General features: G+C 35.0%; 2 protein-coding genes across 2 annotated transcripts; both read left to right on the top strand.

The window, feature by feature from the left end:
* Window positions 1–20,225: 20,225 nt before the first annotated feature.
* LOC122417892 (uncharacterized) lies at window positions 20,226–25,811 on the top strand. The gene is made up of 8 exons (XM_043431776.1): window positions 20,226–20,314; window positions 20,631–20,684; window positions 20,818–20,901; window positions 21,462–21,539; window positions 21,805–21,888; window positions 22,281–22,364; window positions 24,854–24,934; window positions 25,500–25,811. The coding sequence occupies exons 1-8, from the start codon at window positions 20,249–20,251 to the stop codon at window positions 25,764–25,766; spliced, it is 798 nt and encodes a 265-aa protein (XP_043287711.1). The 5' UTR covers window positions 20,226–20,248; the 3' UTR covers window positions 25,767–25,811.
* Window positions 25,812–46,685: 20,874 nt separating this feature from the next.
* LOC122418345 (uncharacterized) lies at window positions 46,686–49,956 on the top strand. Its single transcript, XM_043432491.1, has 2 exons — window positions 46,686–49,528; window positions 49,836–49,956. Exons 1-2 carry the CDS (start codon window positions 46,686–46,688, stop codon window positions 49,954–49,956), a joined length of 2,964 nt encoding a protein of 987 aa, XP_043288426.1.
* Window positions 49,957–72,089: the final 22,133 nt, after the last annotated feature.

Below are 72,089 nucleotides of genomic sequence, written 5' to 3' on the forward strand. Positions count from 1 at the left end.
AAAGCAAGTTTCGAGAGAACAGATCGAACAACTTCTTCTTATAAATCATCGTGCATTTGTGTTTTGAACTACATGAGTGTCTCATAGGGTTTCACTGAGACTACTGTCCAGGTGACATCAAACATAAATGTACTTGTCTCCAATTTTTTAACAGCACTCGTGCTGTTACTTATGGTTTGATTTGACTACTTTTTGTGCACTGTGAACTTGAAAAAATTTTACAGGATATTGGAAAATCAAATTCTTCATATTAGGGCACAATATAGATGACATTCTGTTATTATTAATTCATTTTTTGTTCGTACCAAGAAATGCACACTACATGTATGAGTAACATATGTAGGGTTTATTCACTGAGACTACCGTTCAGATGTAATGATCATATTATCACCCATCAGAGTGTACTTGCGAAAAGAAATTTATTGAAAAATTTTTTAATTAAAATTATTCCCTGTCTCATTGAAAGAGATATCAAAAAAAAAGAAACAAAATTTTTTTAATCAAATTACGGCTAATTTATTCAAAAAATTACAAGGAATAATAAATTTCGATGTCGTTAAATAACGACAGGATTTCAATGACTAAGGCACTCGAATCTTTTTTCAAGATAACGCGATATTGATCGATTGGAATAATTAAATCCAACATAGGGGGTCACCCCGCATGGCGGCCGAATTTTGTAGGGTTTCTTCGCAATTTTCTTGCGGCAAAGAAAAAAACATAGACTTTTGAAATTTAAAGGGTTTATTCAATGGTATTTCAACTCGATGGTAGAATTTTTTAACTCTGATATCTCTGGTAGATTCGGTGTAAAGCTACTCCACAGGAACCCATATGTTTCTTCATAGTCTCCACGATTCTAGGGGATCGGTTTATCTGAGATCAAAAAACCAAGGAGCGTTTGGATTAGTAAAGCAGTGGTTATCACCTGAATTAAAATTATACAGAAATATTAAACATTGAAGGATTTTTCCGTTTAGAAAAACCTTATTTCAATTTTTCACAATGTTGCATAGCTCAATAATCCTTCAATTTCGATATTTCTGTATGATTTTAGTTCAGGCAATAGCCCACTGCTTTACAAATCAAAACGCTCCTCGGTTTTTTGACCGCAGATAAACGGAACCTCCGGGAATCGTGGACACCATGGAGAAGCATATGGGATCCTGTGGATTAATTTTACACGGAATTAACTCGAGACATCAGAGTTAAAAAATTCTATCATAAAGTTGAAATACCAATGAATAAACTTTTTAAATTTTAATTCTGTGTTTTTTTCTCGTCGCAAAAAATCGAGGAAACCCCAAAAAATGCGGCTGCCATGGGGGGTGACCTCCTCAAGCCGAATCAGTTTTTTTGAAAATAAAAATCGTTTTATTATGCATGCAAGTTGTTTTTGGTATTTTAATACCCACTAGGGTGGTAGTTATTTGGGATCAAATTTATTTTACCCTTTTCGCCCCCTAAATTGGTTCGAAATACATAAAAAGTAATGCTGTAATTTTGTCAGATTTGTAGAACAATGCTCAACCCTCGACCATGGGGGTTGAAGTTTTCTGTTCATAATACATGGAATTTTTCTGCGTTTGTGGTCACGATTATACTGTGGGCCTCAATACATTTGGAAAATCTTGAAATTTCCATAAATTGTTTTACAAGCATGTTGCTACACGAAAAAAATTTTCAAAACTCCTACCCTTAAAATGTTGTATAGCATCACTATAAGAACCCATTAATGCGCAAAACGACAATTTTGGACACACAATTTCAAGTACGCAGTTTTAATTAAAGAACAAAATCTGATATAGGGGGTTTTTGAGAGTGCTCTTTCAGAATCTTGCATTTATTTTGTAAAATTAAATCAAAATCTTCATTATTTATTCGTTTTTAATTGAAAAGTCAAGATTTTCTAACATTTTTTTTTCAAAGCGATTTCCCTTACTGTTGCTGCTCTCAAATAACCATATTATCGCCAGCAAAGATGTTCTTAAGGTCTGACGAGTCCAGAACACTGGTTATAAACACTTTTTTCTTACTCAGTTTTTGCATAATGGCGGCTTTTGCAAAACAGCATGATGAAAATCTGTATGATTTTTTTTCTCGAAAGTCTTGACATAACAAAGAAATGTTCCAGAACAAAAAGTATTGAGAATCTTCTAAAGAATACGTGTGATTTTTTTCAAAAATTTTCTAGCTATTTTACCACCCTAATACACACATATACACACACGCGGGCATATTTTATTTCGAACTTAAATTTTACTTTGTTGGAATTGAAGTGAAAACTCTCCGTGATTATCAATTTAGTCCTTTTGATGAAAAAATTTCCACCAATGCAAAAAAATACTGATTGCCTCAGTTTCGATTTGCCAATAGAAATTTTGTAATCAAGCACTTTCGAATAGTCTGTTATACGTTTGCAGACAATGCGATTATACTGCCTTTCTATATTTTTGTAGTCCCTGGCTCTTTTTCGTCATTCCTGTTTTGGGTTATTTTATTACAAGACGATGCCGCGTCTTTAGATATTCTGCAATAACAAACATCGACAAGTCTGATGATACAATCAGAGAGAGAGCTGATGAGAAAGAGCGAAGGCATGGATTTTTATTTCTAATGTTTCAGAATCCGGACTACATCTCAAGATATATATAGAAAAAATCTAACCTTTCTAAATATTTTTACCATCAATCCGAACGTTGTTGACAATTTTCGGTTTTTTTTCCGTTACACAACACTCTTGGATTCCTCGGTCTTTATCTCTTTATTCTTCACTTTTTTCTCACCACTTTCACTAAAACATTGTACTGCTTTTATTTATTTTCTACAGAACCGGAAAAAATTGGAACAGTTTCGATGAATTGTAACATTCGCGATCTTTATAACCTCATTTAGTTAGCATTGAAATAACACACCATACGTCATATCATAACGGAAATATATAGGTATATACTTGTACTACCGACCGGGATATCGGTGAACTGTCAAATCGCGATCTTTATAACCTCATCATCTATCAGCATAAACAACACACCATACGTCATACGACACGAAAATATACAGGTATATATTGGTATTATGGCACCAGAAAAAAAATATATCGGTATATAAAATGTATTATGGCACCAGATTTGTCACTAGATATAAAACAAATAAACATCAAAAATGTGTGCGAAAATCCGACCCATTTTTTGATGCAATTAAAAAATAAATAATTAATATCTCTTCAACGCGTCAACCTACAGAGTTCGATGAGGTCGCAATCGAAAGAAAAAAAATAATAAAAAATATGTCAACGTATAATATTCTCCGAAATGATATAGTTAATTAATTATTGAAGAAACAAATTTTGAAAATTTTCGAAAACAATTGGAAACGCTATCGCTCCGGTAAAGAGTCTCTGGCAGCAACTCGTCATATCTTATAAATGTACTTGTCTCAGAGTCGCTGCCGCGACTCTAGATAGTTATATGCACTTCTTTAGATGACGAAAATTATTTTTTTATTTATCCCGCACGCACTTCGTAATGTCGAAACTCTGTTCATGCGATCAAAAACTGACACACGGTTTGTATATATATATATGTATATCGATCGAATTTTTATGACTGCTGTTACCAGCTGTGCTGCGTCGTGTGCTACGTTATGAAGTTGACGTCAGATTTCCAATCATCAACAACTAATTTCAACAACCAATTACAACGTCTAAAAATGGATGTCGTCAGATCCAACCAATCAGAAACTCGATAGCATCAAAGTGCCTTTGATGGTGTTATACTATAATATACAGACACATAAATTTTTGAATGTGTTGGTAACTTTTGCATAATCTTGAGCCCGTGCAAAGTTTTTTCTCAGCAATTACAACACCGATCATGCTGATTTCGGGCGGAATCGAAAGAGAATTACTCAATTGGCTTAAACTTCAATTTTCAAGTTGCTAAATGGCTCCTAAGCTTCGTTATTCAATAAAATCACATGCCAATTTTACCCCCACCACGGCGAATCGTTTTATTCAGAGAAAGTATAGTCTCGGCGAGAGCCTCGGGCCAGCAGACGACAGGGCTGTCAATGTACTTGTCCCGAGACTCTACCGAGTCTCTTGATTTTCGAGAAACAAAATTATCAGCCCATCCGGGTGACATAATTTTTTTTCTCGAGTATTTTGACGATAAAATCTTATGAGACAAAAAGTGTTGAGGCTTATCCAAAAAATAAGATATAGTTTTTCTCGAATTTTTGAAGCGATTTAGCAGTTTCTGATGTTGAACAGAATGGAAAAAATTCGGAAAAAGCCCCGCGTATTTTTTGAATGATTCCCAACACTTTCTGTTGTACAGAATTTCATCGTAAAATTGTTATTTTCGGGGAAAAAAATTGTGGTACTCTAAGAGGTTCATAATTTTATTTTCCCGGAAAAAAACAATTTTACGATGAAATTCTGTAGAAAAGAAAGTGTTGGGAATCATTCAAAAAATACGCGGGGGTTTTTCCGAACTTTTTCCATTCTTTTCAAAATCAGAAACTTCTAAATCGCTTTAAAAATTCGGGAAAAACTAACTCTTATTTTTTGGATAAGCCTAAACACTTTTTGTCTCATACGATTTTATCGTCAAGTTAATAATACTCGAGAAAAAGAATTATGTCACCCAGATGGGCTCATAATTGTTTCTCTAAAATTATCAACTTTACGAGATAAAATCTCATGGAGCAGTAAGTGTTTAAATTCGTCCAAAAAATAAGCGTTCGTTATTCCGGAATTTTTTGAGCTACTTTGAAATTTTGGAATTCTCCAAATGTTTTGAAGAAGCAAAAATATGCCAGAAAACGAATTGGCATTTTTTGGATGATTCCCGACATTTTTTGTTCTACAAAATTTCATCGTAAAATAAGTTATTTTCCGGGAACGAAAAATTGTGTGACTCTAAAAGGTTCATAATTTTATTTTCCCGGAAAATAGCAATTTTACGATGAAATTTTATAGAACAAAAAGTGTCGGGAATCATCCAAAAAATGCCAATTAGTTTTCTGGCATTTTTTTGCTGCTTTAAAGCATTTGGAGAATTGCAAAATTTCAAAATAGCTCAAAAAATTCCGGAATAACGAACGTTTATTTTTTGGATGAATTTAAACACTTACTGCTCCATGAGATTTTATCGTGAAGTTAATAATTTTCGAGAAACAAAATTATCAGCCCATCCGGGTGACATAATTTTTTTTCTCGAGTATTATTAACTTGACGATAAAATCTTATGAGACAAAAAGTGTTTAGGCTTATCCAAAAAATAAGAGTTAGTTTTTCCCGAATTTTTAAAGCGATTTAGCAGTTTCTGATGTTGAACAGAATGGAAATATTGGAATATGAGCAAAAAGTCATCATAGTAATAAAACTTGATATTAAACAATACACATGAGAGCGTGCTCGCAGTCCTGCTAAGTTTGTTTATATAACGAATATACAGATCAAGAAAGAGGTCGACACGAGGCCCTTTGTCGTTAGAGTCAGAGTCACTTTTTCGACCACTGCAACGCTCAGTTAATCGATAGATCTCTTAGAGTAAAGTTCATTGAATAAAATATATAATTGCTCTGCTTAAACTTTGTGCCATTTATTTCAAAACCTGCTTCCATAATCCAATAGGTTATGGGCCCAGGCACATAATAAGATACATTTAAAAGTTTTACTTGAAAATAATGAATATTGATTTACGATAAAATAATCTACATTTATTGATGGTGAAATATTGGTCGTGGTAATTGAAACTATAGTGAAGTTCAAATAGTGATCATGAGTGACAATATTGATAAAAAGACAAAAAGAAACATTACGCCGTTTAACGGTGAAAAATACAGTATATGGAAAATGCGAATGTTTGCTTTTGATCGCGGAAGGAAATGCGTCATGTGTACTTAAAAGTGATCCACCAGAAAAAATGACAGAAGATTGGGAAAGTAAGGAAAGATTTGCAAAAGGTGCCATAATTGAACATTTGAGTGATTCCGTACTCGCGAAAGACGATGATACCGCGCGTGAAATATTCAGAAAATTAGATTCTCTATATGCAAGACAGAGTTTGGCATCTCAGCTGACTATGGAGAAGAAATTGATTACTCTCAAATTTAAAGAAGATATTTCCTTGACAAAACATTTTATTCTATTTGATGAAACGATTGTCGAACTTGAAGCCACCGGAGTAAAACTACAAGAAACAAGTAAAATTGCTAGACTCCTTCTAACTATGCCGACAAGCTACGATCCAGTGACAACAGCAATTCAAACGATGGCCGATGATAAAGTGAATCTTACGTTTGTGAAAACAAGACTCCTAGACTACGAGATAAAAATACAAAATGAGGGAAACGACACAAGTGGGAAAGTGTTGCAAACAGAAGTCCAACATCAATATAAATCACAAAAACAAAACAGAAATGGAAAAAAATTCAACAACCGTCGACAGAATTTTAAACAAAAATCAATCAATAAATTTGCCCGAGGATCCAACTTTCAACAATATCAGCAAAACACGAAATACAAGAAAAATAATCACAACTTAAAGAATGATAATAACAAAAGGTGTGATTTCTGCGGACGAAGAAACCACGAGGAAAAAAATTGCTATTATAAGCAAAGAAAGCAAAACTCGGAGGACCGTCAACGAACAATCCAGACAGTGCAAATTCAAGATACTGAAGGTTTTGATTTCATGACTGGAGTCCGAGTATCATCTAATAAGCCGATTGACACAGAAAACAAGTTGACTTTTATTCTTGATTCTCGAGCAACTCATCATTTGACTAATCGAGATGATGCCTTTTCGAAGGTATGGGATTTGCCAGTACCAGTGGAGATAACAGTGACAAAAAAGAACGAAGTTATCATGGCGACGAAGAGAGGAACCATGGAAGTGACGACAGATCAGGGATTATCAGGAATCCTTGAGAACGTGCTATACGCTCCGGAAATTCCGTATAACTTATTATCAGTACGACAAATTCAAAACTCTGGTATGACAGTTATTTTTCATAAAAATGGCAAAACATCCATTGAAAGAGGTGACAAAATCATCGCAAATGGTAAGTCAGTTCATAATTTGATATGTGTTGACTCAATCATTCACAAGAAAATGTGTAATAATGCAAATGCAAATTCAAGCACATATAAACTTTGGCATGAGCGTTTAGGTCATATGGGCAAGTCAAAATTCCTAGAATTGAAAAGGAATAATTTGCTTTTCGATCGCAAAGAATTAGAAGCTATAAATCCCACGAATGACATTTGTGAAGCTTGTGTTCACGGAAAACAAGCACGTCTCAGCTTTTCAAAAGAAAAGGACAGATCACATGTAACAAGACCATTATTTGTCATTCATTCAGATGTGTGTGGACCAATCGCACCTCCTACAATTGACGAGAGAAGATACTTTGTAACTTTCATAGATGAATTTACTCATTACACTGTTGTTTATTTATTGAGTCATAAATCCGATGTTTTAAAACGGTTTCAAGACTATGTTGCTAAAAGTGAAGCACATTTCAATTTAAAAGTAGCTCACTTGTATTGTGATAATGGAAAAGAGTATCTCTCAAATGAATTTAAATCTTTCTATACGGAGAAGGGAATACAATACCACTTAACAGTACCGTATACGCCTCAACAAAATTCCGTAGCAGAACGTATGAACAAGTCATTGACAGAGAGAGCACGTGCTATGATACACGGGGCAGAGTTGAGCAAAGAATTTTGGGGAGAAGCGATTTTAACCGCAGCTTATTTACTAAACTTATGCCCGACGAAAGCTCTTCCAGCAAACAAGATCCCGTACGAACTGTGGCACAATAAAAAGCCAAGCGTCAATCATTGAAAGATTTTCGGTAGTACCGTGTATGTTCATGATAAAAATCGAAAGAGTAAATTCCATAAACGTTCATTCAAAGGAATACTTATAGGCTATGAGACAAATGGCTATAAAGTACTGAACACAAAAACAAATAAATTTATCATTGCTCGCGATGTTATTTTTGATGAAATAAATTTCAAAAATTTGCGTCCTCTCGTACAAAGTAAAAGGATTGAAAATGAAAATTCCAATATTGAAAAACAAGTCAAAGAATCCGATCTTAACGAAAATTCTAGTGTCATTAAAAGGCAAAAACTAGAAATTGGCCAAAATTCTGAAACAAATGAAAGGGAAGAGAGCGAAATTAACAAATCTGATTATCAAACAGATAAAGTTAATAAAGCGTCATTCGAAGACGAAACTATCTCTCAAGAAAGTTCGAAAAGAAACGAACTACGACGAAGTGTACGTCTTAAAAACATGCCTACTATTTCTTATAATGAAGAGCATTGTTCCTATTTAAGTGTATAGTCGACCGTCTCTGACATTCCCAAAACATTTGAAGAAATTAAAAATCGGGGTGATAGACTTGAGTGGGAGAAAGCAATGAAAGATGAAATTGCTTCCCTTATAAAAATAAAAACTTGGGATATAGTGACCTGTCCGACTAATAAAAATATTGTAGGTTGCAAATGGGTATTTGTAATAAAAAAATGATATTTATGAAAACCTAACAAAATATAAAGCAAGACTTGTAGCCAAAGGCTTTAGTCAACAATATTTATCAGACTACAATGAGACGTTCGCACCTGTAGCTCGAATCACGATGTTTCGAGTTCTCTTAGCTTTTGCAAATCAAAACAATTTATTAATTCATCAGATGGATGTAAAAACAGCCTTTTTGAATGGTCTATTAAAAGAGGAAATATACATGCAAGTACCAGAAGGAATGAAAACCGATAAAAATCGTGTTTGTAAAGTAAATAAAGCCATATATGGTTTGAAGCAATCAGCTCGGTGCTGGTTTCAACATTTCGATAAAATTCTCAAAGAACAAGGATTCAAGAATTCCTCAGTAGACTATTGTTTGTATTTTCTTGACAGAGGTCATATAAACAAAAACATTTGTCATTTTGTACGTTGATGACATTTTGATAATTACATTCGAAGAAAACAGAATGAAAAATTTCAAACGATATTTAATGAATCAATTCTCAATGGTAGACATGAACGAAGCAAAGTTTTTTTTGGAAATAAATATTGAAAGAAAGAACAATATAATGACTCTAGATCAAAGTGCATATCTCGAAAGAGTTCTCAAAAAAATTCAACATGAATGATTGCAATGCAGTTAGTACTCCTTTACCAGTAAAATTAGATTACACTGCATTGAATTCAGAGGTGACTTACGAAGCACCATGTAAAAATCTCATAGGATGTTTGATGTATGCAATGTTGTGTACGCGACCTGATTTAAGCTTAGCTCTCAATTTGCTATCAAGATTCCAAAACAAAAATAATCAGGAATTATGGCAATGCTTGAAAAGAGTTTTAAGATATGTTAAAGGATCGCTGAAACTGAAATTGATTTATAAAAGAAATGATTACAAAGATATGCTGACTGGGTTTGTCGATTCCGATTGGGCAGGCAATGAACTTGATCGTAAAAGTACATCTGGATTTTTATTCAAATTATTTGATCAAAATACTATATCTTGGAATACGAGAAGACAAAATTCAGTTGCTACATCCTCTACAGAAGCCGAATACATGGCTCTCTATGAAGGAGTGAAAGAAGCGTGCTGGTTAAAATTTTTATTAAGTAGTATTCATTTAGATATGCCCTCTCCAATCGTCATTTACGAAGACAATAATGGGTGTATTGCAATAGCCAACAACCCCACGGATCATAAACGATCAAAGCATATCGATGTAAAATATCACTTTTCAAAAGCAAAGGTTGAACAGAAGGTAATAACTCTGAAATATATTCCAACAGGTCAACAACTAGCGGATGTATTTACGAAACCACTACCAGCAGTGCAGTTCATGAAAATCCGGAAACAAATAGGCCTGGAAGAAATCTAATCTAGCATACATGTTATACAACAATGTTAATCATTACTGGTCTGATTGGGTTTTTATTAACGAGGGGTTTTTCCCAATCCATGCAACAAATGTTGGACCATGTCTATATATTCCCCGAAGTAAAATAAAATTGAATAAGATTAAAAGCAAAAGAGCAAAATTTGATATATATCATGATGGACTATTTTTGAGTGGGAGTATTGGAATATGAGCAAAAAGTCATCATAGTAATAAAACTTGATATTAAACAATACACATGAGAGCGTGCTCGCAGTCCTGCTAAGTTTGTTTATATAACGAATATACAGATCAAGAAAGAGGTCGACACGAGGCCCTTTGTCGTTAGAGTCAGAGTCACTTTTTCGACCACTGCAACGCTCAGTTAATCGATAGATCTCTTAGAGTAAAGTTCATTGAATAAAATATATAATTGCTCTGCTTAAACTTTGTGCCATTTATTTCAAAACCTGCTTCCATAATCCAATAGGAAAAAATTCGGAAAAAGCCCCGCGTATTTTTTGAATGATTCCCAACACTTTCTGTTGTACAGAATTTCATCGTAAAATTGTTATTTTCGGGGAAAAAAATTATGGTACTCTAAAAGATTCATAATTTTATTTTCCCGGAAAAAAACAATTTTACGACGAAATTCTGTAGAAAAGAAAGTGTTGGGAATCATTCAAAAAATACGCGGGGGTTTTTCCGAATTTTTTCCATTCTTTTCAAAATCAGAAACTTCTAAATCGCTTTAAAAATTCGGGAAAAACTAACTCTTATTTTTTGGATAAGCCTAAACACTTTTTGTCTCATAAGATTTTATCGTCAAGTTAATAATACTCGAGAAAAAGAATTATGTCACCCAGATGGGCTCATAATTGTTTCTCTAAAATTATCAACTTTACGAGATAAAATCTCATGGAGCAGTAAGTGTTTAAATTCGTCCAAAAAATAAGCGTTCGTTATTCCGGAATTTTTTGAGCTACTTTGAAATTTTTGAATTCTCCAAATGTTTTGAAGAAGCAAAAAAATGCCAGAAAACTAATTGGCATTTTTTGGATGATTCCCGACATTTTTTGTTCTACAAAATTTCATCGTAAAATTATTATTTTCCGGGGACGAAAAATTGTGTGACTCGAAAAGGTTCATAATTTTATTTTCCCGGAAAATAGCAATTTTACGATTAAATTTTATAGAACAAAAAATGTCGGGAATCATCCAAAAAATGCCAATTAGTTTTCTGGCATTTTTTTGCTGCTTTAAAGCATTTGGAGAATTGCAAAATTTCAAAATAGCTCAAAAAATTCCGGAATAACGAACGTTTTTTTTTTGGATGAATTTAAACACTTACTGCTCCATGAGATTTTATCGTAAAGTTAATAATTTTCGAGAAACAAAATTATCAGCCCATCCGGGTGACATAATTTTTTTTCTCGAGTATTTTGACGATAAAATCTTATGAGACAAAAAGTGTTGAGGCTTATCCAAAAAATAAGATATAGTTTTTCTCGAATTTTTGAAGCGATTTAGCAGTTTCTGATGTTGAACAGAATGGAAAAAATTCGGAAAAAGCCCCGCGTATTTTTTGAATGATTCCCAACACTTTCTGTTGTACAGAATTTCATCGTAAAATTGTTATTTTCGGGGAAAAAAATTATGGTACTCTAAAAGATTCATAACTTTATTTTCCCGGAAAAAAACAATTTTACGACGAAATTCTGTAGAAAAGAAAGTGTTGGGAATCATTCAAAAAATAAACGGGGGTTTTTCCGAATTTTTTCCATTCTTTTCAAAATCAGAAACTTCTAAATCGCTTTAAAAATTCGGGAAAAACTAACTCTTATTTTTTGGATAAGCCTAAACACTTTTTGTCTCATAAGATTTTATCGTCAAGTTAATAATACTCGAGAAAAAGAATTATGTCACCCAGATGGACTCATAATTGTTTCTCTAAAATTATCAACTTTACGAGATAAAATCTCATGGAGCAGTAAGTGTTTAAATTCGTCCAAAAAATAAGCGTTCGTTATTCCGAAATTTTTTGAGCTACTTTGAAATTTTGGAATTCTCCAAATGTTTTGAAGAAGCAATAAAAATGCCAGAAAACTAATTGGCATTTTTTGGATGATTCCCGACATTTTTTGTTCTACAAAATTTCATCGTAAAATTATTATTTTCCGGGGACGAAAAATTGTGTGACTCTAAAAGCTTCATAATTTTATTTTCCCGGAAAATAGCAATTTTACGATTAAATTTTATAGAACAAAAAATGTCGGGAATCATCCAAAAAAAGCCAATTAGTTTTCTGGCATTTTTTTGCTGCTTTAAAGCATTTGGAGAATTGCAAAATTTCAAAATAGCTCAAAAAATTCCGGAATAACGAACGTTTTTTTTTTGGATGAATTTAAACACTTACTGCTCCATGAGATTTTATCGTAAAGTTAATAATTTTCGAGAAACAAAATTATCAGCCCATCCGGGTGACATAATTTTTTTTCTCGAGTATTTTGACGATAAAATCTTATGAGACAAAAAGTGTTGAGGCTTATCCAAAAAATAAGAGTTAGTTTTTCCCGAATTTTTAAAGCGATTTAGAAGTTTCTGATTTTGAAAAGAATGGAAAAAATTCGGAAAAACCCCCGCGTATTTTTTGAATGATTCCCAACACTTTCAGTTGTACAGAATTTCATCGTAAAATTGTTATTTTCGGGGAAAAAAATTGTGGTACTCTAAAAGGTTAACCTAGGGAAAAAAAAGGTTGGGACAAGTACATTGATGGTCCCTCGTGTTTGCTGATAATTCCACCCATAAAAAAAACTTAAAAAAAAAATTTTTTTTAATTGTAAAAAAAATTATTTCATAAAAAAAAATACAGAACAATTCGAAAAAAATTTTACAAATCTTGAAAAAACATTATATTAAAGCAAAAACTAATCTGTATCTATTTTTCTAAGTGCCAAAAGAATCAAATAACAAGTAAAAAATAAATAATCGAAAAATCGGTCTTGACATCATTTTGGAAACCGATGCCTCATTCTTCTTATTAGATTCGGACAGCTAAATCAACTGAAAAAAATTCCATCTAATTTACGTGCGGCATTAAAATTTATTATATTAATTCGAGGCCAAGTATTTTCTAATGAATTGAAAAAAGTTACCACTTGAATTACGTGCAGCATTAAAATTTATGATATCAATCGGTGGACAAGTATTTTATTAGTAACTCCAAATTTTGACATTATTAAATTCTTCTAAGAAGCTTTTCAATCCAAAAAAATCACATTAAAGCTAGTCATTTCTTACTCTATGGTGGCAGAGACTTATAAGAAAATCGACTCTTCTCAGACTTTCAGGATCCTCTGGTATTATTCACAAAATTCGACGTCGATTGGATCGATACAAATTATGTTTAAATATGTGTTAAAAGTACTTGTCCGGCCCATCACTATTCATTCAATAAAGAATCAATCATAAAAAAACGAAATGGCACGGCAGAATCTCGTTAAAAGTTTGTTGAAATGCGATTTATTATTAATTTAATGTTCTTAATAATATTATAGGTTAGTTCTTATTCCGAATGGAACTCGTTCGCTGGAAGAATAAGTGGGAAGTAAAAATTGCCGTCATCGAATGTAAACTGCAGAGTTATTTTGGAAGCTTGAACATATACATTATGTACAATTTTTTTCATTTATCGATGCACAATAATATCCCTTCTATATTGCGGAATAATTTGTTTCCGTTTTTTATTAAATTAGTGCAATTAAGTAGAAATTACTTGAAGATAATTCTCTCAATTCCCTCTGCATGAATACTTGTGATCCATCAGTTCTAGACAAGCCCTGACTTTTATTTGGATAAACAATTTAAACGGAAAGTGATGGGCCGGACAAGTACTTTTAACACATATTTAAACATAATTTGTATCGATCCAATCGACGTCGAATTTTGTGAATAATACCAGAGGATCCTGAAAGTCTGAGAAGAGTCGATTTTCTTATAAGTCTCTGCCACCATAGAGTAAGAAATGACTAGCTTTAATGTGATTTTTTTGGATTGAAAAGCTTCTTAGAAGAATTTAATAATGTCAAAATTTGGAGTTACTAATAAAATACTTGTCCACCGATTGATATCATAAATTTTAATGCTGCACGTAATTCAAGTGGTAACTTTTTTCAATTCATTAGAAAATACTTGGCCTCGAATTAATATAATAAATTTTAATGCCGCACGTAAATTGGATGGAATTTTTTTCAGTTGATTTAGCTGTCCGAATCTAATAAGAAGAATGAGGCATCGGTTTCCAAAATGATGTCAAGACCGATTTTTCGATTTTTTATTTTTTACTTGTTATTTGATTCTTTTGGCACTTAGAAAAATAGATACAGATTAGTTTTTGCTTTAATATAATGTTTTTTCAAGATTTGTAAAATTTTTTTCGAATTGTTCTGTATTTTTTTTTATGAAATAATTTTTTTTACAATTAAAAAAAATTTTTTTTTTAAGTTTTTTTTATGGGTGGAATTATCAGCAAACACGAGGGACCATCAATGTACTTGTCCCAACCTTTTTTTTCCCTAGTACATATAATATGTACAAACCATGTGTCAGTTTTTGATCGTATGAACAGAGTTTCGACATTACGAAGTGCGTGCGGGATCAATAAAAAAATAATTTTCGTCATCTAAAGAAGTGCATATTACTATTTATTTTGTTATTTGTGATATATTAAACCGGTATCAAAGCGGCCACGCAAATGTAGTCTGTGATGTGTGTATGAAAAAGAATATAAAAAATGCGTGATGCATATATGTCAACGAAACTTTTCAAGATTTCATTTTTTCGTTCGATTGGAAATAAGTGTTGACTGAAATAATCCTTCAATTAAACCAGTGTACGAGAAATATTGTCCAGCGCGAATATATTGTCAGTGGCGTGTTTATATATCATGTGTACATAGGTTATATATACGAATAAATAGAACAAAAATACACGCAACTGTTAGAATGATATTAGAAACTTTAATTGAATAAATGTTTTCTAATTTATTTCTTGTGTCGTCATTATTTTTAAACATCCCCATATTTTGCTTGATATTCAGTTTGGCTCTGCCCTCTCCGATCCTTGTTTTCACCCGCTCAGTTTGCAGCGGATCGATTCATATTATTAATTCGTTCCCTAATATGTGTTCTATGATTTTCTACTCCTTCATGATGATTGTGGTAACATGATTCGAGAGGTTTCTAACCATGATCGTGAATTGCACATTTTGTAAATCAGATTTTCAAAAAAAAATCTGGTCTTGGTATAGTGTGTAGTTATTCTTTTCCCATTAGGTCTGTCGAGTGATAAATTTGGAAACTTTTCCAGAAAGCCTTTGGATGCTTTTTTTGCTAATGATATGAAAAGTCGTATCTTAGGAATGAGGTATGCAAACACAAATTTTGATAACAAAACTTATAGAATGACATGTATGTTGAGTATTTCCACTTTGCAAACTACAAATATGGAATTATTATAAAAAAAATTCATTCCGATAAGTCTACTGTTGCTCAGTTTTGAATGCGATCAAATATGATGCCTACCAACATCCCCAGAAACTTACAGAATTGCTGAATGCAATGTGCGCTATGTCATTTTAATGTAACATCATGACTTTTGACAACTTTTCATTATAATGCTGTAGATTCGGATCATTAAAATACTGCAAAAATCTGCAAACTATACAATTTAAATACTGTGCCATTCATTTTACATTTTGACTCTAACTGTAACATCTATATGAAGTAAAAAATTGATAATAAAAGTCTTCAGTTGCTCATTTATGGATACATTTGAAATTGCTGTCTTCGAAGCTCATTGCGCACATATATTGAACCGCAGCAGATACCTACGAACTCTGAAATTTCTGTGGATAAATATATATGCGACGGATCACCCCTTATCTTTGATTATGGTAATATGTAAGGGAACTTGGTTCGGCAAGTTTTTAAGTGTTCCTTTTCAAATAGTATTGAAGTTTGTATGACTGATATACAGCGAATACTTCCAAACATTGATATTTCTGTGTTGCAGCATGTGTGCCAATCATTCAAATCATTTACTCCAACCGTATCATGTAATCTATAAAATTCATCACAAAAGTCTTCCGCTTTTCTAGATACTTCAATTTTCCTTTTTCTACTCCATTGTGAGTTTTCGAATTTCTAAATTAATTTTTGAATTGTCCTGAAATGGTTTTCCTCCAAAATCATTGCAGGTACCTTAAACGTTTTTGAATTCTGTTGCTTTGTTGAATTAAGTTCGCTTAGTTTTTTTTGCTGCTTTGAGTTCTGGCATAATAAATGTTAGAAGTTTTCGGGTACTTTTTTTCAGCAACTATCAAACTGTGGATAATTGGACCTCAGCGGTCACTTGCAAACTTTGGAAATATATTTCATTGAGGGCACGTTTTGGATGCAACGAAATCTCTAGATTCAGAATACAAAAGGGACATTTAAAGTGGGCAAATCTGTTGGATTTTTCGTGTCTTGAATTTGATCTATCTTTCATTTGAATTTTGAAGAAAAGGGATAAATAAAATCTGTTCTATTAAGGAAATCTTTACATCAGTTCTTTCTTGGTATGAAGACTTGGAAAAAATCGCCAAAGGCCAAGGACAGACAGGTGACGAAATATTTTCAGTACAATTTTGACGAAAAATAGATCTTTTGTCGCGGAAACCAACGTGCCGAAATATTTCCAGTACAATTTTAACGAAAAATAGGTCCTTTTTCGTGGAAACCAACGTTATAAGCCGAAAATCATATCTCGGCCCCCAACCCGCTTTCTACCATTCTCTTGGGTTCCCAATAAGCATAGCAAATTAGAGTAGAAGAAAAAAAATAGCCCAACTCCATGGACAGACCTGTGATGGAATATTTTCTGTACAATGTTGACGAGAAATTTGTTGTTTTTCGTGGAAACCAACGTTATAGGCCAAAAATCATATCTCGGCTCGCAACACACTTTTCTCCATGCTCTTGGATTCCAAATAGACGAAACATATTAGAGTACAAGGAAAAAAATCGCCAAAGTCCAAAGACAGACCTGTGATGAAATATTTCCAGTACAATTTTAACGAAAAATAGATCTTATTTCGTGGAAACCAACGTTATAAGCCGAAAACCATATTATGGCCCACAACACGCATTTCTTCATGCTCTTGGATTCCCAATAGACAAAACATATTAGAAGACAAGGAGAAAAATCACCAAAGTCCAAGACCAAACCAGTGCCGAAATATTTTCAGTACAATTTTGAAGAAAAATTGGTCTTTTACGTGGAAACCAACATTATAAACCGAAATTCATTTCTCGGGCCTCATCCCGGATTCCTCCATGCTGTTGAGTTTCTAATAGGCATAACATATTAGAGTATAAGGAAAAAAATCGTCAAAGTTCAAGGGCAGACTTGTGACGGAATATTTTCACTACAATTTTTACGAAAAATTGGTCTTTTATGGTGGAAACCAACTTTATAAGCCGAACATCATACCTAGGGAAAATAAGATTGGGAAAAGTACATTGATGGTCCCTTATTTGCTGATAATTTCATGAAAAAGATTATCCCATAAAAAATGTTCGTATGAGAATGGAATCTATAAAAATGTACTAAGCAAATAATTCATAGAAATTTATACTAAAATCCTATAACCATCATAACATAAAGGAGGAACTTTTGAGAAAAAAGGCGTGATATCAAACCATAAACTTCCCCTAGGGAAAAAAAGGTTGGGACAAGTACATTGATGGTCTCTTGTTTCTGGATGGCATAGAAAAAAAATTTAGAACCAGGAAAAAAATTCTATAAAAATAATAAACGAAAAATTGAAAAGTTCAAAAAAATTCAACAATAAAAAACAATCGAAAAAAATTCTGTAAAGAAAAATAAAAATGTTCAAAGAAATTCATAAGTATTGAACAAATTGAAAAATGTACTATCCAAGTTACATGCAGTATAAAAATGTATGATATCAATTAGAGGCCAAGTTTTTATTGATAATTTGAAATATTTATTGAACACATCGGAAACTTTAATTGAAACTCATGATAATTATTTTCAAGAAAAAAGTTTGTGAAAGAAAAGTCATAACGGAAGTTACGTGCAGTACTAAAATGTATTATATCAATTCGAGGTCAAGTATTTATCAGTTATTCGAAATATAATCTCCGGCGACAAATGAGCGTTGAGAATCCTTGTCGGGCTCACAACGTTTTATCAAAATTACTAAAAAATTAATGGAAATAAAATCATTAAAAATTCACATGAAAGTAATTTGTTACTTCAACAAGGTACACACTTTAAAGAATCGATTCCCCTCCGACTTTCAGGATCCCCTGGTATTATTCACAACATTCAACTTCGATTGGATCGGTACAAATTATGTTCAAATACGTCTTAAACGTACTTGTCCGGTCCATCACTTTTTATTCAAATTGCTCATTCGAAAACAAATCAGGGCTGTTCTATAATGACAAATATAATAAAATGGATGGAAATAAAAATAATATCTCCAAGTAATTTGAACTTGATTGTTCGCAAGTTCGTATAGCAATATCCACTTCTCATTTTCTTCAGTGAACACATACCATTCGGTAAGAACCAATGAAAATGAGAAATAATCAGGCCCATTACTAGAAATTTTCGAACCTACTCAGCCATGCAATGTTTTTTTTCTATAGTCACGTACACATTTTGAAAAATATCACTAGTCGAGTACGACACGTGGATTCCTGAAATTTGGAGAAAAAATGATTATGTTGTGAATTATGACACCATATAATATAAATAGATTAATCAACTTTATCTTTCCCTTTCGTTTCATTTTAACACATGCATTAACTTCGTTTTTGATTTGTTTTCGAATGAGCAATTTGAATAAAAGTGATGGGCCGGACAAGTACGTTTAAGACGTATTTGAACATAATTTGTAGCGATCCAATCGAAGTTGAATGTTGTGAATAATACCAGGGGATCCTGAAAGTCGGAGGGGAATCGATTCTTTAAAGTGTGTACCTTGTTGAAGTAACAAATTACTTTCATGTGAATTTTTAATGATTTTATTTCCATTAATTTTTTAGTAATTTTGATAAAACGTTGTGAGCCCGACAAGGATTCTCAACGCTCATTTGTCGCCGGAGATTATATTTCGAATAACTGGTAAATACTTGACCTCGAATTGATATAATACATTTTAGTACTGCACGTAACTTCCGTTATGACTTTTCTTTCACAACCTTTTTTCTTGAAAATAATTATCATGAGTTTCAATTAAAGTTTCCGATGTGTTCAATAAATATTTCAAATCATCAATAAAAACTTGGCCTCTAATTGATATCATACATTTTTATACTGCATGTAACTTGGATAGTACATTTTTCAATTTGTTCAATACTTATGAATTTTTTTGAACATTTTTATTTTTCTTTACAGAATTTTTTTCGATTGTTTTTTATTGTTGAATTTTTTTGAACTTTTCAATTTTTCGTTTATTATTTTTATAGAATTTTTTTCCTGGTTCTAAATTTTTTTTCTATGCCATCCAGAAACAAGAGACCATCAATGTACTTGTCCCAACCTTTTTTTCCCTAGGGTAATTTTATTCTTCTATTAGTTTTCGTTCAAAATTGAAGAAACGACTTTCGTATAACCTATGTACAGAGATACATAGGTTATACAAATGTCAAAAATCTTCAATTCGAAAACTGTTTATCCGATGACAACACAAAATTAAACTTTCTCAACACTTCACACAACACGATACCGATGGTTTTCACGCACTTTTCTATTCACGTACTTTTATAATCACGCACTTTTTATTTATTTCATGATGATTGTTTTGAACTCCATATATCACGAATCGGCAATGTTTGTGTCCCGCCGGTAGCGCCATCGGCCGTGTCCCATGACAAATAAGTTTCGGAGTGGAAAACTGTGAGAAAATTAACGTGGGTACCAAATATTATTTATATTGTGAAACAAAACTTGAAAAAATGCAAAAAAATATAAAGCCGATTATTTTTCATTGATTCAAATGAGAAATAAAAATGAAAAAAGTTTCATAGCGACGCGCATTGCTTTTTTTGGCACCGGTACAAAGATTTGGTTTTTCGAGGTTGTCAACCCTGCGTGATGTGAGAGCGGCAAATCACCATTCTCCAGATCTCCAGTTACTCCAGTATCGCTACGACCAGCAATAACAATGCGCCGAGGAGGTAAGTAGTTTTTATAAAATTCTTCAAATTCATGACGAGGATGAACATTTTCTTCATGACGAATAATCCATGTTTTACATTTCAGCAACGAAGACAAAAGGAGCAGCGACAAAGCGGGGCGGAAAAAAAACAATGGTAAGTACATTTTTACTCATATATGCGCAGTGAGTTGCACGCTATTTTCTGTTGCTATGCGAGAAGAACGTGTAGCGTTTCCTTGTAGTACGAGGGATTTCCGAGTAAACCGTGTATCGGTTAATCGGTTGTCTCACTCGTACTCACGCAATAGACGTGCTTCGATACAATGTATCGAGCGCGAAGGACGAGCAGCGGGTAAATTCTTGTGTGCTTACGGACACACTTATACCCATGTTCGTCCAAATTGCGTATGGAAATATTTTCTTTCTTGTAAATTACGTGTTTTTCAATAACCGATTATTTTCTGTTACAGATTACAATCAACGAAAAAATGAAAAACGGAGAAGAGCCATTAACATTTGCACAAGTAAGGAAACTCGTATTTATTTTTTAAGTTCTTTTTCTCTTTTGTTCTTTATTCTGTTTCTGCCCTTTCCTTGTATTGTCGTTTCTCGTTATGAATTTTTTCTTTTCTAATTATTTTTTACATATATTTTCAGGTTGTCGGTAACGAAGAAGGCACCACCGTGGAAAACAGAACTGGAGCAGCGCAGTTAGGAGAATTGCAACAGCGACAAGCGCAGGTGAGGCTTCTCTCACTCCTTATATTTCTTTTTTATCTCCTCTCTTCTCTAATGAAATTTTTAGCCAAACTTTCCTCTTTCCTTCTTCCTCCTTTTAATCAAACTTAGCTCTAGTTTTTCATTTTTGATTTATATATTTTTCTTATAATCCTTTTATTCTTCTATTTAATTAAAACATTTTCTTTTTTCTCCCTCCCCCTCTCCTTTTTGAATAGATATTTGTTTGCTCAATCCTTTTCTTTCCCTCTTGCTATCTTTTTTTGCTCTTTCTTTCTGTTTCTCTCCTTTCCGTCTTCCAAACTCGACAATTAATCCCCCTCATTCTATGTCAACTGATGCCTTCTATCTGGTCCCTCTATTTTTTTGCTGTTCAATATAATTTTTTCAATTCCTTATTCTTTTTCACTTCCCTCTTACCATTTTCAAAGATTTCTAACCCTATCTATTCCTATCTATTTATCTACCCCTACGTATTTTGGTCTTGTTTGTTATCAGTATTTTTTCTCTCTACATTCACGTTCTTTTCATATATCTACATTCTTTTTCACATATATTTTCAGGTTGTTGCTGTCGGAGGAAATATCACAATGGGCGATGGGACTGAAGCGGGCCAGTTTGAACTATCGCAACAAGTACAGGTGAGGCATTCTTTCTGTGTTTCTCTTTCTTTTTATCTCTCTTGTCTTCCTATTTCCTTTTTTAATGAGAAATTTGGAAACTCTCTTTTATTCCACGGAACTGTTTGTCTTTATTCACCTTCCCCCAACTTTACTCTTCTATAATTAAACTCATATCCTTCAACCTTTCCCTGTGTAACATCAGTAAGAGGTGAGCCAGTTCTTTCCCCTGTAGCATTTATTTTTTCTAAATTCCTAAAAACTTATCTTGTACATTTTGTTTCAGATCGGTGCTGTTAAAACAATAACCCCGACAGAGCATGAAATCGAAGCGGAGCTGTTCCAGCAATGGAAACTACAACGGAGCCAGGTATGAGTCTCTCTCTCTCTTTCTCTCTCTCTCTCTATCTATTTTTTTCTCTCTTCCCGTTCGTCCCGTTCTACTCGGAGGTCTCGTTTTCAAGTTTTTATTTCTGGTTTCTCATTTCATTTAAATAAATTTTTTTTCATTCCTTTACTTTTTTCAATTGTCTAAATCGTGCACTTTCTATGCCTCCCCCTTTCTTTTTTTTGTGAATATTTGATTCTTCAAGTTTACGATTCTTTCTCTCTCTTTCTCGTTTTCCCTCCTTTCCTCTTTTCATTCTAACAATTTTCCATCCCACTCGTATTCTGTAAACCGATGTCCTCCATTTTTTTCTTACAGCATTTCGTAGTTTGTTATCGGTTCCCTGAATAAACCTTCTTTTACATGTTTTTTAGATCCAAGCTCTTGAAAAAAGAACCCCGATATTACAGCACCAAAATGAAGTGCCGCTGTTCCAGCAATGGCCACAACAAAGCCAGGTAAGAATCTCTATATCTCTGTATCTTTTTTCCTTTTCCCGTTCTGCACGTTCTACTCGGAGATTTCTTTCGTTTTCAGTTTTAATTTCTGGTCTCTCATTTCATTTTTTTTAATTTTTCAATTCTTTACTTTTTTCCAATTGTCTAAATCGTGGACTTTCTCTCCCCCCCTTTCGCTTTTTGATTCATATTTATAGAAATATTTGGGTCTTCGAATTTACGATTTTTTCTCTCTCTCTTTCTCTTTTTCCCTCCTTTCCTCTTTTCATTCTAACAATTTTCCATCCCACTGGTATTCTGTAAACCGATGTCCTCCATTTTTTTCTACAACACTTCATAGTTCGTTATCGTTATCTCGAATTTGTAATAAACCTTCGTTTTCATGTGTTTTACATCCCAGCTGTTAAAAAAATAACCCCGGTACAGCATCAATATGAAGCGCCGCTGTTCCAGCAATGTCCACAGGGCCAGGTAAGAATCTATCTGTTTCTTTTTCTTCCTTTCTTTCTATTCTTTCCCCTTTTTCTATTGGAATGCTTTCCTTGTTTTCAAAATTTATTTTTGCTTTCTCATTTCGTTTTTTTCAATTTCTTCCATTCCTTTCCTTTTTGTCTAAATCATGCCCCCCCCCCCCCCTCCGGCGGTAAATCGTGAATATTTTATTTATCGAATTTTTTGATTTTCTTCTCTCTCTCTATCTCTATCGCTATCTCTCTTTCTCTCTCTGTATCTTTTTTTCTTTTCTTCCCGTTCCACTCGAAGATTTCTTTCGTTTTCAGTTTTCATTTCTGGTCTCTCATTTCATTTTTTTAAAATTTTTCAATTCTTTACCTTTTTCCAATCGTCAAAATCGTAGACTTTCTTTCCCCCCTTTCGCTTTTTCATTCTTCGAATTTACGATTCTTTCTCTCTCTTTCTCTTTTCCCCCTCCTTTCCTCTTTTCATTCTAACAATTTTCCATCTCACTGATATTCTGTAAACCGATGTCCCCCATTTTTCCTACAACACTTCGTAGTTCGTTATCGTTATCCTGAATTTGTAATAAACCTTCATTTACATGTGTTTTAGTTCCCAGCTGTTGAAAAAAGAACCCCGGTACAGCATCAATATGAAGCAGCGCCGTTGTTCCAGCAATGGCCACAGGGCCAGGTAAGAATCTCTCTATTTCTTCTTCTTCCTTTCTTTCTATTCTTTCCCCTTTTTCTATTGGAATGCTTTCCTTGTTTTCAAAATTTATTTTTGCTTTCTCATTTCGTTTTTTTAAATTTCTTCCATTCCTTTCCTTTTTGTCTAAATCATGCCCCCCCCCCCCCCCCCCTCCGGCGGTAAATCGTGAATATTTTATTTATCGAATTTTTTGATTTCCTTCTCTCTCTCTATCTCTATCGCTATCTCTCTTTCTCTCTCTGTATCTTTTTGTCTTTTCTTCCCGTTCCACTCGAAGATTTCTTTCGTTTTCAGTTTTCATTTCTGGTCTCTCATTTCATTTTTTTTTAATTTTTCAATTCTTTACCTTTCTCCAATCGTCTAAATCGTAGACTTTCTCTCCCCCCCCCCCCCCTTTCGCTTTTTGTATCTTATTTATAAAAATATTTGATTTTTCGAATTTACGATTCTTTCTCTCTCTTTCTCTTTTCCCCCTCCTTTCCTCTTTTCATTCTAACAATTTTCCATCTCACTGATATTCTGTAAACCGATGTCCCCCATTTTTTCCTACAACACTTCGTAGTTCGTTATTGTTATCCTGAATTTGTAATAAACCTTCATTTACATGTGTTTTAGATCCCAGCTGTTGAAAAACGAACCCCGGTACAGCATCAATATGAAGCAGCGCCGCTGTTCCAGCAATGTCCACAGGGCCAGGTAAGAATCTCTATTTCTTTTCTTCCTTTCTTTCTATTCTTTCCCCTTTTTCTATAGGAATGTTTCCCTTGTTTTCAAAATTTATTTTGGCTTTCTCATTTCGTTTTTTTAAATTTTGTCCATTCCTTTCCTTTTTGTCTAAATCATGCCCCCCCCCCCACCCCCCGCCGGCGGTAAATCGTGAATATTTTATTTATCGAATTTTTTGATTTCTTTTTCTCTCTCGCTATCTCTTTTTCTCTCTCTCTCTGTATCTTTTTTCTTTTCTTCCCGTTCCACTCGAAGATTTCTTTTGATTTCAGTTTTCATTTCTGGTCTTTCATTTTATTTTTAAAAAATTTTTCAATTCTTTACCTTTCTCCAATCGTCTAAATCGTAGACTTTCTCTCACCCCCCCCCCCCCCCTTTCGCTTTTTGATTCTTATTTATAAAAATATTTGATTCTTCGAATGTACGATTCTTTCTCTCTCTTTCTCTTTTCCCCCTCCTTTCCTCTTTTCATTCTAACAATTTTCCATCTCACTGATATTCTGTAAACCGATGTCCCCCATTTTTTCCTACAACACTTCGTAGTTCGTTATCGTTATCCTGAATTTGTAATAAACCTTCATTTACATGTGTTTTAGATCCCAGCTGTTGAAAAAAGAACCCCGGTACAGCATCAATATGAAGCAGCGCCGCTGTTCCAGCAAGGGCCACAGGGCCAGGTAAGAATCTCTCTATTTCATTTCTTCCTTTCTTTCTATTCTTTCCCCTTTTTCTATAGGAATGTTTTCCTTGTTTTCAAAATTTATTTTTGCTTTCTCATTTCGTTTTTTTAAATTTCTTCCATTCCTTTCCTTTTTGTCTAAATCGTGCCCCGCCCCTTCCCCCCACGTCCCCGTCCACCGATAAATCGTAAATATTTTATTTCTCGAATTTTTTGATTTTCTTCTCTCTCTCTCACTTTCTTTCTTTCTTTCTGTCACCGACTACCCATTCACTCTCACTTTCTCTCTTTTCCTCACACGTACGCGCGCTCACACATATACACATTCTTACTAGATCACTATCCATTCACTCACTCCCTCATTAGCCTACCCACCCACTCTTTCAACCGCTTTCTCTCGCCCTCAAATAGACAATCTCACACGCACTCACTCCCTTGATCGAACCACACACTTTCTTACTCATCCACTGACAGACCAATCCGCTACTCATCATCTCACTTACCCACCCACCCTTTCTTTCTTGTTCTCACAAACACACACTCATACACACTGTAACCAACAGCCGAACGGGTCATCGCTTCGATCCAAACTGGCGGTATTAGAGGGGTCAATCACCGCTCTACAACAGGCTCTAAATGAAGAAATACGAAAAAGAAAAAAAATTGAGGACGACGTTTTAAGTCTCCAACTGGAATCGAAGAAACGTCATCTCACCGGGTATCATCGGCGTCTCGGAGAAAAGATCGCAAAAGTTGAGAAGGAGAAAAATCGTTTGGGAGCCAGTTACCTGAATGAACACAATGGGAACAACACACCCGGCGCAGTGTAATTCATCCACTAATTCTAAATAGATTTATTGATTTCTTCCTGTTTTCCTTCCTGTTTTGATGCACAAATAAAATATTGTTCAAAGTTATTGTCATGGTCTTTCATTTATTTCAAATAAGTGCACTCAGGCAGATATACCTACACACACGCACGTATTCATAGATCTCTCAAAGAGGATTCGAAATTTTATCGTAGAGTTGATCCTTTTTCAGAAAAAAAATTATGCGCTTATAAACACGTTCGTAATTTTTTTTCTCAAAAAGGATCAATTCTACGATAAAATTTCATAGGACAAAAAATGCTGAGTATAATCCAAAGAATCCTCGATAATTTTATGAATTATACTCAGCATTTTTTGCCCTATGAAATTTTATCGTAGAATTAATCCTTTTTGAGAAAAAAAATTACGAACGTGTTTATAAGCGCATATTTTTTTTTCCGAAAAAGGATCAACTCTACGATAAAATTTTACGGGACTAAAAATGCTCAGTATCATGGAAAGAATACCTGGAAATTTTTTCAGAATTTATTACTTTTTCCAGATTCTGTAAAAAATAATAAATTCCAAAAAAATCACAAGTATTCTTTGGATGATACTGAGCATTTTTAGTCCCGTAAAATTTCATCGTAGAGATGATCCTTTTTCGCTAAGAAAATTATGCGCTTATAAACACGTTCGTAATTTTTTTTCTCAAAAAGGATCAATTCTACTATAAAATTTCATAGGACAAAAAATGCTGAGTATAATCCAAAGAATACTCGTGAATTTTTTGGATTATACTCAGCATTTTTTGTCCTAAGAAATTTTATAGTAGAATTGATTCTTTTTGAGAAAAAAAATTACGAACGCGTTTATAAGCGCATAATTTTCTTACCGAAAAAAGATCAACTCTAACGATGAAATTTTACGGGACTAAAAATGCTCAGTATCATCCAAAGAATACTTGTGATTTTTTTCGGAATTTACTATTTTTTACAGATCCTGGAAATAGTAATAAATTCCGAAAAAAATTCCAAGTATTCTTTGGATGATACTGAGCATTTTTAGTCCCGTAAAATTTCGGCGTAGAGTTGATCGATTTTTGGAAAAAAAATTATGCGCTTATAAATAAGTTCGTAATTATTTCTCTCAAAAAGGATCAATTTTACGATAAAATTTCATAGGGCAAAAAATGCTGAGTATAATCCAAAAAATTCACGAGTATTCTTTGGATCATACTCAGCATTTTTTGTCCTATGAAATTTTATCGTAGAATTGATCCTTTTTGAGAAAAAAAATTACGAACGTGTTTATAAGCGCATAATTTTTTTTCTGAAAAAGGATCAACTCTACGATAAAATTTTACGGGACTAAAAATGCTCAGTATCATCCAAAGAATACTTGGAAATTTTTTCGGAATTTATTACTTTTTCCAGATTCTGAAAAAAATAATAAATTCCAAAAAAATTCACAAATATTCTTTGGATTATACTGAACATTTTTGGTCCTATATAATGTTACCGTAGAGTCCTTTTTCGGTAAGAAAATTATGCGCTTATAAACAAGTTGGTAATTTTTTTTCTTAAAAAGGATCAATTCTACGATAAAATTTCATACGACGAAAAATGCTGAGTATAATCCAAAGAATACTCGTGAATTTTGTGGATTATACTCAGCATTTTTTGCCCTATCAAGAGACTCGGCAGAGTCTCGGGACAAGTACATTGACAGCACTGTCGTCTGCTGGCCCGAGGCTCTCGCCCAGAGACTATATTATCTCTGAATAAAACGATTCGCGGTGGTGGGGGTAAAATCGACATGTCATTTTCTTGAATTGCGAAGCTCAGGAGTTATGTCGCAATTTGAAAATTGAACTTTCAGCTAATTAAGAAATTCTCTTTCGATTGCGCCCAAAATCAGCATGATCGGTGGCGTAATTGCTGAAAAAAAACTTTGCACGGGCTCAAGATTATGCAAAAAGTACCAACACATTTACGCAGCTGACGTATCCGTATATGGGTTCAGACCGATACATACAAGGGCTTCTTGATGCCCATCATAACCAATCACCGGTGAGAATCTATCCGTCTCGACCAATCGCCGATGAGAAAGTTTCTGATAGTCCTCAATGTTTTCTTGTATACCGTCTGTTATCGTCTGTTATGTTATTATAAAGTGATTGCGATCGTAGCCCCGTGGATCAACGGTGCAAGATTTGAAAATTTCGTTTAAATAAATAAAACATTATTGGAAATAGCAGTGGATATAATCAATTTTATTTTTTTCATAAAAGAAGTTTCAATAAGTTTCGAGCCCAATTCACGACAATAATATCTATAATAAATAAAACCTCAAAAGTGGATTAATTGATCTCATACAGTGTACTGAGAGTGAGTAAAATATTGAGAAGTGAAAACGTGAATAATGTGTATCGTGAAAATTAAGAATTATCTGTTCTACTTCAATATGGTAATATATACATAGACAGCAAATTTGCGAGATTTCGCGTCATGTTGACGTTTGGGGTTATGACCGCCGGAGTGCTGTTGCGTGCAGAGTGTAGAAAAATAAAAGTGGTTATTGAAAAGTGGAAGGAATCGATATTATTAATTGTAATGTTTTGAGGGGGGAACAAAGATAAGGAGATCCCGTCTTTATGAGTAGCAATGGGAAATCTTTATTATTAGCGTCAGAGCATGTACATATGTGTAAATTACGGTTTAATTGTACAGCGATAGGTTTATTTCGGAGCTACGCATAATTCGGTAGTCCAGAGTCAACTGCGAGCTCGGTCCTCGGTCTCAGTAAGCCACACTTGTTACGAGAGATTGCCGCGGGCGCTGAAAACGCTTCCGGGATTTAAACACTACATTAATGACGTGACTAATTAGTGTTGAATAATAATAATAATAACAATGAGAAAAAGAACGTTCGTTCATTATAACCTCTAAAATGTTCTTTCCAAACAGAAATTCTATGTTGTGTAATTACATTAAAGAAAGAGGTGGATGGTTGTGTGTAAACGAATTCAAATAAATTTTAAAAAACTTTGGTCAAGTAATTCAATGTATTGTTGTCATAATTTCTTTCATTTAGTTTGGCTGTGTTCACCGGTCCCTTTTTTCCACCTCCTTAGCTTACAGGTATTGTCATACCAATTTCTATTTGTTCTCCAGACAATACGAGAGATATTCGTATTTCTATTTTTTTATATTAATTTCAACAAGATAATTTGAAATATTTATAACAAAAAGCCTTCATGATTGCTTGTTCATACACCCAAGTTTTGAAAAATCTTTGGGCCATGTAAATGCATAGATATATTCACTTGAGTTGTTACATGATAAATTTGGAAATTTATTTCAATAAGTCATTGGGTGCTTAATTTTCATGATATCAAAATTTGTATCTTCGAAATGCAATGAACACCTCTAAAGTTCGACAAAGTGATGAAGTGACATGTATATTGAATATTTCCAGACCATGTTTGCGATTGGCACTGTGGGTTGAAAAATTCATGTCTGCAAGTCTACACCTGATCATTTTTGGATGTGATCAAATATTTTGTCTGCGGATAACCAAGGAGACATACAAAATTACAGCATTTTGCTTGCTTCAACATGCATCGTATCTGTCACTTTTTTTTTGAATGTGTCATAATAAGTTTCAAAAATGTGGTTCATGTAATTTTGAAGTGTTTTTCCCTATAGCACCAAAGTCTGTATAACTGGTACGTAGCAAGTACCTATGAACTTTGATATTTCTGTGAAATAGCAGGTATGCCAATCTTTTAACTTTTTGGTTCCGACTGGAATATATTAACGAAGATATTCATTACTAAAGTCTTCACCTACTTATTTCTGAATAGATCTGAAATTACTGTCTTCAGAAACTAATGCACAGATACATGAAACAATTTTGATTTCTGTTCTCTTTCAATTGCGCTGTCTTTTTTCTTTTTAACTATGGCTCTGCTCTTTCCGATCCTTGTTTTGACTCCATCGGTTTGCAGTGGATCGATGCATATTATTAATTGGTTGCCTAATATGTGTCCTATGATTTTCTACTATTTCTTCATGCTGATTGTGGTAACGTGATTCAAGAGGTTTCCAATTATGATCATCAATCGCACATTTTGTACAACAGATTCTCAAAACAGTTTCTGGTCTTGATATAAGTGTAGTTATTCTTTTTCCACCTGGTCTGTCGAGTAATAAATTTTGAAACTTGTTCCAAAAAGTCTTTGCATGCTTTTTTTCCTGATAATATGAAAAGTTGAATCTTCGGAATGCGGTAGGCAAACACAAATATTGACAACAATACTTATGAAATGACGTGTATGTTGAGTATTCCTATTCTGCAAACTGCAAATGTGGAATTATTGGTGAAAACATTCATTACGATAAGTCTACAGTTGCTCAGTTTTCGATGCGATTAAGTATAATACCTGCCAACATCATGGAAACCTACAGAATTTCTGAATGTTATGTGCGCTATGTAATTTTAATGTAACATCATGACTTCTAACAACTTTCCACTCTAATACTATAGATTTGGATCATTGAAATACAGCAAAAATCTGCAAACTATAAAATTTATATACTGTGCCATTCATTTTATTTTTTGACTCGCACCGTAACATAAATATCAAGTGAAAAATTCATTACAAAAGTCTTCAGTTGCTCATTTATGGATGGATTTGAAATTGCTGTCTTCCAAACTCATTGCGCAGATACATTGAATCGCAGCAGATACCTGCGAATTTGGAAATTTCTGTGGATAAGTATATGTGCTAAGTATCACCCCCTATCTTTATGGTAATATGTAATGGAACTTTGTTCAGCAAGTTTTGAAGTATTTCTTTTCAAATAGTAATAAAGTTTGTATTACTGCGGTATGGAGCGAATACCTTCAAACTTTGATATTTTTGTGTCGCAGCATGTGCGCCAATTATTTAAATTTTTTACTCCAACCGTAACATGTAATTTCAAAAATTCATCACAAAAGTTTTCAGCTTTACTAATTATCTTAATTTTCCTTTTTCTAAATTCTATGCTAAATTTCTGAATTTCCTAATTTATTTCTAAATTATCCTGAAATGAAATTGTTTTCCTCCACAAGCAATGCAGGTACCTTAAACGTCTTTGAATTCCGTTGCTCTGTTGAATCAAGTACGCTCAGTTTTTTTACTTTTTTGAATTCTGACATAATAAATGTTTCCGGGTGCCTTTTTTGTGCAACTATCAAACTGTAGATAATTTGATCTCCGCGGCCACTTGCAAACTTTGAAAATATATTTCATCGGGGGCATGTTTTGGATGACACGAAAATTTCTAGATCCAGAATGCAAAAACGACATTTAAAAATGGCCAATTCTGTTGTATTCGTTGTGTCTTGAATTTGATCTATCTTTTCTCTTTTCCTTTCTTTTCACTAACGTTATAAGCCGGAAATCATATCTCAGCCCGCAACACGCATTGCTACATGCTCTTGAGTTTCCAATGGACAAAACATATTAGAAGACAAGGAGAAAAATCACCAAAGTCCAAGAACAAACCTCTATCGAAATATTTCTAGTACAATTTTGACGAAATTTAGGTCTTTTTTTGTGGAAACCAACGTTATAAGCCGAAAATCATGTCACGACCTACAACCTGCTTTTCACCGTGCTCTTTGGTTCCTAATTGACAAAACATATTAGAGTACAAGGAAAAAAATCGCCAAAGTCCAAGGAGAGACCTGTGACGAAATATTTTCAGTAAAATTTGGATGAAAAATAGGTCTTTTTTCGTAGAAACCAACGTTATAAGCCGAAAATCATATCTCGGCCTCCAACTCGCTTTCCATCGTGCTCTTTGGTTCCTAATTGACAAAACATATTAAGGTACAAGGAAAAAAATCGCCAAAGTCCAAGAACAAACCTGTGACGAAATATTTCCAGTTCAATTTTTACGAAAAATAAGTTTTTTTTAGTGGAACCCAATGTTATAAGCCGAAAATCATATCCCGGCCTGCAACCCGCTTTCGACCGTGCTCTTGTGTTCCTGATTGACAAAACATATTAGAGTACAAGGAAAAAAATCGCCAAAGTCCAAGAACAGACCTGTGACGAAATATTTCCAGTTCAATTTTTACGAAAAATAGGTCTTTTTTCGTGGAAACCTACGCTATAAGCCGAAAATCATATCCCGGTCTCCAACCCGCTTGCGGCCGTGCTCTTGGGTTCCTAATTGACAAAACATATTAGAGTACAAGGGAAAAAATCGCCGAAGTCCGAGGACAGACCTGTGACGAAATATGTCCAGTACAATTTTGATGAAAAATAGGTCTTTTTTCGTGAAAACCAACGTTATAAGACGAAAATCATAAATAATTCATAGAAATTTAAACTAAAATCCTATAGTCAACTGAACATAAATAAGGAACTTTTGAGAAAAAAGACGTGTTATCAAACCATAAACTTCCCCTAGGAAAAAAAAGGTTGGGACAAGTACATTGATGGTCCCTCGTTTGCTGATAATTCCATCCATGAAAAAAACTTTAAAACAAAATTTTTATAAAAAATGGGCAAAAAAATTATTGTATAAAAAAAATACAGAACAACATTTTTACGTGATAAACTTTCATATGGCTAAAGGATTTGATAGGTTACCGAAGATTAAATCAAGAAATTTACGATCGAAAATAGAAATATAACACGGCATCGTATGAGAAACCCATCCCGCCAACACTATGATTGCAGAATTCATTTCCTTATCGATTAGATATAGTTTATGTTAAAATTGCTCCTCATAGATTATATTATAAAGATTCTAATGTGACCATAAAAATATAGGGCCATCGACTAATTCGAAGAGAATTTTTTAAATAATCTCGATGAAAACTCAGAAAATGGCAGGAGATCGACTGCCATGAAGTAGCTCGATATACTTGGCAACGTTAAGAATGTATACATATATATATGTATATATTGAAAAACCGGGTCAAATAAGCAATCGTAAGATATTTCTAATCATAAATTATTAATAAATAAAAATTTATTAATAATTAAATCTAATAAATTGAAAAAAGTTACCATTTGAGTTACGGTTTACAGCGGATCGATTCATATTATTAATTAATTCCCTAATATACGTCCTATGATTTTCTACTCCTTCATGATGATTGTGGTAACATGATTCGAGAGGTTTCTAACCATGATCTTGAATTGCACATTTTATAAATCAGATTTTCAAAAAAAAATCTGGTCTTGGTATAGTGTGTAGTTATTCTAATTAAAAAATTGATTATAAAAGTCTTCAGTTGCTCATTTATGGATAGATTTGAAATTGCTGTCTTCGAAGCTCATTGCGCAGATACATTGAACCGCAGCAGATACCTGCGAACTCTGAAATTTTTGTGGATAAATATATATGCGACGGATCACCCCTTATCTTTGATTATGGTAATATATAATGGATCTTGGTTCGGCAAGCTTTTAAGTGTTCCTTTTCAAATAGTATTAAAGTTTATATGACTGATATGCAGCGAATACTTCCAAACTTTGATATTTCTGTGTTGCAGCATGTGTGCCAATCATTCAAATCATTTACTCCAACCGTATCATGTAATCTAGAAAATTCATCACAAAAGTCTGCCGCTTTCCTAAATACTTCAATTTTCCTTTTTCTACTCTATTCTGAGTTTTTGAATTTCTAAATTCATTTCTGAATTGTCCTGAAATGGTTTTCCTCCAAAACCAATGCAGGTACCTTAAACGTCTTTGAATTCTGTTGCTCCGTTGAATTAAGTTCGCCTAGTTTTTTTGCTGCTTTGAGTTCTGGCATAATAAATGTTAGAAGTTTTCGGGTACTTTTCTTCAGCAACTATCAAACTGTGGATAATTGGACTTCAGCGGCCACTTGCAAACTTTGGAAATATATTTCATTGGGGGCACATTTTGGATGAGATGAAATCTCTAGATTCAGAATGCAAAAGCGACATTTAAAGTGGGCAAATCTGTTGGATTTTTCGTGTTCTTTCATTTGAATTTTGAAGAAAAGGGATAAATAAAATGTGTTCTATTAAGGAAATCTTTACCTCAGTTTTTTCTTCGTTCAAAGACTTGGAAAAAATTGCCAAAGGCCAAGGACAGACCGGTGACGAAATATTTCCAGTACAATTTTGACGAAAAATAGATCTTTTGTCGCGAAAACCAACGTTATGAGCCGAAAATCATATTACAGCCCACGAGACGCATTTCTTCACTCTTTTGGGTTCCTATTACACAAAACATATGAGAAGATAAGGGGGAAAATCACCAACGTGGAAGAAGAAACCAGTGCCGAAATATTTCCAGTACAATTTTGACGAAAAATAGGTCCTTTTTTGTGGAAACCAACGTTATAAGCCGAAAATCATATCTCGGGCCCCAACCCGCTTTCTACCATTCTCTTGGGTTTCCAATAAGTATAGCATAAATCGGAAGCTCGGGAAGAGACAATTGTTTAAATTTACTATGAAAACAATAATTAATTAGAATTGTATGAACGAGTGTGAAAAAAACCGATCCCCCAATAAAATAAGAGGGGCCCTGTTATATAATGATTTGGTAAACAATACAGATGGGTGAAATTTGTGGATAAAATTGAACAATTAAACGAACGGATAAAGAAATGAAATCAATCAATCCCTTTATATGCCTTTATCTTGTACGGATAGATACGGCCATTCTTTCATGCCCATACGCATTTTAATTTATCGACGCGTCACTTTCACTCGTTTGTCCGTACACTCTTTTTTTTACCAAATGGGCAGATGTTTGGATGAATTACACAAGTATTGAAATGGATGAACAAAGAAGTAAGCTGTGTAAACATTGATTTGAGAAAAGAAAACGCGTTGAATACGAAACTTTTGGAGTAATGAATTTATCAGTCAAACTGGTCAAGAATGGATATTTTTCTTTGTGTACACAGCGCGAGATCTTACGTCGAACTACTCAATAAAATAGTTGGATGGAAAAGGGATGGCAAATTAAAAAACAATTACATGAGAGGATCATCAAGTTTTCTTCAAATATATGGACGGATGAGGCATTCCTTCGCCGAGCTTCCGATTGAAAACCATGCACGCCAAGCTTGTGTGTAATGTTGAAAATGAATTTGTGCAGTTCATCGTATAGATACAATGCATGCACTTGTACGCGTAAACTGTTTTAAGTTTATAACCCGTGCTAGCATAAAAACAGATGATAATCTCTTAATAATTGCAGAATCATTCGAGAAACCTTTGTTGCTCTGTGACGTTTGCTGGAAAATTTTTATGAATAAGTGAGGGATTAGGGCTAAAAGTGTACACGAATGAATTCCACAAGAACCTTAATTCATTCACTGTACTTGGCTACGTTAGAAAATGATCTCATTTTTTTTTTATTTCCAAAATTCAGAATTCCTACAGGAAACGTAATTCATTCACTGTATATGTTACAATAGATCTCATATTTTTTCACAGTTAAACATTTTTTAAAATTTATTTATTGACAATGCGAATATAGAAAATCATTTAAAACGACGGTCACGACCTTTTAATACTTGGCGTGCCTTTTTTACTTTTCGAAGTTTTAATATTTACTGATTTCACTTCTTTTTGCGAGACGTGACAACTATATAGGAATCGTCTTTCATTCACTATATTTGTCAACTTCAGAAAACGATCTCATTTTTTTTTCTATTTTGAAGTTTTTTATTGATAATACAAATATAGAAAATTATTGGAAACTACGGTCGCGACCTTTTAATAATTGGCGTTCTTTTTTTACTTTGTCAATTATTTTTTTTTCTAATTTAGCTTATTTTTTAGAGGCGTGACAATATTTACTTAAGAAAAAAAATACATTCATCGTCTTCGACGAAAATTTTTAAAACGATTTGTTTCAAGTTGAGTGCTTTTCTCTATGTGCCAAAAGCAATCGACACAGCCAATTTTTCTATATAGACGGACGAAAACTGTGCGGTTATGTTCATGTGAGTTGAAACCTTTTACAAGCAATAATGGTGACGATTTTGATTATCCATTCAGCAAATCGAATTTTCCAATGAAAGATTAGGAAATTCCTATGCAATGGGATGATATTTTCATTTCCTATTCCTTTTTTTGAAAAGTTCCCCTTGTTTACTTGGAAAAATGATTTTTGAAACTATCTTCTTTTCATTCATGGATTCCATGTTGACATGGATACTGTCAATGGTTTGCAATGTCCAAGGAGATGTTTCCATGGTATTCAATGTCTAAGACCACAGCTTTATGGTTATTGGTGTCCAGTGATATTTTTTTAATGGTCTTCTGTAACGTCTGAACCTGCCTCGTCAATGCAAACTATTAAATCGCAGATCTAGATATCGATAACTATGAGGAAATATATCGTAAACCATTGCACCGTTTACCTAAATATCGGGAAATATAAAATATTTTATAAAAAAAATACAGAACAATTCGAAAAAAATTTCACAAATCTTGAAAAAGCATTATCTTTAAAAAAAACTAAACTGTATCTATTTTTTAAAGTGTTAAAAGAATCAAATAACAAGTAAAAAATAAAAACCGAAAAATCGCGTTTGAAATCATTTTGGAAACCGATGCCTCATTCTTCTTATTTGATTCGAAGGGCTAAATTAATTTTAAAAAATTCCATCTAATTTACGTGCAGCATTAAAATTTATTATATCAATTCGAGGCCAAGTATTTTCTAATAAATTGAAAAAAGTTACCATTTGAGTTACGTGCAGCATTAAAATTTATGATATCAATCGAAGGACAAGTAATTTATGAGTAACTCCAAATTTCAACATTATGGAACTGTTTTAAGAAGCTTTTAAATCCAAAAAAATCACATGCAAGCTAGTCATTTCTTACTCTATGGTGGCAGAGACAATCGATTCCCCTCTGACTTTCAGGAGCTACTGATATTATTCACAATATTCGACGTCGATTGGATCGATAGAAATTATGTTTAAATATGAGTTAAAAGTACTTGTCCGGCCCATCACTTTCCATTAAACTTATTATATTTAAATAAAAATCAGGGCTTTTTTAGAACTGTTGGAGCACAAATATTCATGCAGAGGGAATTTAGAGAGTTATCTTCAAGTAATTTTCTCTTAATTGCACTAATTTAATAAGAATGGAAACAAATTGTCCTGTAATATATAAAAGATGTTATTGTGCATCGATAAATAAAAAACATTTTGCACATTAAATATGTTGAAGCTGCCAAAATAACTCCCTAGTTTGTATTGCTATGACGGCAGTTTTTACTTCTCACTTCTTCCAGCGAACGAATTTCATTCGGCATAACTAACCTAAATCGCATTTCAATAAATTTTTAACCGGATTCTCCCGTACAGTTTCGTTTTTTTATGATTGATTTTTATTTGATTTAAATGAAAAGTGATGGGCCGGACAAGTACTTTTAACTCATATTTAAACATAATTTCTATCGATCCAATCGACGTCGAATATTGTGAATAATATCAGTAGCTCCTGAAAGTCAGAGGGGAATCGATTGTCTCTGCCACCATAGAGTAAGAAATGACTAGCTTGCATGTGATTTTTTTGGATTTAAAAGCTTCTTAAAACAGTTCCATAATGTTGAAATTTGGAGTTACTCATAAATTACTTGTCCTTCGATTGATATCATAAATTTTAATGCTGCACGTAACTCAAATGGTAACTTTTTTCAATTTATTAGAAAATACTTGGCCTCGAATTGATATAATAAATTTTAATGCTGCACGTAAATTAGATGGAATTTTTTAAAATTAATTTAGCCCTTCGAATCAAATAAGAAGAATGAGGCATCGGTTTCCAAAATGATTTCAAACGCGATTTTTCGGTTTTTATTTTTTACTTGTTATTTGATTCTTTTAACACTTTAAAAAATAGATACAGTTTAGTTTTTTTTAAAGATAATGCTTTTTCAAGATTTGTGAAATTTTTTTTGGAATTGTTCTGTATTTTTTTTATAAAATAATTTTTTTGCCCATTTTTTATAAAAATTTTGTTTTAAAGTTTTTTTCATGGATGGAATTATCAGCAAACGAGGGACCATCAATGTACTTGTCCCAACCTTTTTTTTCCTAGGGGAAGTTTATGGTTTGATATCACGTCTTTTTTCTCAAAAGTTCCTTATTTATGTTCAGTTGACTATAGGATATTAGTTTAAATTTCTATGAATTATTTATGATTTTCGTCTTATAACGTTGGTTTTCACGAAAAAAGACGTATTTTTCATGAAAATTGTACTGGACATATTTCGTCACAGGTTTGTTCTTGGACTTTGGCGATTTTTTTCCTTGTACCTTAATATGTTTTGTCAATTAGGAACCAAAGAGCACGATGGAAAGCGGGTTGGAGGCCGAGATATGATTTTCGGCTTATAACGTTGGTTTCTACGAAAAAAGACATATTTTTCATCCAAATTGTACTGAAAATATTTCGTCACAGGTCTCTCCTTGGACTTTGGCGATTTTTTTCCTTGTACTCTAATATGTTTTGTCAATTAGGAACCAAAGAGCACGGTGAAAAGCAGGTTGTAGGTCGTGATATGATTTTCGGCTTATAACGTTGGTTTCCACGACCTAAATTTCGTCAAAATTGTACTGGAAATATTTCGATAGAGGTTTGTTCTTGGACTTTGGTGATTTTTCTCCTTGTCTTCTAATATGTTTTGTCCATTGGAAACTCAAGAGCATGTAGCAATGCGTGTTGCGGGCTGAGATATGATTTCCGGCTTATAACGTTAGTGAAAAGAAAGGAAAAGAGAAAAGATAGATCAAATTCAAGACACAACGAATACAACAGAATTGGCCATTTTTAAATGTAGTTTTTGCATTCTGAATCTAGACATTTTCGTGTCATCCAAAACATGCTCCCCATGAAATATATTTCCAAAGTTTGCAAGTGACCGCTGAGATCCAATTATCTACAGTTTGATAGTTGCAGAAAAAAGGCACCCGGAAACATTTATTATGTCAGAATTCAACGAAGTAAAAAAAACTGAGCGTACTTGATTCAACAGAGCAACGGAATTCAAAGACGTTTAAGGTACCTGCATTGCTTGTGGAGGAAAACAATTTCATTTCAGGATAATTTAGAAATAAATTAGGAAATTCAGAAATTTAGCATAGAATTTAGAAAAAGGAAAATTAAGATAATTATTAAAGCTGAAAACTTTTGTGATGAATTTTTGAAATTACATGTTACGGTTGGAGTAAAAAATTAAAATGATTGGCACACATGCTGCGACACAAAAATATCAAAGTTTGAAGGTATTCGCTCCATACCGCAGTAATACAAACTTTAATACTATTTGAAAAGAAATACTTTAAAACTTGCTGAACAAAGTTCCATTACATATTACCATAATCAAAGATAGGGGGTGATACTTAGCACATATACTTATCCACAGAAATTTCCAAGTTCGCAGGTATCTGCTGCGATTCAATGTATCTGCGCAATGAGTTTGGAAGACAGCAATTTCAAATCCATCCATAAATGAGCAACTGAGGACTTTTGTAATGAATTTTTCACTTGATATTTATGTTACGGTGAGAGTCAAAAAATAAAATGAATGGCACAGTATATAAATTTTATAGTTTGCAGATTTTTGCTGTATTTCAATGATCCAAATCTATAGTATTAGAGTGGAAAGTTGTTAGAAGTCATAATGTTACATTAAAATGACATAGCGCACATAGCATTCAGAAATTCTGTAGGTTTCCATGATGTTGGCAGGTATTATACTTAATCGCATCGAAAACTGAGCAACTGTACACTTATCGTAATGAATGTTTTCACCAATAATTCCACATTTGCAGTTTGCAGAATAGGAATACTCAACATACACGTCATTTCATAAGTATTGTTGTCAATATTTGTGTTTGCCTACCGCATTCCGAAGATTCAACTTTTCATATTATCAGCAAAAAAAGCATGCAAAGACTTTCTGGAACAAGTTTCAAAATTTATTACTCGACAGACCAGGTGGAAAAAGAATAATTACACTTATATCAAGACCAGAAACTGTTTTGAGAATCTGTTGTACAAAATGTGCGATAGATGATCATAATTGGAAACCTCTTGAATCACGTTACCACAATCAGCATGAAGAAATAGTAGAAAATCCTAGGACACACATATTAGGCAACCATTTAATAATATGCATCGATCCGCTGCAAACCGATGGAATCAAAACAAGGATCGGAAAGAGCAGAGCCATCGTTAAAAAGAAAAAAGACAGCGCAATTGAAAGAGAACAGAAATCAAAACTGTTTCATGTATCTGTGCATTAGTTTCTGAAGACAGTAATTTCAGATCTATTCAGAAATAAGTAGGTGAAGACTTTAGTAATGAATATCTTCGTTAATATATTCCAGTCGGAACCAAAAAGTTAAAAGATTGGCATACCTGCTATTTCACAGAAATATCAAAGTTCATAGGTACTTGCCACGTACCAGTTATACAGACTTTGGTGCTATAGGGAAAAACACTTCAAAATTACATGAACCACATTTTTGAAACTTATTATGACACATTCAAAAAAAAAGTGACAGATACGATGCATGTTGAAGCAAGCAAAATGCTGTAATTTTGTATGTCTCCTTGGTTATCCGCAGACAAAATATTTGATCACATCCAAAAATGATCAGGTGTAGACTTGCAGACATGAATTTTTCAACCCACAGTGCCAATCGCAAACATGGTCTGGAAATATTCAATATACATGTCACTTCATCACTTTGTCGAACTTTAGAGGTGTTCATTGCATTTCGAAGATACAAATTTTGATATCATGAAAATTAAGCACCCAATGACTTATTGAAATAAATTTCCAAATTTATCATGTAACAACTCAAGTGAATATATCTATGCATTTACATGGCCCAAAGATTTTTCAAAACTTGGGTGTATGAACAAGCAATCATGAAGGCTTTTTGTTATAAATATTTCAAATTATCTTGTTGAAATTAATATAAAAAAATAGAAATACGAATATCTCTCGTATTGTCTGGAGAACAAATAGAAATTGGTATGACAATACCTGTAAGCTAAGGAGGTGGAAAAAAGGGACCGGTGAACACAGCCAAACTAAATGAAAGAAATTATGACAACAATACATTGAATTACTTGACCAAAGTTTTTTAAAATTTATTTGAATTCGTTTACACACAACCATCCACCTCTTTCTTTAATGTAATTACACAACATAGAATTTCTGTTTGGAAAGAACATTTTAGAGGTTATAATGAACGAACGTTCTTTTTCTCATTGTTATTATTATTATTATTCAACACTAATTAGTCACGTCATTAATGTAGTGTTTAAATCCCGGAAGCGTTTTCAGCGCCCATCGCAAACATGGTCTGGAAATATTCAATATACATGTCGCTTCATCACTTTGTCGAACTTTAGAGGTGTTCATTGCATTTCGAAGATACAAATTTTGATATCATGAAAATTAAGCACCCAATGACTTATTGAAATAAATTTCCAAATTTATCATGTAACAACTCAAGTGAATATATCTATGCATTTACATGGCCCAAAGATTTTTCAAAACTTGGGTGTATGAACAAGCAATCATGAAGGCTTTTTGTTATGAATTTCAAATTATCTTGTTGAAATCAATATAAAGAAATAGAAATACGAATATCTCTCGTATTGTCTGGAGAACGTATAGAAATTGGTATGACAGTACACTGTAATAAGCTTAGGAGGTGGAAAAAAGGGACCGGTGAACACAGCCAAACTAAATGGAAGAAATTATGACAACAATACATTGAATTACTTGACCAAAGTTTTTTAAAATTTATTTGAATTCGTTTACACACAACCATCCACCTCTTTCTTTAATGTAATTACACAACATAGAATTTCTGTTTGGAAAGAACGTTTTAGAGGTTATAATGAACGAACGTTTTTTTTCTCATTGTTATTATTATTATTATTATTCAACACTAATTAGTCACGTCATTAATAATATCGATTCATCCTTCCACTTTTCAATAACCACTTTTATTTTTCTACACTCTGCACGCAACAGCACTCCGGCAGTCATAACCTCAAACGTCAACATGACGCGAAATCTCGCAAATTTGCTATCTATGTATATATTACGATATCGAAGTAGAACAGATAATTCTTAATTTTCACGACACATTATTCACGTTTTCACTTCTCAACATTTTACTCACTCTCAGTACACTGTATGAGATCAATTAATCGACTTTTAAGGTTTTATTTATTATAGATATTATTGTCGTGAATTATTGGGCTCGAAACTTATTGGAACTTCTTTTATGAAAAAAATAAAATTGATTATATCCACTGCTATTTCCAATAATGTTTTATTTATTCAAACGAAATTTGCAAATCTTGCACCGTTGATCCACGGGGCTACGATCGCAATCACTTTATAATAAAATAACAGACGATAACAGACGGTATACAAGAAAACATTGAGGACTATCAGAAACTTTCTCATCGGCGATTGGTCGAGACGGATAGATTCTCACCGGTGATTGGTTATGATGGGCATCAAGAAGCCCTTGTATGTATCGGTCTGAACCCATATACGGATACGTCAGCTGCGTAAATGTGTTGGTACTTTTTGCATAATCTTGAGCCCGTGCAAAGTTTTTTCTCAGCAATTACGCCACCGATCATGCTGATTTTGGGCGCAATCGAAAGAGAATTTCTTAATTAGCTGAAAGTTCAATTTTCAAATTGCGACATAACTCCTGAGCTTCGCAATTCAAGAAAATGACATGTCGATTTTACCCCCACCACCGCGAATCGTTTTATTCAGAGATAATATAGTCTCGGCGAGAGCCTCGGGCCAGCAGACGACAGGGCTGTCAATGTACTTGTCCCGAGACTCTGCCGAGTCTCTTGATTGGCGAATATATATTGAAAAATACGAAGGCATCCACCTAGACATCGAAAACCCTATAGTCGCCAAACTAGACATCGTAAACTATAGAGCCGACGACCTAGATATCGAAAAGCTTAGAAAAAATCACCACACTATCGGAAACTATGGAGCCATTGACTTTCATATCGGGAACCATTGACAAATTCACCTTAACATCGGAAACTATGGAGCTATCGACCGGGATAGTGAAAACTATGAAGTCGTTAACCTAGTCCACGAAAACAATGGGAAAACATACCTGGACATTGAAAACTACGGAGCCGTTGATCTAGACCTCGAAAAGCATGAAGAAACATACCAAGGCGACGAAAGCCATGGAGAAATATACCTAGCCATCGAAAACCATGGAGCTGTCGATGTAGACATCGAAAACAATGGAACCGTCGACCTAGACCATGAAAACCATGGAGAACCATAACCAAACATCGAAAACTATGGAATTGTTGACCTAGCATCAAAAGCCATGACGGAATATACCTGGACCACGAAAACCATGAAGGAACATACGTAGACATTTAAAACTATGAAGAAATATACCTGGACATCCAAAACCATGGAGGAATATACCTAGACATTGAAAAATATATAGACACATACCTAGACATCGAAAAGTATGGAGTCATCGACCTAGATCACGGAAATGATGAAGAAATATACCTAGAAAACAAAAACTATGGAAACTCAGACCTAGCCATCGAAAACTGTGGAACCATCAATTTAGACCACGAAAACCATGGAGGAATATACCTGGACGACGAAAAACATGGAGGAATATACCTGGACCACGAAAACCATGGAAGAATCTACGTAGACCACGAAAACCATAGAAAAACATATCCATACATCGAAAACCATGGAGGAATATACCTGGACCACGAAAACCACGTAGGAACATATCCAGACATCGAAAACCATGAAGGCATATACTTAGACATCAAAACCCATGGAAGAATTATCCTAGACCACTAAAACCATGAAGAAACAAGCCTAGACATTGAAAACCATGGAGGAATATACCTAGACATCGAAACCCATGGAGGAATTATCCTCGACCACGAAAACCCGAGAGAAACATACCTGAACATCGAAAACTGTGGAGCCGTCGACCTCAACTGCGAAAACCATGAAGAAACATACCCAGACCACGAAAACCATGAAGTAACATATCCATACATTGAAAACCATGGAGAAATATACCTGGACCACGAAAACCATGTAGGAACATATCCAGACATCGAAAACCATGAAGGAATATACCTAGACATCAAAACCCATGGAGGAATTATCCTAGATCACGAAAACCATGGAGAAGCATACTTGGGCATCGAAAACTGTGGAGCCGTCGACCTCGACCCCGAAAACCATGATAAAACATGCCTAGACATTGAAAACCATGGAGGAATATACCTAGACATCAAAACCCATGGAGGAATTATCCTCGACCACGAAAACCCGAGAGAAACATACCTGAACATCGAAAACTGTGGAGCCGTCGACCTCGACTGCGAAAATCATGAAGAAACATACCCAGACCACGAAAACCATGGAGAAACAAATCCAGCCATCGAAAACCATGCAGGAATATACCTGAACCACGAAAACCATGATGAAACATGCCTAAACATTGAAAACCATGAAGGAATATACCTGGACGACGAAAAACATGGAGGAATATGCCTGGACCACGAAAACCATGTAGGAACATATCCAGACATCGAAAACCATGAAGGAATATACCTAGACATCAAAACCCATGGAGGAATTATTCTAGACCACGAAAACCATGAAGAAACATGCCTAGACATTGAAAACCATGGAGGAATTATCCGAGACCACGAAAACCATGGAGAAACATACCTGGACATCGAAACCTGTGGAGCCGTCAACCTCGATCGCGAAAACCATGGAGGAATATATCTGGACATAAAAAACTATGGGGTCGTCCACGTAGAAATCGAAATTCGCGATAGAATGTACCTAAACCTAGTCCTCCAAAACCCATGATCTATCGCCCTAGACATCCTCGAAAAATCCAGCGGCGTCGACCAGAATTTTATATTTTTTTATTTTTATTATTTATTATTTAATGTTATTCGTATTATTCAATTTTTTTGTTTTCTTATATTATTATCATTTTATATTATATATTGTATAATATAATATATATATTATATTATATATTAATTATAATAAAATATTTATTATAATAATATTTTATTATTAATTAATATTAATAAATAAAATATATATTATATAATTATATACATATTTTATGCGCAAACCAGGAGCTGGTATTGCCCCCGCTGTGCGCCCATTCTCTGTCTCTCTCGCTCGGCGACGCAGAAGGAGAGGGGGTAGCCGCGTTCAGCGCAGTGCGTGACGTAGAGTGTGACAAAAGTAAGAAATCGTGCAAAGGACGTAAGTCCAAATGTAAACAAGCGTAACTTACGCCCCTCTGTCTCTAAGAAAATGAAAATCCCGAAATGATGGATTTTAAATCACTAACGTTACATATCTCAGGATCTACTGGACGGATTTACTTGCAACAAAGACCAATGGAAAGAGAAAAATCGAAAAAAAATCGTCACAAATTTTCAAGTTCTTTTATGAAATGGTTTATTTGTGAGAACCATTTGAAAATTCTGTGACGTCATAAAACCGGCATATTCGCGTATATAAGAGTAGCGGCAGGGCTCGCGCTGGCTTTTCTTTTGCGCTGCAGTTTTTCCTTTTAATACTTGGCGTCGAGCCGCTACCGCGTCTCTTGATTAGAGTAGAAGAAAAAAAATAGCCCAAGTCCATGGGCAGACCTGTGACGGAATATTTTCTGTACAATGTTGACGAGAAATTTGTTGTTTTTCGTGGAAACCAACGTTATAGGCCGAAAATCATATTACGGCCCACAACACGCATTTCTTCATGCTCTTGGGTTCCCAATAGACAAAACATATTAGAAGACAAGGAGAAAAATCACCAAAGTCCAAGACCAAACCACTGCCTATATTTTCAGTACAATTTTGAAGAAAAATTGGTCTTTTACGTGGAAACCAACATTATAAACCGAAATTTATTTCTCGGGCCTCATCCCGGATTCCTCCATGCTGTTGAGTTCCTAATAGGCATAACATATTAGAGTATAAGAGAAAAAATCGCCAAAGTTCAAGAGCAGACTTGTGACGAAATATTTTCACTACAATTTTTACGAAAAATTCGTTTTGTTTAAAAATAGTTATGTGATGAAAATATATGTCGACATTTTTCACACCAGAAAACAAGAAAATCTTATATTCACTGTCGGTAACACTCCGATCAATTTTTCTCTTCTTGTTTCCAAGGAAACGAAGAAATCAACGGGTTGGTGTGTGTTTTTTTCTGTCTTCGATGTTGCGTGTTTTCTAAAAACCAGGAAAATAAAATACGATTAAAAAACTTCAGTCCTTTGCACGTTTTTTTTTCAATTCATCCTTTAACATGAATTGCACTCATCTCAATTAAGTGTTTACTTCGACTACTCGTTCAGTTTTGTTTGCATAGTGTTTACCATTGATATTTTTGATTTGATATTATCAAAAGAATTCAAATGTCTGAAGACACAGAGTTCACCCGCTGATTAACCGGAACCAGACGCCACCGCAATCCGGTTAATCTGTGTCTTCAGGTTCCTCTCCTCAATCTTTCGTCTGATCATGAGTGTGGCACGCTTGTTAAATGACGCAAACATCGTTATACCGCTTTACAATCGAAGTTACACCGCTTTACGTTTTAACCTCTTTTTATAACCAAGAATAAAGGTAATGTTCATCTTTATGATTATTATATATATTAACAAATATTCGATATTGTATTAACTCTACCCAATTCTAAAACTATGTGATTTTCCATCTGAATAATCTTAACCTATTTCTTGGAACCAGGTATTATTTATTCGATCATTTTTTGGTCCTTCGAGCCGGATATTATTAATAACTATGAGGGTCGAACACATTGAGCACAGGATAGAAAGTCAGATGGAAACCCTCGATCTGCTACAAGACACACGACAAACTCTCCTTAGAGAAGGATCTACTATCACTTCATACCGCCTTGATACACGATCAGCTGCATTGAAGCAGCTGTGGGATAAATTTTCTACTACTCATGAGGCTATCGGCATCGCGATCACCCAACTTCGTACAGAAGAGAAAGAAAAACTTCATCGACACATATATTTCAAAGATAAACTCTATAAATCAGCATATGAGATTCATTTGGAAGCTGCAGAAATCATAAATGAATTATCTGATGGAGATAAGAATCTGCACCGTTCTTCGTCGACAGCGTCATTGACGCAAAGTCTTTCTCAACAACCAATATGGCAACGGGGTCCTCGCCTTCCACGCATCGATCTTCCAAAATTCAATGGAACTCCTTCGGAATGGCTTCCATTCAAGGACCTTTTCAATTCACTGGTCATATCAAATCAAACTCTATCGTCTGTAGAAAAATTGCAATATTTGAAAACTAGTCTGACAGGTTCTGCAGAGGCTCTTTTAAAAAATACAACGCTTACCACAGACAATTTCCAGAAAGCATGGGAAGCTTTGGAAGTATTTTACGAAAACAAAAGACTTTTGGTTAATTCAGCCTTTCATTCTCTTCTCACGCTCAAAAGAATGACAAAAGAATCGGGGAGTGAAATGGAGTATCTTTACACCAATATTATGCAAATCTTCCGAACGTTAGAAACCCTTGGCCGCCCTGTAAATTACTGGGATGACTTTTTAGTATTCATCGCCACTCAGCGCCTCGATGCCGAATCTGTAAAAGCTTGGGAACATCATCTAGGACCTTCCAGGGACCCTCCCACTTGGAAAAACTTTAGCGATTTCCTTATGAAAAGAATGCTTTCTTTAAAAGCATTTGAAAAATCACGCCAAGGAAAACCTCAATTGGCACAACATCATCAGATCGTGAAAACGTACTACGCCAGTGAAAATCAAGAACAACATAATAAGAAAAAAACCTGTCCATTTTGTTCAGAAGATCATTACGCTGCAACTTGTATTCAATTTTGCAACAAAACCACCGAGCAAAAAACTTCTCTTATCATTAAGCACAAATTATGCTTTAATTGCCTCGGGTTTCACCAAATTTCAGCATGCCGTTCGCTCAAGAGATGTGCTAAGTGCGGACGAAAACACCACACTTCTATTCATACAGAAAAATTCTCAAAATCTAACAACGAGAATTATTCTTCTGCATCTACACACATTCAAGGAAATCATGCCTCGCTCACTCAACAACCATCAACATCTTGTACTCTTCTTGCAACCGCTCAAGTTTATGTATCAACAGAAACGGAGGAAAAAATTCAAGCAAGGGTGTTAATCGATCCAGGTTCTCAAATATCGTTTATTTCAGAAAACTTTGTGCAGTGCCACCATATTTCCCGATCCAAATCGTCACTAGTTATTCACGGTATCGGTGCAGTAAAGGCTGGAAAAACGAAAGGGAAAACATCTATAGTACTCTCACCTTATTTCGCTAGTAAAGAACAATGCAAACTTACCGCTCACATTCTCCCTAAATTGATTTCCACACTACCAACGATAAAGCTCGATAATCTTCAAAATTTGCCACACCTACACGGACTCACCTTGGCTGATCCTCATTATTATCTTCCTGGGAGCATCGACATCCTTATCGGTTCTGACTATTATGGGCAAATCATCGAAGAAGGCTTGAAAAAAGAAAATAACAATTTACCAATAGCACAAAAAACCATTTTCGGTTGGGTTCTCTCAGGTCCTCCAACTATTACTCAGCCACAAACCAATGTCCACGGATTTACAGTTACGATTGACCAAGATCTTCACGACCTTCTACAGCGATTCTGGCACCTTGAGGAAATCCCATCTTCTAACCGATCTAAGCGTTCTACCGAGAATCAACAGTGCGAGGAACATTTCATTCAAACGCATACACGGGATGAAAACGGGCGTTATGTTGTTAAACTCCCATTAAAATCATCGGCATCCAACCTTGGAGAATCAAAGAGTTACGCCTGCAAAATCTTATTTTCATTGGAAAAACGATTTAAGAACGACCCTGCCTTATATAAATCTTATTGCGAGTTTTTGAAGGAATATGAATCAATGGGACACATGATACTCGTTCCGGAATCTACAACGGATTCCAAATGCGTATACTACTTACCTCATCACGGAGTCATCCGAACGAACAGTCTTACGACGAAGCTTCGCGTCGTTTTCAATGGTTCGAGCCGTACGTCCAATGGAATTTCTCTCAACAACATTGTCTACACTGGGGAAAAATTACAAATTGACCTTCACGACGTTCTTCTGTGGTTTCGTCAATTTCGATATGTCTTTTCATCAGATATGGAAAAAATGTATAGGCAAATAAGAGTTCACCACGATGACTGGGGCCTTCAACGCATCCTTTGGAAAGATGAATTTGGAAAAATCATCACTTTCGAACTTACCACTGTCACCTATGGATTAGCATGTGCACCGTTTCTAGCACTTCGGTGTTTACTTCAACTTGTTCACGACGAAGGTCAAAAGTATCCACTGGCTATACCACCGCTTACCCAAGGGAGATATGTCGATGACGTTTTCGGGGGAGCTGATTCAATCCACGAGGCTCAAGCAATCGTTAAACAAACAAACGAAATGTGCATGGCGGGCGGTTTCGCTCTTCGAAAGTGGATTAGCAATCATCAAGAAATTCTAAAAAATATTCCTCCGAACATATGCATTAACCCCCCATCTGTTGCCATCGATGAGGAAACTACCGTTCACGCACTCGGGTTATGTTGGAATTCAAATTCTGATACATTTCATTTTGACATGAAAATTCCTCAATCTAAAATCATAACAAAGCGAACAATCCTTTCTATGATCGCTCAAGTTTTCGATCCACTGGGGTTCCTTTCACCCATCATAATTCGAGCAAAAATCTTTATGCAGGAGCTTTGGTCCCTTAAACTCGGATGGGACGATTATTTACCCGCTAATCTATCATTAAAATGGAATGAATTCTACAATGACCTTCAAGATCTCTCAAAACTCTCGCTCCCTCGATGGCTTAACCTCCAAAAGGATTCCTCAATTCAGGTACATGGCTTTTGTGATGCTTCTCAACAAGCTATCGCTGCTGTTGTTTATATTCGATCCGTTACTAATGACACAACTCAAACAACAATTGTCTGCTCAAAAACAAAAGTTGCTCCTCTAAAACGGATGACAATACCTCGTCTTGAGCTTTCCGGAGCAGTAATTTTAACGAAACTAGTTTCACATATTATTATGGTCCTATCATTACAAACTGCTCCAATCTACATGTGGACCGACTCAGCAATCGTTTATACTTGGCTCAATAATCATCCGTCTAGATGGAAGGATTTTGTTCATAATAGGACTTGCTTCGTTCAAGAGTCTCTCCCTCAAGCAAATTGGCGTTTCATTCCTGGAAAGGAAAATCCAGCCGACTGCTCTACTCGAGGATTAACTACGTCTCAACTTTCCCAACATGAAATTTGGTGGACAGGACCTCGTTGGCTCAAACAAAATTCCACATTCTGGCCCAAACAACCGACAAATTTAAATGTTACGGAGAATCTGGAAGAGCGGCCGTCTCACGTTAACACAGCAATATCGATTCACCAACCTAAGATGTGGGATCTCCTTTATCGATATTCATCATTTACTCGATTGATCCGCATTACTGCAATATGTCAACGTGTGGCAGCCCGATTAAAAAAAAGTCTTGATTCGTCACTGAATAATCCTATTTCTCGTTTAGAAATCGAACAAGCAAAACATTTCTGGATCAAGACAGTTCAATCATCATATTTCCATGATGAAATAAGTACACTCACTAAAGGCAAACCTCTTTCGAAATCTAACCCTTTGATACGATTGACACCTTATATCGACAAATTTGGCTGCTTACGACTCGGCGGACGATTGCAATCTTCATTACTTCCTGAAAATTCAAAACGTCCATTCATTTTACCTCGAGACTCGATACTTACCACGATGATCATTAAAGATGCACATCACCGCACACTTCACGGAGGAACACAGTCAACATTATCTTTCATAAGAGAAAATTTTTGGATAATCGGTGGACGAGCACCTGTTCGTTCATTTATTCTCAAGTGCATTCCTTGTACGAGATATCGGCATAAAAGAGCCGAACAATTAATGGGGCAACTCCCATCTTCCCGAGTAACTCCTTCAAGGGCTTTTCTACATTCAGGGATTGATTACGCTGGACCCATTTCGTTAAAAACTTGGCGAGGACGAGCGTCTCGATCCTACAAGGCATACATCGCATTATTCGTGTGTCTTTCTACTTCAGCAATACATCTAGAACTTGTAACTGATTATACTACCGAGGCTTTCATTGCTTCTTATAAACGTTTCACTTCAAGACGGGGAATATGTGCCACTCTCCGAAGCGATTGCGGAACTAATTTCAAAGGAGCCGATTCTGAACTTGCAAAACTTTTTTCTTCAGCTTCAAAAGAAGCAAAACATCTCGCATCATTACTCGCTAATGATGGAACTCAATGGATTTTTAATCCACCAGCTTCCCCTCACTTTGGAGGCAAGTGGGAAGCTGGTGTCAAATCTGTCAAATATCATTTGCGACGAGTCATCGGAGATCATTCGCTCACTTATGAAGAAATGTATACCGTGTTAACACAAATTGAAGCTGTGCTAAATTCACGGCCATTGTGTCCACTTACTGACGATCCAGACGATCTATCTATTCTTACTCCGGGACATTTTTTAATTGGCAGCTCACTTTGCCTTATTCCTGAACCATCATTGGAAACTAAAAATTGTACAAGATTGTCGCGATGGCAACGATTAAACCAAATGGTTTATAGCTTCTGGAGTCATTGGTCGAAGGAATGCCTGCAACGACATCAAGCCATTTACAAATGGAAACAAACAGGTATCGTACCCAAAGAAGGCTCTATGGTCCTTATAATGGATGAACGATATCCTCCTGCCAAGTGGGCTATTGGACGCATTCAGAAACTGCATCCCGGAAAGGATGGTTTAACTCGAGTGGTCACTATTAAAACTCAAAACTCAATAATTAAACGACCAATCGTAAAGATTTGCCCGCTTCCTATTGAAACTAATACGATTTGAGAATTTTTCGTTATTTATTATTAACGAAGGCGGGCGGAAATGTTTAAAAATAGTTATGTGATGAAAATATATGTCGACATTTTTCACACCAGAAAACAAGAAAATCTTATATTCACTGTCGGTAACACTCCGATCAATTTTTCTCTTCTTGTTTCCAAGGAAACGAAGAAATCAACGGGTTGGTGTGTGTTTTTTTCTGTCTTCGATGTTGCGTGTTTTCTAAAAACCAGGAAAATAAAATACGATTAAAAAACTTCAGTCCTTTGCACGTTTTTTTTTCAATTCATCCTTTAACATGAATTGCACTCATCTCAATTAAGTGTTTACTTCGACTACTCGTTCAGTTTTGTTTGCATAGTGTTTACCATTGATATTTTTGATTTGATATTATCAAAAGAATTCAAATGTCTGAAGACACAGAGTTCACCCGCTGATTAACCGGAACCAGACGCCACCGCAATCCGGTTAATCTGTGTCTTCAGGTTCCTCTCCTCAATCTTTCGTCTGATCATGAGTGTGGCACGCTTGTTAAATGACGCAAACATCGTTATACCGCTTTACAACCGAAGTTACACCGCTTTACGTTTTAACCTCTTTTTATAACCAAGAATAAAGGTAATGTTCATCTTTATGATTATTATATATATTAACAAATATTCGATATTGTATTAACTCTACCCAATTCTAAAACTATGTGATTTTCCATCTGAATAAACTTAACCTATTTCTTGGAACCAGGTATTCTTTATTCGATCACGTTTTCTATGGTGGAAACCAACTTTATAAGCCGAACATCATACCCAGGGAAAATAAGGTTGTGACAAGTACATTGATGGTCCCTTATTAGCTGATAATTTCATGAAAAAGATTATCCCTTAAAAAAATGTTCGTATGAGAATGGAATCTATAAAAATGTACTAAGCAAATAATTCATAGAAATTTAAACTAAAATTCTATAACCGTCATAACATAAATGAGGAACTTTTGAGAAAAAAGGCGTGATATCAAACCATAAACTTCCCCTTGGGAAAAAAAGGTTGGGACAAGTACATTGATGGTCCCTTGTTTCTGGATGACATAGAAAAAAGATTCAGAACCAGGAAAAAAATTCTATAGAAATAATAAACGAAAAATTGAAAAGTTCAAAAAAATTCATAAATATTGAACAAATTGAAAAATGTACTATCCAAGTTACATGCAGTATAAAAATGTATGATATCAATTAGAGGCCAAGTTTTTATTGATAATTTGGAATATTTATTGAACAAATGGGAAACTTTAATTGAAACTCATGATAATTATTTTCAAGAAAAAAGTTAATGAAAAAAAAATCATAACGGAAGTTACGTGCAGTACTAAAATGTATTATATCAATTCGAGGTCAAGTATTTATCAGTTATACGAAATATAATCTCCGGCGACAAATGAGCGTTGAGAATCCTTGTCGGGCTCACAACGTTTTATCAAAATTACTAAAAAATTAATGGAAATGAAATCATTAAAAATTCACATGAAAGTCATTCGTTACTTCAACGAGGTACACACTTTAAAGAATCGATTCCCCTCCGATTTTCAGGATCCCCTTGTATTATTCACAACATTCAACTTCGTTTGGATCGGTACAAATTATGTTCAAATACGTCTTAAACGTACTTGTCCGGCCCATCACTTTTTATTCAAATTGCTCATTCGAAAACAAATCAAAAACAAAGTTAATGCATGTGTTAATATTAAGGAACAGTAATTCCCGAGAAAATAATTTTCCTTCGAATCGCTCTTGTCAAAATGAAACGAAAATGAAAGATAAAGTTGATTAATCTATTTATATCATATAAAGTCAGAATTCACAACAAAATAATTTTTCTCCAAATTCCAGGAATCCACGTGTCGTACTCGACTAGTGGTATTTATAAAAATGTGTACGTGACTTTAGAAAAAAAAACATTGCATGGCTGAGTAGGTTCGAAAATTTCTTGTAATGTGCCTGATTATTTCTCATTTTCATTGGTTCTTACCGAATGGTATGTGTTCACTAAAGAAAATGAGAAGTGGATATTGCTATACGAACTTGCGAACAATCAAGTTCAAATTACTTAGAGATATTATTTTTATTTCAATCGATTTTATTATATTTGTCATTTTAGAGCAGCCCTGATTTGTTTTCGAATGAGCAATTTGAATAAAAAGTGATGGGCCGGACAAGTACGTTTAAGACGTATTTGAACATAATTTGTACCGATCCAAACAAAGTTGAATGTTGTGAATAATACCAGGGGATCCTGAAAATCGGAGGGGAATCGATTCATTAAAGTGTGTACCTCGTTGAAGTAACGAATGACTTTCATGTGAATTTTTAATGATTTCATTTCCATTAATTTTTTAGTAATTTTGATAAAACGTTGTCGGCCCGACAAGGATTCTCAACGCTCATTTGTCGCCGGAGATTATATTTCGAATAACTGATAAATACTTGACCTCGAATTGATATAATACATTTTAGTACTGCACGTAACTTCCGTTATGACTTTTTTTTCATTAACTTTTTTCTTGAAAATAATTATCATGAGTTTCAATTAAAGTTTCCGATTTGTTCAATAAATATTCCAAATTATCAATAAAAACTTGGCCTCTAATTGATATCATACATTTTTATACTGCATGTAACTTGGATAGTACATTTTTCAATTTGTTCAATATTTATGAATTTTTTTGAACTTTTCAATTTTTCGTTTATTATTTCTATAGAATTTTTTTCCTGGTTCTGAATCTTTTTTCTATGTGAAATTTTATCGTAAAATTGATCCTTTTTAAGAGAAATAATTACGAACTTATTTATAAGCGCATAATTTTTTTTCCAAAAATCGATCACCTCTACGCCGAAATTTTACGGGACTAAAAATGCTCAGTATCATCCAAAGAATACTTGGAATCTTTTTCGGAATTAATTACTATTTCCAGGATCTGTAAAAAATAGTAAATTCCGAAAAAAATCACAAGTATTCTTTGGATGATACTGAGCATTTTTAGTCCCGTAAAATTTCATCGTTAGAGTTGATCTTTTTTCGGTACGAAAATTATGCGCTTATAAACAAGTTGGTAATTTTTTTTCTCAAAACGGATCAATTCTACGATAAGATTTCATACGACGAAAAATGCTCAGTAAAATCCAAAGAATACTCGTGAATTTTTTGGATTATACTCAGCATTTGTTGTCCTAAGTAATTTTATCGTAGAATTGATTCTTTTTGAGGAAAAAAACTACCAACTTGTTTATAAGCGCATAATTTTCTTACCGAAAAAAATCAACTCTAACGATGAAATTTTACGGGACTAAAAATGCTCAGTATCATCCATAGAATACTTGTGATTTTTTTTCGGAATTTACTATTTTTTACAGAATCTGGAAATAGTAATAAATTCCGAAAAAAATTCCAAGTATTCCTAGGATGATACTGAGCATTTTTAGTCCCGTAAAATTTCCGCGTAGCGTTGATCGATTTTTGGAAAAAAAATTATGCGCTTATAAATAAGTTCGTAATTATTTCTCTCAAAAAGGATCAATTTTACGATAAAATTTCATAGGGCAAAAAATGCTGAGTATAATCCAAAAAATTCACGAGTATTCTTTGGATTATACTCAGCATTTTTTGTCCTATGAAATTTTATCGTAGAATTGATCCTTTTTGAGAAAAAAAATTACGAACGTGTTTATAAGCGCATAATTTTTTTTCTGAAAAAGGATCAACTCTACGATAAAATTTTACGGGACGAAAAATGCTCAGTATCATCCAAAGAATACTTGGAAATTTTTTCGGAATTTATTACTTTTTCCAGATTCTGAAAAAAATAATAAATTCCAAAAAAATTCACAAATATTCTTTGGATTATACTGAACATTTTTGGTCCTATATAATGTTACCGTAGAGTCCTTTTTCGGTAAGAAAATTATGCGCTTATAAACAAGTTGGTAATTTTTTTTCTTAAAAAGGATCAATTCTACGATAAAATTTCATACGACGAAAAATGCTGAGTATAATCCAAAGAATACTCGTGAATTTTTTGGATTATACTCAGCATTTTTTGCCCTATGAAATTTTATCGTAAAATTGATCCTTTTTGAGAGAAATAATTACGAACTTATTTATAAGCGCATAATTTTTTTTCCAAAAATCGATCAACTCTACGCCGAAATTTTACGGGACTAAAAATGCTCAGTATCATCCAAAGAATACTTGGAATTTTTTTCGGAATTTATTACTATTTCCAGGATCTGTAAAAAATAGTAAATTCCGAAAAAAATCACAAGTATTCTTTGGATGATACTGAGCATTTTTAGTCCCGTAAAATTTCATCGTAGAGTTGATCCTTTTTCGGTAAGAAAATTATGCGCTTATAAACAAGTTGGTAGTTTTTTTTCTCAAAAAGGATCAATTCTACGATAAAATTTCTGAGGACAAAAAATGCTGAGTATAATCAAAAAAATTCACGAGTATTCTTTGGATTTTACTGAGCATTTTTCGTCGTATGAAATTTTATCGTAGAATTGATCCGATTTGAGAAAAAAAATTACCAACTTGTTTATAAGCGCATAATTTTCTTACCGAAAAAGGAACAACTCTTCGGTAACATTTTATACGACCAAAAATGTTCAGTATAATCCAAAGAATACTTGTGATTTTTTTCGGAATTTATTATTTTTTACAGAATCTGTTAAAAGTAATAAATCCCGAAAAAATGTCCAAGTACTCTTTGGATTATACTGAACATTTTTGGTCGTATAAAATTATGCGCTTATAAACACGTTCGTAATTTTTTTTCTTAAAAAGGATCAATTCTACGATAAAATTTCATAGGACGAAAAATGCTGAGTATAATCCAAAACATTCACGAGTATTCTTTGGATTATACTCAGCATTTTTCGTCCTATGAAATTTTATCGTAGAATTGATCCTTTTTAAGAAAAAAAATTACGAACGTGTTTATAAGCGCATAATTTTTCCAAAAAAGGATCAACTCTACGATAAAATTTTACGGGACCAAAAATGCTCAGTATCATCCAAAGAATACTTGGAAATTTTTTCGGGATTTATTACTTTTAACAGATTCTGTAAAAAAAAATAAATTCCGAAAAAAATCACAAGTATTCTTTGGATTATACTGAACATTTTTGGTCGTATAAAATGTTACCGAAGAGTTGTTCCTTTATCGGTAAGAAAATTATGCGCTTATAAACAAGTTGGTAATTTTTTTTCTCAAAACGGATCAATTCTACGATAAAATTTCATACGACGAAAAATGCTCAGTAAAATCCAAAGAATACTCGTGAATTTTTTGGATTATACTCAGCATTTTTTGTCCTAAGAAATTTTATCGTAGAATTAATCCTTTTTGAGAAAAAAAACTACCAACTTGTTTATAAGCGCATAATTTTCTTACCGAAAAAGGATCAACTCTACGATGAAATTTTACGGGACTAAAAATGCTCAGTATCATCCAAAGAATACTTGTGATTTTTTTCGGAATTTACTATTTTTTACAGATCCTGGAAATAGTAATAAATTCCGAAAAAAATTCCAAGTATTTTTTGGATGATACTGAGCATTTTTAGTCCCGTAAAATTTCGGCGTAGAGTTGATCGATTTTTGGAAAAAAAATTATGCGCTTATAAATAAGTTCGTAATTATTTCTCTCAAAAAGGATCAATTTTACGATAAAATTTCATAGAGCAAAAAATGCTGAGTATAATCCAAAAAATTCACGAGTATTCTTTGGATTATACTCAGCATTTTTCGTAGTATGAAATCTTATCGTAGAATTGATCCGTTTTGAGAAAAAAAATTACCAACTTGTTTATAAGCGCATAATTTTCGTACCGAAAAAGGAACAACTCTTCGGTAACATTTTATACGACCAAAAATGTTCAGTATAATCCAAAGAATACTTGTGATTTTTTTCGGAATTTATTATTTTTTACAGAATCTGTTAAAAGTAATAAATCCCGAAAAAATTTCCAAGTATTCTTTGGATGATACTGAGCATTTTTGGTCCCGTAAAATTTTATCGTAGAGTTGATCCTTTTTTGGAAAAAAAATTATGCGCTTATAAACACGTTCGTAATTTTTTTTCTCAAAAAGGATCAATTCTACGATAAAATTTCATAGGACAAAAAATGCTGAGTATAATCCAAAAAATTCACGAGTACTCTTTGGATTATACTCAGCATTCTTTGCCCTATGAAATTTTATCGTAAAATTGATCCTTTTTGAGAGAAATAATTACGAACTTATTTATAAGCGCATAATTTTTTTTCCAAAAATCGATCAACTCTACGCGGAAATTTTACGGGACTAAAAATGCTCAGTATCATCCAAAGAATACTTGGAATTTTTTTCGGAATTTATTACTCTTTCCAGATTCTGTAAAAAATAGTAAATTCCGAAAAAAATCACAAGTATTCTTTGGATGATACTGAGCATTTTTAATCCCGTAAAATTTCATCGTTAGAGTTGATCTTTTTTCGGTCAGAAAATTATGCGCTTATAAACAAGTTGGTAGTTTTTTTTCTCAAAAAGGATCAATTCTACGATAAAATTTCTTAGGACAAAAAATGCTGAGTATAATCCAAAAAATTCACGCGTATTCTTTGGATTATACTGAGCATTTTTCGTCGTATGAAATTTTATCGTAGAATGGATCCGTTTTGAGAAAAAAAATTACCAACTTATTTATAAGCGCATAATTTTCTTACCAAAAGAGGATCAACTCTACGGTAACATTATATAGAACCAAAAATGTTCAGTATAATCCAAAGAATATTTGTGAATTTTTTTCGGAACTTACTATTTTTTACAGAATCTGGCAAAAGTCATAAATTCCGAATAAATTCAAAAATATTCTTTGGATTATACTGAGCATTTTTTGTCGTATAAAATTTTACCGTAGAGTTGATCTTTTTTCGGGAAAAAAATTATACGCCTGGAAATAAGTTCGTAATTTTTTTCCAAATAAGAATCAACTTTACGATCAAATTTTATAGGACAAAAGTGCTAAGTTACATCCAAAAAATACTTGTGAACTATTTTGGAAGTAATTCCGAAATACTGTAAATATTCAAAAATATTAAATGGAATTTTAAATTTCTGGAAAAATTCCCAAGTTCTTTTTGGATGATACTCAGCATTTTTTGTGCTGTACAATTGTATCGTGGAGTTGATTCTTTTTTGGAAAAAAATTATGCGCTTATTAATAAGTTTGTAATTTATTTTCTGAAATAGCATAAACTACGATAAAATTTTATATCGCAAAAAATTCTCAGTGTCATCAAAAAAATACTTCAGAATTTAACCGGAATTTTTAAATTTTGTTGAAAGTACTGTATCAATTTAAAATATCGAAAAGGGTTTTAAAATTCTAAAAAAATTCATAAGTATCCGTTCGATTTTACTGAGCCTTTTTCGTCCTATAAATTTTTATCGTAAATTTTAAACTTTCTGAGAGCTCTAACTTGGATCCGTTTGATTATGCGACTGTAAATAAGTTCATAAGTTTTTTACCCAAAAATATAAATTTTACGCTACAATGTTGTTGCACAAAAATTGTTAAAAATTATTCAGACGATGCGAAAGATTTTTATCGGAGTATTTCTATAATTTGTGAAAAATATTCTACAAATTTAAAAATTAAAAAATCGGTTAAAAAATCTCGAAAATATTCACACGCATTCGTTGAAGCATTCTAGTCTTTTTTATTGAACAAAATTTCTTCATACAGTTGATACGGACTGTTCAATGTGTGTGGAATTTGTTACAGTGAAGACTGCTCCGTTCTCGTTTGAAAAAACGGTATGAAATAAATAAACATTTCATTTCATTTATAAGAAAGAACGATTTTCGTTCTCTAAACCTCCAACGATTGCCATCGCTGGGTAATTCAACGTGAGTTGAACTCTCCAGCAGTGAGGACTGCTGGGTGCTCGCTTGAAAAAGCGGTATGAAATAAATAACAAACATTACATGTCGTTTATAAGAAAGAACGATTTTCGTTCTCTAAACTTCCAGCGATTTCCATCGCTGGGTAATTAAACGTGAGTTGAACTCCAGCAGTGAAGAGTGTGGGGTTCTCGCTCGAAAAAGCGATAAAAATAAATAAACAATTAATATTTTTTACATTGAGAACGATTGTCGTTCTGTATATCTCCATGAAATTTAATTATTGGGTAGTTAGAATATGAATTTTATTCTTCAGTAGTAAACACTGCCGGGTTATCGCCAGAAAAAGCAACAAATGTATATAAAAAATGAATATTGTTTATACGGAAAAACGACAGTTCTTTCGCTTATTTCTAATGATTTCTAGCGGTCGGGAGTAGCTAAACGTAGATTGAATTCTACATCAGTTATAACTTCCGGGTACTCGCTCGAAGAAGCGGTGAATGTTAATAAACAATTAAACCTGAGCTTCAGTACACACCTGCTGTAGGTCATAAAGGCTGTCCCGAAACATACTTTCAGAGAAATGAGTAGCAAACATATAAGAGTTACGGCATTTAATAAATGCCAAGGAATCGCCCACCCTCACTTACCCACTTATACTTTAGTATAAGTACGATTCCTTTGCTGCCAGTTTGATCGAGAAACTGAAAAATGAGTTCGACCTCAATTCTTGAAAGTACTCGAGTACTTCAGTAGTGTAGGCCAAAGTGGCTACTACGATACATACTGCTGCATAAATAAACAGCAAACGAGGAGCGGCATTCATTAAATGCCAAGGAATCGCCCACCCTCACTTACCCACTTATACTTTAGTATAAGTACGATTCCTTTGCTGCCAGTTTGATCGAGAAACTGAAAAATGAGTTCGACCTCAATTTTTGAAAGTACTCGAGTACTTCAGTAGTGTAGGCCAAAGTGGCTAATACGATACATACTGCTGCATAAATAAACAGCAAACGAGGAGCGGCATTCATTAAATGCCAAGGAATCGCCCACCCTCACTTACCCACTTATACTTTAGTATAAGTACGATTCCTTTGCTGCCAGTTTGATCGTCAGACTGGAAAATTAGTTTGACCTCAAATCTTGAAAGTACTTGAGTACCTTAGTAGTTTAGGCCAAAGTGGCTATTACGATACATACTGCTACATAAATAAACAGCAAACAAGGAGCGGCATTCATTAAATGCCAAGAAACGCTCATGTTTTTGGTATAGGTGCAATACCTATTACAGATAGTGTAATTTATTCCAACGGGAACTATGTTAGTTGACGAGATCGCAATATTTGCGCCAAATGTTCTCTCATTTGTATCGCATCTCGGGAATAATTTCTACCCGTAGGTTCTTCCCCCAGTGCAACACTGGTCGAAAAAGCAGCGGCATATACGCCACAAGATGAAGAATCTGGCTGCCGCGTAACGGGCTGCATGATAACATTGTGAGCATGCACATGAGGATAGTGTTTAGAAATGTAACGCTTAACTTCTTGGCCCAAGAGCACATATTCCGAGCAATTCAGACTGTCATACACAAAAATGTCTAAACCATCATAGTAAAGGCAGATCCAGTGCATGCTTTTGTAACCACCGACTATATGTATATCCTGTTGTCCCGGAGGACAGGGTTTTATATAGTTGTGATACACTGTGTATGAAGCGGGATTACATTTGAATGAACTGTTTTCCTGCAACACGTTTTGAAACAAGTCTATGCTTGTGTCATCGAGCAAACTGGTTGGCGTTAGAACTAATGACACGACGTCGTCGGTAGAAATATCTTTCCTAAGAGCATCGAGCAAATGTACATGGTCGTTCGAACCTTCCAATTCTTCATCACTCGAGATTGAAACGAAATCTACACTTGTAACCTTGTCATCGACTTTGGGATAAGGTGTTTCAACACTTTCCACCTTGTCGAGTGCCTGGCCTGCGATTTCAACACATTTTTTACGAGTCGCTTCCAATGATGAAATGCGAGTAGCGCATTTTGCGCTTTTTTTGAGCAGTGCTTTCCGGCGAGCGTCTATAATGCACTGTGGATCCCGAATCGGCATTGATCTGCGTCGTCTACTGTCAATAATCTCTGGGAGCAAACAGAGCATATAAAACCTGCAGAGTAAAGGTTTCATTTTAGAATCCCAGAATGCATCATCTCGTTGCACGGTGATTATTTTCATGCCTGTTTTACTCCAAAGCACAAACTGGCAGTAATTGCGTTTAGTTACATGTAGCTGCCCTTGTACTTGATAAAAGTAAACATGAGTATTGCTGAGAAGATTTACATTATTCTTATCGAAAATGTTTCTCAACTTCGGCTTTTGTTGTATGGCCTGCGATAAATCTGATCCTTCGGCTAAGAATGGACATTTTATTTCGACGATTTCATCATCGTCGATCAAACCATCTGGAGATGCTCCCAAATAAGAGAACTCTTGATCAATGAAAAGACCACACGGAATTACTTTTTTACCTAATTGTCGTTCGACATCTTCCCTGGCCACGTGCTCGTGGTCGCGACCGTGTTTGATCGCTGCAGTATCGAAAACCTTCGGGAAAAGGATACTGCACACCATTTTAGAGCATGATGTCGTCGGCAACATTCGGCATATAGGTCCGAATCGTGATGCCGTAAGAATTCTAGTGCGCAAATGATGCCAAAGCTCTGAAGAGCTTTGCAGCACTGTTTCTCGCTCAATCTGCTTCCAATTTTTTTGGTAAAGTTGCAGTTGCTTGAAATGTTGTTCAGTGAGAACATCGAAAACATCTTTTTCGAGATCAGGTTTTTGAGCTGATGGACCGTAGTCTTTATCCGTCCCTTGAAATTTTCGAATCTTACTGGGACGTTTGGATCTACGAATGCGGTTGCATTCGTTTTTCCGTCGCCTCCATTCTTCCAACCTTAAAACAGTATTAGGCACTTCATAACCTTTTTGTCCATGCAGTAGTGACAATACCGCTTGTGTATTGTATTGCAACACCGCACCTATGACTCTCATCTGATAAGAGTTAGCAAAGCAATAATTAATTCGTTTTCCAGCATTCAATTTGTTTACTATTGAATTGCATTCTTCTGCCAAGTTATTCGTTACCTTCTTCAGCAAACTCTTAGCGTGGCTGCTCAAATACCGCACTGCTTCGTAAACGGCTGGGTAAACTCCGGTAGAGTGAAGTTCAATCATGAAATTTTTTTCATTCGTTTGTTTTTCGCAATCGAATGGGAGAGTTGTGCAATTTACGTGTTCGCCATAAACATGACTCAAAATAGCAAGAATGTCTTTGCACAACAGTTTAGTTTTTTCTTCTTCGGATACTTCTTCCGCGAAGCGAAGATCTCTTGCGCGCTCAATAACTCTACGTATTTTTAAGCCGCTAGATTTCACAAACTGGCGGAACGCAGTGATGTTCCCCCTTTTCTTAGCGATATCGACTGTCACTGGCATTTGAGAAGCCATGCGAATTTTTCGGCAAAAATTTCTCATCAAGTGATTATTGCATTCAATTTTGTCTACAATAACTCCGTACTCGCTGTAAGGGTCAGCATCTCGAATAGCTTGGTACACGCTACTGTCACCATCAGCTATCAGCGTTTTAAAAATGAGTCCGGAATGCTCAATGCTAGTTTTAAAACCTTCTACAACAATATCTGTTTCCATAGCAGTTGAGCTTTGATCTCGGCCCCAATTTTTGAAGCATCTGTGAGAGGAGGGCTCTATATCCATCTTTTCTGCTCTTTCGCAAGTAGCACAATACTTGTTACGCACACCGACGAATAACACTGCCTTGGTCTCAAGACCAAAAATCATTGCTGCACCTGATAGTGCATCATGCTTTCCATTTGGATAGGATCGCTTCGACCAGCACCCGTCTGCCACTACTCGAATATAAGGAACACCATTTATTACATGGCCTTTTCTAGCAGCAATATTTCTCTCCACAGCTGCTGTGTTCTCCATCTGTGCTTTCAAAGCACTGTCAAAGTCATCAAATAGCTTGTTCCGATATTTGATGTACGTATTAACCCTCTCGGACCGTATGTTGCTTCTACGCAACACGCGCTTCCAGGCCCAATGAAACTGCATCGGTCATTAAGGTCGGGGTTCTAACTGCCTATTTCAATCACGCAAGGTTAGATTGCACCTTAGATACTCCTAAACCAAGAGATAAACTGCTTTAACTCATCGAAATATCAATATGAAGTCGGCGTTTCATGCTGAGTTAGCGTTGTGTGAAAAGGTGCTTTAGTTATCGCAAAAGAAAAGTGGGTATACATTTTTTTTTCGTACTCCAAATGTTATTTCCTTTCAAAGGGAAGCTAATATGATGTATTTAAGGTATTCGGTGCTAGATTCATTCGTAAATTTTCCTGATTTTGCTCCCCAAGGACCTGGTGCTGCGCGCAGCGAACATTCAAAAATTCATATTTCCCAACAAAAAACCGAAATGTCACAATGGATTCGGAAACTATAAAGTATTTTGAGATAAAATTATGAAGGGAATCATTTTCCGTCAACGCGAAATAGGTCTCGGTCTGAGAGGGTTAATTGTCATTGGCCTAATCGCCATCCCAGCAAGAGCTTCTTGCAACGTGCTGTGACCAATGCCAGCAGTTATTGTAGCGCACACAGCACTTTCATTAATACCCATAATCTTGTCTCTTTTGGGGTCAGTCCAGATATTAAACTGGTAGCTGCATATTTGGCACTCAAAAAATAATTGCGTGCGCAACCCTTGGTCCCGAACTTTGAATAACTTCAAATCCATGAAGGAACACTCCAATATATCGCTATGATACTCAAATTTTTCGTACAATTGCTGCAGAAAAAAATTGATGTCAACAATACGTCGACCTTCAACATGAACTTCAGCCATGTCGTTATTTTCAATAAGACTACTATTGATGGTAATAGAATCATTGCATTCCATTGGTTCTGGATTAAATTCTTCAACCTGTTGATTGCAGGTAACACCCTTTCCGTGCGCAACAGAAATTTGTTCATCAGCGCACAGACTGAACTTTTCGTAGCATTTGTGGAGTTTTGCATTTGAAGATAGGCGTTCGTCTGAAACACCGGGTTCGCAAAAAGAATACTCACATGGATCAGATATGTCTGAATATCCCTCAACAAGTGTAGGAGAGACGGGGCTGGTAAGCAAATCACGAACAAGGCGATTTCCGTTTTTGTCGATGAGAACCTGCAAATTACGTGCATCTTCTCGACTGTACTGAACGTACATCGTGGATCTTGCTACGTTCTCGGGAAATCCCAATAACATTTGCCTTTCGACCAATCCATTTATCAGTGGATCGTAGCGAAAGCCATCGCTCCTTTCCCAAGGTTCACGATAATTCAAACTTTCGCGGTTCTTGGCCGGTACTTGAGTACCACCGGTATAGGTCAAGTGCAATGACTCACACTTATTAATATTCTCGACTCGTTTTTTATCTAGTCGGTCATGGTTCAAACCACCACTCGTTTCCAAGTGCTCCCAGATTAATAAATTCTCAGGGGTCTCGGCTAACGTTTGTGCGTTGCCGGTAAAATGCGAATCGTTGGATTCGACATCATTAAAATTTACATTATCTTTACCTACGTTGTTCTCCGCACTTCTCTTCTTCAGATCAGAACGGTGGCTAGATAAGAAAATAAAATAATAAAAACATTGGTGGGGTATAAATTCAAAACAACTTGGAACATGTCGAGAAAAATATTAGATCCATTGGAAGAATTGAAGATCTTAACAAATTGCAGGGTCACAAAAAAAATCTTATTGTCTATCTCTATGTATTTTTACGCGCTCCAAATCCAGGGTCAAATTAATAAATATAGCTCCAAAAGTTAGTTATATTGTAAGAAACCTCTAATATCAATGAACATTAAAGATTGCGGAAGTTGTCAACAATTCCATTTATAAAACACTGATTCCTTCATTGACCTAAATCGAGTAATTGACTTAAATTCATGTAGTCTGATACGCTGAATCGGAATCCGATATTTCTTTGGCTCGTAAACTAATGAAAGTATTGGCAGGAAATAGAGAAAAATGGGTGATTGTTAGCGATTTCAGCCCAATAGTTGTGGGTTTTCGCTGTGTACTCCAACTCCTTAAGGAAACATCTTATTAGTGCGCTTATTTTGGCGGTTCCCGAAATTCCCTGGAAGGTGTGAGCTTGAAATAGGGAGCCTTAGTGAGAATTTCAGTTCAGCACCTCAAAATACATACACGAAAATTAAGATATGGGTTTCATGTTTTTTTTTTCGATTTTACAACGGCTGACTAGTGCAATTTTTACGCGTTTTTGGGGGTTTTCCGAAATTTGCTGAGAGTTGTGAGCTTGACGTAGAGAGCCTGAGTCGGGATTTCGATTCAGCACCTCAAAATACATTCACAACAATTAAGATATGGGTTCCACGATTTTTTTTTCGATGTTATAACCGCTGATTAGCGCAATTTCTACGAATTTTTGGGGGTTTTTCGAAATTCACTGAGAGTTGCGAGCTTGAAATAGGGAGTCTGAGTAGAGATTTCGATTAAGCGCGTAGAATGACATACAAGAAAATTAAGATATAGGTTCCACGATTTTTTTCCAATTTTATAACCGCTATTTAGCGCGGTTGTTACGCATTTTTAGGGGTTTTCCGAAATTCACTGAGAGTTCTGAGCTTGAAACAGACGACTTGAGTCGGGATTTCAGTTCAGCACCTCAAAATACATACACGAAAATTAATCAATGAGTTCCATGATTTTTTTTTCGATTTAACAACCGCCAATTAGCACAATTTTTACGAATTTTGGGGGGTTTTCCGAAATTTGCTGGGAGTTGTGAGCTTGTAAAAGGGAGCCTGAGACGGGATTTCAATTTAGCACCTCAAAATACATACCCGAAAATTAAGATATGGGTTCCACGATATTTTTTCGATTTTACAACCGCTATTTATCGTAGTATTTACGCATTTTGGGGGGTTTTCCGGAATTTGCTAAGAGTTGGGAGCGTGTCATAGGGAGGCTGAGTCGGGATTCGGATTCAGCGTTTCGAAATACATACACGTAAATTAAGATATGTGTTCCACGATTTTTTTGCGATTTTATAACCGCTATTTATCGTAGTTTTTACGCATTTTTGGGAGTTTTCCGAAATTTGCTGAGAGTTGTGAGCGTGTCATAGGGAGCCTAAGTCGGGATTGCGATTCAGCGCCTCAAAATACATACAAGAAAATTGATCAATGGGTTCCATGATTTTTTTTCGATTTTACAACCGCCAATTAGCACAATTTTTACGAATTTTCGGGGGTTTTCTGAAATTTGCTGAGAGTTGTGAGCTTGAAATAGGGAGCCTGAGTCGGGATTTCGATTCAGCACCTCAAAATACATTCACGAAAATTAAGATATGGGTTCCACGATTTTTTTTCGATGTTATAACCGCTGATTAGCGCAATTTCTACGAATTTTTGGGGGTTTTTCGAAATTTACTGAAAGTTGTAAGCTTGAAATAGGGAGTCTGAGTTGAGATTTCGATTCAGCACCTCAAAATACATACACGAAAATTAACATGTGGGTTTCACGATTTTTTTTCGATTTTATAACCGCTGATTAGCGCAATTTTTACGAATTTTTGGGGGTTTTCCGAAATATACTGAGAGTTGTGAGCGTGTCATAGAGAGCCTGAGTCGAGATTGCGATTCAGCGCCTCAAAATACATACATAAAAATTAATCAATGGGTTCCATGATTTTTTTTCGATTTTACAACCGCCAATTAGCACAATTTTTACGAATTTTCGGGGGTTTTTCGAAATTTACTGAGAGTTGTGAGCTTGAAATAGGGAGCCTGAGTCGGGATTTCGATTCAACACCTCAAAATACATACACGAAAATGAATTAAGATATGTTCCACGATTTTTTTTCGACTTTATAACCGCTATTTATCGTAGCTTTTACGCATTTTTGACGGTTTTTCGAAATTCGCTGAGAGTTGTGGGCTTAAAATGGGGAGCCTTAGTTGTGATTTCGATTTAGCACCTCAAACTACATGCACAAAAATTAACATATGGGTTCCACGATTTTTTTCCGATTTTATAACCGCTAAACAAGGTATCAGTAAAAAAAGTTTTCACCCAATTCATAACCGCCATTTTCTACATTTCCAACACTTATATTTCACAATGTTTTGAGGGTATATGCGGAAATTCATCGCTGAATTATCCAGCCCGTCAAAATACATAGAGGTTGACGTGTTGATATGGACCGCTTTTTTGCGTGCCTGTGTTATGTACTTTGACCATCGACACGAATCTTCAACACTACAAATTTTCAATTGACAAAAATGTTTTTACTTACCGGTATAAATATGGATGTCTTCGTAATCCCTTCCTCTTCTTATTCGTCTTGTTGCCCATGTTATTGCAATCACACTATTTTCACAAAAAACACGATATCACTGTACACTAATAGTTCCCGCGAACGCGAGCTTCGTCCACTGATCAGATGTTGTTTATGCGTTTGCATTTGTTTTTCATGCTGAAGCAAAATAGATGAGCAAAACCATGTCGGCGCGAATATCGCGCCCGATCGAAACGACACCTATGAAGCACTCTGATTGACATTGGCTATACAATGTTATACAATATGCGTTTATCGTTTATAGGTCTAAACGTTATACCTATATATTGTGACGTGACATTTTGCCCCGCCACTCGTACGAATTGTGTCGACCAGTGGACCGGGTTTACGGCCCATTTTCCACGACTTTTCGACTCGTCGGGTGTTGGTCGGAGCCGGACTCATTAGTGCGTAATTATTGTATTAAGTTCGAAAAACCGCCTACATTACCGATTTGAGAGATTTTAGTTAGTTTTAGCTACCTGTTACCTACGTGGCAGGAAGAGAGAGAATTTCGTTGTCTACTTTTGAGTTTAATCTGACGTTTATTTACAGAGAATTTCGTTGTCTATTTTTGGATTTAATCTGACGTTTATTTAAAGTAAAATTTCATTGTCGTTTTGGGATATTTGGTGTCGCCTTCGCGACTGGGTGCGAACCGTCTTTTATTGTGACGATGCTTTGCTGTTGTTCGACCCGATCTCGTTCGCGAGAAACACCCTCCCACACCGTCTTCGAGTTACGAGCATCATTCTCGACCAGTGGACGGCTGAGAGGACACGCTGGCATAGGCCATTCGTTGAACGCCGCCCGTGCCTCTCCCGCTGCAGTAACCGAGAGTTACACCGTCCGCTACACCGTAAATTCGGGTGCCACGGTCCGTGCGATACGGCGCCTCGTCAGGTGGGATTCGGGGGAGTTTTCTGGAGCCAAGGTGCTGTTTTGCCTGGTGGTTTTTGTCGTGGGCCCACCATGACTTCTAGACGTCCGAAGTCATGAGGGAGGCCTCCCCTCGGTCCTTCAGAGCTGCCCGCCGGATCCCCAAGAGGAAAGGCACTCGAATCACGGCAATTAAGTCGGGAGGAATGTTTCAAACGGACGGGAGAGGTAAGAGCAACAGGGAGGCAAATTACCGACGTGGCGCTTCTTAATTTGAAGTCCCGCGAAAGCGTGAACTACGAGCCTATGCTCTGGCTCGCGCCTAGCGTGTGAGCGCTGCGGTTCGCGGGCCTAGTGGTGGGGATGGCGCCGAATATTGAGGACCACTCGTTCGCACAAGGAGTCTTGTTCCGATCACCTCACCGGCGAGTCAGAAGTCCGAGTCTGCAGTCATCTAGGCCTCTTTTGTCTTTCTTCGGGTGCGACGAGTGATCTCCTCGGTAAGCCCACTACTCTTTCTCCCCGGGTTCTTTGGTAGAATTGAGCGTATTGTTTCGGAATTTAGTTCCGGTTTTCTTTGAGTTTTGTTGCCTGGTGGCCTTTTCTTTGAGGGAGATCTGTGTGGCGAAGTGGCGAGCGAGATTGCGGCCGCTACTTCCCAATCTCCATTATTTTTCATGTAGTTTATTGAGACGCTCAACTCTATCAGGGGATTCACTCTTAATCTGGTTTAATGCATTATTATCTGATTTCGAAGATAGTCTGAACGATTATTCGTTCGAGTTTTGATAAAGCGCTGAATATTACGCGCAGTACAGTTTGAGTTCTCTTTTGTCTCTCTCTCCCTGCACATGTCGGGAGCCCTAGCGAGCGCGCTAGCCGCGCGATGTTTTCGTTGTGTCTCTCTCTTTCTCATTGTCGCGTTCGGGATGTACGGCGGTTATTCAAGGCATTATTTTTCAGTATTTTTCTCCCGTTTCTTTTATATTGCGCATTCTTTCGTACCTGCTATTGCGTTATTGCTTGTCTCACGATCGACGTATTTTCTGTTACCTCTTTTGAAGTACTCTATTGTAAAATTGCGTCATTCTCCGTCGTCGATCATAATTTCGCCTATCTTTTGTCTTTCGCGTTGCGTCCGTGCATTGTCCCAAAATCGCGGACTTCTATCTTTTGTGATTCCTGTCGCCGTGTGGTAGGTTAGCTCGCGGATGAACTATTGGGTAGTAAATTACCAGGTGTCGATTACCTTTTGCCTTTGCGCTACTTACGACACCCGCGTAATCTACCTGGAATTGTCTCGCCGTGGTCACTTTGTTGCCTACCCTGCCTTAGTGACCAATGCGTTACAATTTTCGCCATAGCAGTTACCTATTACCTATTACCTATTGCCTGTAGTTACCTTGCGAACTCGGGTAGGTCGTTGGCGATGTTTAGTTACCTACTTGTGAACAGGGCCAACGCGACGGCGAATTAAAATTACTATTTCTCCAAATTATTATCTTGTTCCGTTTAACTGGCGAACCTAAACTATCGTTTCCTAAAATATTATTTTGTTGAACATTAATTGGCGATCTCGTATTTCTCTCCTGTATAATTTGTTTTCCGCTAAAAATTGTGAATAAATGACGCATACTGTTTCGAATGTTATATTTTGTTGTGGGCTATTTCTTTTGTGTTTCGTGACCGCTACTTTGGCCCCAAGGATCCCCCCCTCTACCTTTTGTATCTCAGATGAGCTGAGTAGTCGGACCGTCCTCGGTCACTCGCTCCCCTCGTGCACTCTAGACTTTAATTTTGCGTTGCGTTACCATCACGAGAATTGACGACAATCAAGTCGATTAATTCGACGGTACTTGGTACCTGGCGCCCAGTTCATTCTCGTAGCCGGAGAGCAGCGCGAGGCGAGGTGAGTGAGCCGAGAAGGGACAGATCGTACCTTCCCGGGAAAATCTTGTTACAATATATATATACCTATGCTATGTATACCAATATATATGTAGCACATGTTGGTGCTTCGAAACCAGAAAACGGGGCATTAGTTTTGGGAAAAAATCTCTCAGTAATGGTGAGTGCCATAACACTCGAGAGGGTTCCCTGATGCCTAGCTTTATACTCGGGTTTAGCATTTTCTTTTCGTTTTTTTAACCGGTTGATTAGTATCAAGAGACTCAGTAGAGTCTCGGGACAAGTACATTAACAGCCCTGTCGTCTGCTGGCCCGAGCTCGCAAAGACTATCTTTTCTTTGAATTGTATTATATATGAGCAAAAAAAGTCGGTACCAATCTGATAATGTATCATATGTGTACATAAATTGATATGTACACTTCATTTTGATCTTACTACCTTCGAAACAGGTAAAAATCGAGAGTTGCGTGTGAAGTTGTAAAATTTTTCGAATGGAAATTTTTATGCTATAATAACTGTAGGTTTTCTGAGAGACTAGACTTCTTCATCGAAAGAACACAAAATTCACTATCCTCAGAAAGGTGAAAAATAAGGGTTCAAGATTAAAATTTTTGATTTTTCAATAGAAAATTTTTATGTCATTTTACGTAAAAATTGTACGTTTTTTAGAGCATCACTTTTTTTTATCGATATAAAACAAAACTCGCTACCAGCAAAGAGGTAAAAAAATAAGGGTTGGGTGTGAAATTTGCAGATTTTTTACTTGCGAGTTTTTATGTATGACAGGAAAATGGCAAGTATTTCAGGAATTATTTGTATCCGATTTCTAAAAAATAATAATATTTGACCCCATTTGCAGCTGACATTTTGAATTGTCATACTATTTCATCGTTTTGACAAAACACCCCAAAATCGAGCAAAATCACCAGCGTGGCCGCTCTCAAATCTTCGTCGTCGAACATGTTGTTCGTTGCTCGCACGAAAATATTGATTTGAATTGGCGTCAATGTAATTGAGTCAACATTGTTGAACTTGTCGATTCA

This window comes from Venturia canescens, chromosome 11 (genome assembly GCF_019457755.1).
Source record: "Venturia canescens isolate UGA chromosome 11, ASM1945775v1, whole genome shotgun sequence".
Classification (NCBI taxonomy): domain Eukaryota; kingdom Metazoa; phylum Arthropoda; class Insecta; order Hymenoptera; family Ichneumonidae; genus Venturia; species Venturia canescens.

Bases quoted from the DNA above. Each gene is read 5' to 3' on its own strand.
- LOC122417892 (XM_043431776.1), top strand. From the start codon at position 20,249: ATGTTTTACATTTCAGCAACGAAGACAAAAGGAGCAGCGACAAAGCGG. The intron at 20,685-20,817 runs GTAAGGAAACTC...ATATATTTTCAG, and splicing joins AGCCATTAACATTTGCACAA to GTTGTCGGTAACGAAGAAGG. The intron at 20,902-21,461 runs GTGAGGCTTCTC...ATATATTTTCAG, and splicing joins TGCAACAGCGACAAGCGCAG to GTTGTTGCTGTCGGAGGAAA.
- LOC122418345 (XM_043432491.1), top strand. From the start codon at position 46,686: ATGAGGGTCGAACACATTGAGCACAGGATAGAAAGTCAGATGGAAACC. The intron at 49,529-49,835 runs GTTATGTTGGAA...TCCTCAATTCAG, and splicing joins ACTACCGTTCACGCACTCGG to GTACATGGCTTTTGTGATGC.